The 70,789-nt window shown below is 43.8% G+C and overlaps 3 protein-coding genes and 1 long non-coding RNA gene across 5 annotated transcripts; 3 read left to right on the top strand and 1 right to left on the bottom strand.

The window, feature by feature from the left end:
• Positions 1 to 17,103: 17,103 nt before the first annotated feature.
• LOC128407601 (cytochrome P450 2B4-like) lies at positions 17,104 to 30,598 on the top strand. Its single transcript, XM_053376140.1, has 9 exons — positions 17,104 to 17,321; positions 18,491 to 18,653; positions 18,882 to 19,031; positions 20,981 to 21,141; positions 22,341 to 22,517; positions 24,175 to 24,313; positions 26,217 to 26,404; positions 27,578 to 27,719; positions 30,001 to 30,598. The coding sequence occupies exons 1-9, from the start codon at positions 17,151 to 17,153 to the stop codon at positions 30,192 to 30,194; spliced, it is 1,485 nt and encodes a 494-aa protein (XP_053232115.1). The 5' UTR covers positions 17,104 to 17,150; the 3' UTR covers positions 30,195 to 30,598.
• A 3,330-nt stretch (positions 30,599 to 33,928) lies between these two features.
• FBXW10B (F-box and WD repeat domain containing 10B) lies at positions 33,929 to 51,554 on the top strand. Its single transcript, XM_053376139.1, has 14 exons — positions 33,929 to 34,644; positions 35,171 to 35,314; positions 36,833 to 37,039; positions 37,575 to 37,702; positions 37,982 to 38,101; positions 38,554 to 38,663; positions 39,191 to 39,394; positions 40,613 to 40,734; positions 42,043 to 42,191; positions 43,030 to 43,172; positions 44,743 to 44,901; positions 45,534 to 45,799; positions 48,445 to 48,579; positions 50,164 to 51,554. Exons 1-14 carry the CDS (start codon positions 34,101 to 34,103, stop codon positions 51,036 to 51,038), a joined length of 3,306 nt encoding a protein of 1,101 aa, XP_053232114.1. The 5' UTR covers positions 33,929 to 34,100; the 3' UTR covers positions 51,039 to 51,554.
• On the bottom strand, positions 38,095 to 49,834 carry LOC128407600 (uncharacterized). 2 transcript variants are annotated; one of them, XR_008328840.1, is made up of 3 exons: positions 49,467 to 49,834; positions 47,713 to 47,810; positions 38,095 to 38,206 (listed from the first exon to the last, which is right to left on the bottom strand). It is a non-coding gene; the product is annotated as an uncharacterized LOC128407600 (long non-coding RNA). The 2 variants fall into 2 exon arrangements; XR_008328839.1 differs by lacking the exon at positions 38,095 to 38,206 and adding an exon at positions 44,692 to 44,883.
• A 3,028-nt stretch (positions 51,555 to 54,582) lies between the features above and the next one.
• On the top strand, positions 54,583 to 65,212 carry TVP23C (trans-golgi network vesicle protein 23 homolog C). The gene is made up of 7 exons (XM_053376138.1): positions 54,583 to 54,673; positions 56,092 to 56,174; positions 58,515 to 58,659; positions 59,328 to 59,417; positions 60,659 to 60,790; positions 60,888 to 61,016; positions 62,580 to 65,212. Exons 1-7 carry the CDS (start codon positions 54,662 to 54,664, stop codon positions 62,610 to 62,612), a joined length of 624 nt encoding a protein of 207 aa, XP_053232113.1. The 5' UTR covers positions 54,583 to 54,661; the 3' UTR covers positions 62,613 to 65,212.
• The last annotated feature ends 5,577 nt before the right edge of the window (positions 65,213 to 70,789 follow it).

Here is a 70,789-nt window from a genome sequence, read left to right as displayed (position 1 = left end):
TCCTGGTGACAGAGCACACATCTTAGCTGCTCTCACGCAATGGAGCAAAACACACACTGAGAGAAACACAGTAAAACACTCCCCTCAGTATTCTAAACCACGCCTCAGAATGTGAGACGTCACTCAGAACTTCTTAACCCTGTGAGTTCTGAGCCTCTCTCCACACCCCCTCTCGAATCACGTTCTGAGAGGAGTTGTGAACACACATTTATAGACCTCTGAGTGTTCAACACTTTCCCCACTGCCTTCCGCCCCTTCCTGGCATCGTTGTTAGGCACTTGTTGAACCTCCTCACAAATCTCAGGTTCGCACTGTGCGAAACCAACCCACGCATTTGTGACCTGAAACCTCTCAGGTGGAATTCCCTTTGTAGCTCGAGATGACCGCCTGGGCACAAACTGGGGTGCTCCTTCCGACCCACTGGGGCCAGCAAGTGCGTCTTCTTCATCAGAAGATTCCCCCTCTGACTTGACACGTCTGTGAGCTTTCTCCATTATGCGAACAGGAGATGAGGGCTCACTCTTGGACACTCTTTTAACAACCTGTGGAGACGCCCTACTCTGTTCAGGGACCTGGTCTCCACCAGCAGATTCTGGCTCTGGCTCTCCCTCCTCCTCAGAGTCAGACAGACAATCTGAGTGAACGTCAGGGCTCGCTTTGCGCCTTGCCCAACCATCCTGCTCATAGAACTCAGCATGTTTACTGACCAGAAGCTTGGTCTGATCACCTTCTGGATATGCAAACCTCCATCCCTTTGTCGCAGGTTCATACCCACAGAAGATCATTTCCTGGTACCTTGAGCCACCCTCCTGCTGCTGAAACTTTGGTACAGGCACCATGGCTCTGCTACCGAAAGCACGAAAGAAATGCACTTGCGGCCGTTCTTCGTGAAGCAGGAAATACGGGGTGTCACCTATCACTGAATTGTAGCACCTGTTTATCGTGAAATTGGCCGTCTTTACCGCCTCCCCCCAAAAACTTTGAGGCAAACCAGAGTCATACAGTAGAATCTCTGATGCTTGAACCAGAGCTTTACTTCTAAGCTCTGCCACGCCACTCTCCTGAGGAGAAGTCACCTTGTGACGTATCCCTCTCTGGCGAAAGAAACCCTTTAGAGCAGACCCAGTGACCTCTGAACCTCGGTCACACTTGAACCCCTGCACCTTGGTGGAGAACCTTAGTTCCACCTCTGCCACCCAATCTTTGATCAGTTGTGTTGCCTGCTCCTTCGTTCTCAGCGTGTATGCCCATGAGTTCTGCGTAAAATCATCTGTCAGCACCATCAGAAACCTGGCCTTGCCCAGACTTGGCTGTGGCATACCAAAAAGGTCTGCATGTAGAAGCTCAAAGGCTTTGTGGTTACTCTCTCCACCCTGGGATAATTATATCCCTTGTTCCTGGCTTTTCTGCAAGCTCTGCAATTCAAAGGTTGACCACATTCTTTTACCTTGCACCCTTTGGTGCACTCTGATAACATCTGAATGTCCTCACAGGAACCATGTGACATTCTCTTGTGCCACACGCAAGCACACGACACATGAGTGTGATCAGTGGCTTTCCCAGCATTCCCCTCACCCTCCAGAGGTGTTTCCAGAACAAAGAGGTTGATCTGATTCTTCTCAATACTTGCTAGCTGTCTCCCCCCTCTGGAAATTGTACAAACATTTTTCTCAAAACACACCACATATCCCTCCTGTAAAGGCATGGTACAGATAAAAGACAATGTTTTATCTCAGGCACGACGTAGACCTTCAGCTCCGCCTGCAAGAAAGAGACAAACAAGTTTCCAACATTAGTCACATGTCTCTGTGAATGATCAGCAAAACACAGTGTTTTCCCAGCTGAAACAGCTCTGCAGTTCCTTATCTTGACACCAGGTCTCTCTGTCACCAAATGAGCATTAGTGGCAGAGTCCACAATCCAACGCAGCACTCTCTCCTCACTGGAGTTGTCCTTCTTTGTTGCCTTAGCAACGGACTTCCCGCTGCCCCCGACCTTGGGGCCTTTGCTCTCCAAAACTGCCATTGAAGCAGTCAGCTGATAAGCGTTCCCACGCCTGCCTCCTCTGCAGGACTGGTTGCCATAGAAACCCTGCTGGTTCCCATGGGAAGCGACCTTGGACACATCCTGCCCTGTCTCCCTTGCTCTCTGTGGGCAGCCGCGACGCAGATGTCCAGAAGAATTGCAAATAAAGCAACGCCGAGTGGAAAACTTTGCAAACTTGCCTTTGGTCTTCTCTGCCCCCCCAACCTTTCCAGCAGCGCTCCTTGAGGCTTTTCTGCTTTTGGGGACGTGGCTTTTGGCTTCTGCTGTGGTTTCTCTGCAAACCCCCTCCAGCTCCTGCCAAACAGCCTGGGCACTCTCAAAACCCTTGGAATGGCCTGCACCCCCACTCTCAGGTGCAAAGCTCCCAGTGGAACAGATTGCCACTGCATGTCTCTTCACATCTCTCAACTGCTCTCCAGCACACAGCCCATCAGACAGACGTGTGGAAGCCTTCCAACACAGTCCCAGCCCCCTCTGAGCTTCCTGGGCGTCTCTCAGCCCCTCCTGGGCTTGGTGCCTCCTCAGAGCAGCTCTCAGCCCCCTCTGGCCTGGCTCCCACTGCCGTCTGCAGTGCCTGCCACGCGGCCCAGGGCTTCTTCCCGTCCACCTTATCAAAAGGGACTGACGATTCCTGGCTGTCTGCCATCTTCTCCCCGGGGCCCAGCCTACTTACAGTAACAGCAGTGGCACCTCCCGGTCCAGCAGATCAGATCTTCCCAGCGAGCTCCTCTCTGCCTCAAACGTTAGGCACAGCTCTAGCTGGCTTTTGGCTGCAGTCTTCCTTCCCAGCGTCTCATCAGCTGGCCGCACACACACCGGCACGATCGTTGCTTATCTCTGCTTCAAAGCGTTTGCTGATGACCCATAACCTGTGCCGTTTCCCGGGAGGTCCACACGCTTCCTCTGGGCGACTCTGTTTTCCCAGGGCTCCTCCGGTTTCAGCAGAAGGTAAACACAGCGGAACAGAAGCAGGTTTGCCGTGTGTGCGTAATAAATCAGGCTTAACGCACGGTGTCTCCTTATCTTATTTTAAGTCTTTATTCCCGTAGTAAAAACAACAGTCATCACTCTCCTGGTGACAGAGCACACATCTTAGCTGCTCTCACGCAATGGAGCAAAACACACACTGAGAGAAACACAGTAAAACACTCCCCTCAGTATTCTAAACCACGCCTCAGAATGTGAGACGTCACTCAGAACTTCTTAACCCTGTGAGTTCTGAGCCTCTCTCCACAGCATGTATTGCTTATATGTGGCATGGAAATTAACCTGAGGCACCTTAACTTTCCATTTTCTTGCCACTTAGTGCATGAGTGAATTTGCAAGTGGTTTAACTCTTCTCAAATAGAATAATAATGAGAACCGTAGGTCTTCTGGAGCGTACTGACACCCCGTAGGTCACTTGAAAAACTGGGCTATTGTGACAGTATCTATTTGTTACAGTATTGGGTTAAAGAGTCTTCCTGTATTAAGGTGAGCAGTTATAACTGGGGTACCAAGTAAGCCCCTTCAGCTATCAGGCTCCATCTGCACTATACGTTTAAAGCATTATTATGATGCTTTAAACAGTCATGGCTTCCCCTAAAGACTCCTAGGGAACTGTAGTTTGTTAAGGGTGTTGAGAGTTGTTTGGATACTCCTATTCCTGTTACACAACTACCATACCCTGAGTGGTTTAACAATCAGTCCCTGAGAGAACTCTGGGAATCTGAGCTCTGTGAGGCGATATACATTCTGATTCCATACATGTTTTCTCGCAGAGTTCATTGGTGCTCACTCTCAAGAAAACATGCATGATAGAGCACAGTATTGCAGCCTAACTGTGCATATGCATGCCTATCCAAAAGGAAGTCCCACTTAGTTCACTTTCCTTACTCGTAAGAAGCAGCATGCAGGTGTGCTCCCTATACCTCCCATTAAAGCATGCTAAGATCACAAACATTTTTAGTAGTAGTCTTTTAAGGCAGCTGCCTAATGAATCATACACCTCCGTAATACTTTCCTCAGCTCACCAAGCAGTACGGCCAGATATTCACCATCTGGATAGGACCAAAGCCTATGGTGGTGCTCTGTGGATACGAGGTTGTGAAAGATGCTCTGGTTAGTTATGCTGAAGAGTTTGGTGGGCAAAGTAGCCAACCAAAAATTTAGATGAGTGTTTTTGTTGATCTTAATTATGATGATTTCTCCCTTCTGTTTCAAAGGAAGTGTCCCGTTGAAATTGTCTTAGGGCCTGGATTATACCTGTCTCCAGTGCTTTTCTCTGCGGGTATGCAGGGGTACACATACCCCTAAACATTTTGTGAATCTTTGTACTTTTTCCATTTACTGTATTTCTTTTTCCCTATTTGAACTATAAAATGGTGATTTTCTTGAGTCAAAATGAGAGTACCCCTAAACATTTTTTTAAAATAAAAAAGCACTGCCTGTCTCTCCCAGTTTGCAGAACAGTATATAGAGGTAAAAAAGGTAAAGGACCCCTGGACTGCTGAGTCCAGTCAAATGCGACTCTGGGGTTCCGGCGCTCATCTTACTTTCAGGTTGAGGGAGCTGGCGTTTGTCGGCAGACAGCTTTCTGGGTCATGTGGCCAGCATGACTAAACTGCTTCTGGTGCATGGAGGACTGTGACAAGTGCCAGAGCGCACAGAAATGCTGTTTACCTTCCCACCGCAGCAGTACCTATTTATCTACTTGCACTGGCATGCTTTCAAACTGCTAGGTTGGCAGGAGCTGTGACAGAGCAGTGGGAGCTCACTCAGTTGCAGGGATTCGAACCACCGACCTTCCGATCGGCGAGCTCAAGAGGTTCAGCGGTTTAGACCACCATGTAGTGACTGATAGTTAACCTAGACAAAATTGGTCTAGACAGCCAGATTTGTTCATATTGCTGACCCATTCACATATTGCCCAGAGCTGGTGAGCCCATACAGGAGTTTGAAGGAAGCATGTCAAGTAGTGTCTAGGATGGACTGAGAGAGCAAGGGACCAATTAGCAATATTCATTCAAAATAGATGAGGAAACAAGTGTAGTCATACAGATCCATCAGCACCCTGGACAGATCCCAGGGAGTATGCAGTATGCTCTCCCCAAAAGGATTGAAAATTTTACTAGAAAATACGTGGGTAGGAGAAGGGAGCTGCACTCTGTACTTGTCACTCTCACCTCACCATTTCCTATCATTTCATATGTTTTTCTCCTCCGTCCACTTCTGCAACACTGGCAGCTCCCTTTATTTGCACACACATTTCTGAGAAGAAATGAAAAACCCCACGTGCCCTGCTATGTACTTCATACATGAGCAGGGAGCACATGTGAAGAATGATTAGGATGGCCCACATTGCATCTCATTTGGCTCGAGGTAATGGTTTACAGTTGCAAATATGAAACCATAGCATTCCATAGCCATGTGTTTCATCAGAACTAATGCAACAATGTCAAATGACATCCTTCCAGGGATCAGCACCAGGAATAAAAAGAAATGGAAGGAACTGCATCGCTTCACTCTCTCCACGCTGCAGAAATTTGGGATGGGGAAGAAATCAATGGCTGAATGGATACAGGAGGAGGTCCATTGCCTGGTGGAAGTGATAGCAACTACTAAAGGTTTACTTCATTCTACCAAGGAACAAACTGAAAATTCAAATAATCAAAATTTTGGTGGATTTAGACAGACAGTTTGGGGAAACAGGGCCCTAAAATCTACTTCCAATAGTTTGGAGTCTACAGTTACCCATGGCAGCAAGTAGTAGCAGTGTCCTCTGCCTCCTTCATTTTTAAAGCAGATGAATAGCTATCATAGGCAGCATTAATTCAACAAGCACACAAATCAGTCCCTGGAGTGATGCTATATGCCACGAAGACATTGCTGCTAGTACAACTCCCATAGGGTTGCCATATTTCAAAAAGTGAAACTTGTTCAGCTTTTTTTGGTAAATTTGTTGAAATCCCCCCCCCCAACTTCTTGTTTTTTTTAAAAAATGAAGTTGAACTATTTTAAAGGAAATTCACCAAAATATAGATTTTTCAAGTGGGTTGTCATATGTCCAGATTTTCCTGGATATTCAAGCATCTTCCCAGACACTGCGACTGCCATATTCCGGCTATGTCCAGGAAATTCTGGATGTATGGCAACTCCCATCATTTCCATTTGAAAATGCCAATGGCTAGAGTTAATCAGAGTGATGTTTCAGTCCCCATGATCTCAGGCACTTTAGCATCAAGCCAACTGCAAACATCTCCACTGATTTTCCAGGAAGCATGTGAGGGGGAAACTGTCCTTTGACTTGAACCACTTTATACCTCCATTCTAGCACCTGAGGGCAATTCTAGCTCCAGAGGGATGGAGAGTGTGTGTTTGGGTTTTTGTGTGCAGAATAGGGGCAGGTGGCCTGCTTAAGGTGTGCTCTGCTACCCCTCCCCAATCCTGCTTACAGAAACTGAGTCAGGTTGCTTGCCTGTGGAAGCACCTCTAGCTGTTTATTTGTGACACCTTTATCCATAATAAATATTTGCTCCCACTATCAAGAGCAGAACACAAAATCCAGGGTATTGCCTGCTAAACTGAACCACAAAATACCATCTGTCCCACAATTTTTTAAAAAAATAATTTTTATTAACCGACCAATCAAATCAAATCAAATCAAATCACATCACATAAATTCCGAATTACAAAGCCGAATTTTAAATTTTGTTGAGGGGACCCATATTTCAAGATCCGAAGGGGGATTCTGATCATCTTGCTACTGCGTTAATGTCCAAATCAGTCCAAACAAAGTTCATAATTCTATCCAGTCTTACCTTGCTGTTTCCGCATCTCATCTTGTTCGTATATTTTCTCTTTTTTCTTTATGATCTCTTCTGATAATCTCCTTAAGCCGATAAACACCAATAATAATCCTGTGTGAATTTTTCCATTCATCCAATCCTCAAATTGAGATGGTTTCCATATATCATCGCATTCATAGATAACATCGCTCTTTCCATCATTAATCACAGAACTGTCTTTCTTAAGTCCCTCTGAGAAGTTTCACCCACAATATAAAAACAGCTCTATTTCTCTGTTTCTCCTCCCAGACTTAAGTCCTCCGACAGAACTTCCCAATATGGCGACGGTATTTTTAACTGCGTCATTCCAAAGCCCTTATACATTCCACGCTCTTCTTAAAGCATGCTTTGGTTAGAAAGTTTATCTCCACACAGACATAAATCCACAGCTTAAGTCCTTCAAACGACATTTCTGACTTGTGAGGGGGGGGGGATTCTTGTTTAATCACATAGAGGAAAGAAAGGAAAGTTTTTTTCCCCTCCCCCATCCAGTCCTTTTGCCATACCGAGTCTTGGTGTGTCTTCATCTGGTTAATTCTTGTTCTTCCGACTCGTCTTGTTTATCAGAGATCTCTTCTGTTAGCAGTCTTTACTCCCCCTCCTTCCTTGAAATATGTGCATTCGCTTCATCCTAATCGTTTCTTTTGAAGTTCTTGCAGCTAGAGGCGTGGATCAGAGGCAGCGTCCAGGAGCGCCGATATCCACAGAAGGGCATTCTGCCTAGTGCCCCCATCCCCTCAAATTTGGGGGTGGTATAGGGCACAGCAGGCAAGGGCAGCCCTCCCCCACAATCCTGGGGGGGTAGGGAGGCTATTTACTCCCATCACAGCCTCCAAATTACCTCGTGTGGGTCGGAGATATGTTATTGTCAGCCATCTTCTGATGCGCCCCTAGTGGCCCCTCTGTCCCACAAATTTGATATTGTAGTGATTAGTTCCCAATCAGCCCTCAAACCACTCACTAGACTGCGAGAAACAGATAAACAGCCATCTCTTAATAGTGTCATCAACACCACCGTTCCCAAAATAAGAAGAAAAAGGAGGATTACTAAAAACACAACCACCCACAGACCTGATAACTGAATTGAAGCTCTGTGTTCAGAGGCAACACATCTCTGAAATGAATATCAGTTGTTGTGGGACAAACAATGGACAGCTGTTGCCTTCCAGCCCAGTTTGTGGGTTTGCAAAAAACATCTGACTGGCTGCTGTGGGAAATTGAGTGCTGGAATAGATGAACCCTGGTCTGATCCATCAGGATTCTTCTTATGAACTTGTGTGTGCAGCTGAAAGCCTTCCTATAAATATTCAGAAACACTTCAAATAGCACAGGGTAATATCAGTGCTGACTCCTGAATGGAGATGTTTTGTCATGAACAACCGAGAGGGTGCAAAGATTATTTTGAACTGAGCTCATGCTTAGTGGTTGGTTCTAGGATAGATCATGATGCTCCTGTAATGTTTAAAGGACAAAGATACAAGTTGGAGGATGTGCTATCTTCATGTGGGTTCCGTATCACAATAATGTTCAAGTGAGGAATAATTCGTTCTTCTGTGTGCCATGTGAAAAGCTTGCCATTTCCCTAGCTTCAATGAAAAACTTTGTCGCAGCAGAGAGACAGCCTCTAGCCTTATCTTCGCTCTTACATGAAAGCTTTTTCGAACAGCCATACCTCAGCAAAGCACATTTAAACCAGCTTAGTGAGAAGACATGTGTTTTCAATGAGTTGCATATATGAATGATTTTTTTCTCGCCAATCAAGCAGTTAAAAGGTAAAGGTAAAGGGACCCCTGACCATTAGGTCCAGTCGCGAACGACTCTGGGGTTGCGGTGCTCATCTCGCTTTATTGGCTGAGGGAGCCGCACACGGAAATGCTGCTTACCTTCCCATGGAGCGGTACCTATCTATCTACTTGCACTTTGATATGCTTTTGAACTGCTAGGTGGGCAGGAGCAGGGACCAAGCAATGGGAGCTCACCCCGTCGCGGGGATTCAAACTGCTGACCTTCTGATCAGCAAGCCCTAGGCTCTGGGGTAGTCAGATTTATTTATTTTCTAATTGATACTGTATGTCTGCTGTCAGATTCTACTCAATGTTGATATGATGTCTGATATATTGAAATCTTGCAAAACCTGACCTTTCTTATATTGGCTATTTTTTAATATAACGGGAAGCAACTACAGTTTATAGAACCTTAAACTATGGACAATCTTAACTATGGTTTGTTGAAACTGATTTGCTTCATAAACTGGCATATGTAGTTGCCTTCTTCTTCCTCTTCTTCTATCCCACCCATCTGGCTGGGAGTCCCTAGCCACTCTGGGCAGCTTCCAGCAAACTTTGCCAAACTACACTTGGTTTAGATTTGAACATCATGTTGAGCTATGGTTCACCTTCCATTCTCTTCCTCAAAGCCACACCTGATAACAGAGGAGTACAGAAATCCAAGGCTTGCTGAGACCCATTCTCACAATAGTAAATCATGCTTTAGTGTAGTGCTTAAATGTCTACATGTGTGAAGTTGTCAAATACTAACTTATATTTTATGTCATCTGGTAAATTTGTCAAACGTTGCTTTAACAGACACTGGGTCACTGAGATATCACAGATTGTTGGCAACATGTTTTTTTTAAAAAAATTATCATTTTTTTTTTCTCAGAAAAGGTAAATCTGGATGAAATCAGGGGGGAAATACAGGTTGGCAGTTTGATGCCTATGACATAATGTGGACACCATCAGTACCACAATATAGATCCATCTGGAAGAACCCACAGTTTAAAGTAAAACACTTCTGAGTACTAGCTATTATACAGGTACTATCAAATGTTGAATTTCAGTGTCAAATACTGATGATGACTATCAAAGATATGTGCAGATCCAGAGAATATTTACAGTGGTACCTCGGGTTACATATGCTACAGGTTACATACGCTTCAGGTTACAGACTCCGCTAACCCAAAAATAGTACCTCGGGTTAAGAACTTTGCTTCAGGATGAGAACAGAAATTGTGCTCTAGCAGCTCAGCGGCAGCAGGAGGCCCCATTAGCTAAAGTGGTGCTTCAGGTTAAGAACAGTTTCAGGTTAAGAAAGGACCTCTGGAATGAATTAAGTACTTAACCCGAGGTACCACTGTACCATCAAAATCCACTGAGGGCCATTTTGAGGAGAATTGTGTGGGATACATTTGCTCAGTTCTAGACAGTGTTCAACTGTCATGTGAATAATTATGACTTTCTCCGTTTTCAGGAAAACAGGCATGCCCAGGGGAGGCCTTGGCTCGAATGGAGCTCTTCTTGTTCTTCAGCATTCTGCTCCAGAAGTTCACCTTCCAAGAGGCTGGAGTTTCAGATGGGAGGCATGTACATTTTGCATGGAATGAGTTTAGGCTGAAAGGGGTCTTTCCTCCAATACAAGCCATTAAGTGTCAAATCTAATCCTGCAATAGCAATTAAACAATCTGTAGTTTACTCATGGCGTTTCAACACTCATCTAATGTTATGGCTTGGTCCCTCCCACAAACGCAAGACTACTCTGGCTGTTAATTATTTCAGATTTATTGCTAAAACAACAAACTAGGACGGAGCTCCTCTACTCATCGTCCCCCCCCCCCAGAAGATGGAGTTGCCCGGACTGAGCTCCTCCCCCTTCTCCAGCACAGAAGCCCCCACCTTCTTTTCCAGTATCTTTCACGCATCTCGGCCACTTTTGAGATCCTACGCATTTGCTTCCTGCACTCCAACGCCTGACTCACTATTGGAGCTCTCACCCAGCCGCCTGTCACTCTGGCCCTGTCTTTCGTCTCCCCTTTGTTCAGAGCTCAGATTACAGCTGCTCTCCCCCTTCTCTCTGCCTTCTGCTGTTAACTGTTCTCTCTCTCTCTCTGCCTGCTTCTTCTCCTCCTGTCAGCATCTGAGCTTCACTGACACCTAAACACACCACATGGTTAAGCACTGGAATGGACTTAAATTTTCTGAAAGGCCACAAAAGTGTTTAAGGAATTGGAGGATATTCAAAAGGGCTATATGATTATGGCAGGAGATTTCAATATGGTATTAGATAAACGATTGGATAAGTCAAATCCTACCCTAGAGGAAAGATGTAATAACATTACAGGGTTAGCTAAAATTATGAAAAGGAAAGATATGAAAGATGTTTGGAGAGTGATGAGGGGAGGAGAGAAGAAACCGTCTTGAGGGGCTGGGAGCTGGGGGCACTGTCATAAGCCCCTTCCTCCTGGGCCGTGTTCAGAAAGTGGTGGTGGGGGATGAGTGTTCAGACCCCTGGGCTCTCACTTGTGGGGTGCCTCAGGGTTCTGTCCCATGCTTTTCAACATCTACACGCAGTCGCTGGGAGAGATCATCAGGGGGTTTGGGCTGGGTGTTCATCAGTATGTGGATGATACCCAGCTCTACCTCTCTTTCAAATCAGAACCAGTGAAGGCGGTGAAGGGCCTGTGTGAGTGTCTGGAGGCAGTTGGAGGATGGATGGAGGCTAACAGATTGAGGTTGAATCCTGACAAGACAGAAGTACTGTTTTTGGGGGACAGGAGGCGGGCAGGTGTGGAGGATTCCCTGGTCCTGAATGGGGGTAACTGTGCCCCTGAAGGACCAGGTGCGCAGCCTGGGAGTAATTTGGGACTCACAGCTGTCCATGGAGGCACAGATCAAATCTGTGTCCAGGGCAGCTGTTTACCAGCTCCATCTGGTACGCAGGCTGAGACCCTATCTGCCTGCGGACTGCCTCACCAGAGTGGTGCATGCTCTGGTTATCTCCCGCTTGGACTACTGCAATGTGCTCTATGTGGGGCTACCTTTGAAGGTGACCCGGAAACTACAACTAATCCAGAACGCGACAGCTAGACTGGTGACTGGGAGCGGCTGCCGAGACCACATAATACTGGTCTTGAAAGACCTACATTGGCTCCCAGTACGTTTCCGAGCACAATTCAAAGTGTTTGTGCTGACCTTTAAAGCCCTAAACGGCCTCAGTCCAGTATATCTGAAGGAGCGTCTCCACCCCCATCATTCTACCTGGACACTGAGGTCCAGCACCGAGGGCCTTCTGGCAGTTCCCTCACTGCGAGAAGCCAAGTTACAGGGAACCAGGCAGAGGGCCTTCTCGGTAGTGGCGCCCTCCCTGTGGAATGCCCTCCCACCAGACGTCAAAGAGAACAACTACTAAACTTTTAGAAGACATCTGAAGGCAGCCCTGTTTAGGGAAGCTTTTAATGTTTGATGTATTACAGTATTTTAATATTTTTTTGGAAGCCGCCCAGAGTGGCTGGGGAAGCCCAGCCAGATGGGCGGGGTATAAATAATAAATTATTATTATTATTATTATTATTATTATTATTATTATTATTAATTCTTCTCACCAATGCATAAGTCCTACTCAACGATCAATTACATCTTCGCTTCAAAAAACTTAATATCTAAAATAATGAATACTGAAATTGGAATAATAAAGATAACCGAGCACGCAGTAGTTAATATGGTATTAAAAATAAAGAAAAATTATAAGGAAGCCAGAAACGGAGGCTAGACACGAGGATCTTCAGTAACAGTCAAACAGTAAATAAGATAGGGAAATAATTATTAGACATATGGGAGATTAATGAGAAGGGGCAAAGTACTCAAGCAATAATATGGGATACAATGAAAGCAATGATGAGGGGAATTAGTATTTGGGAATCTAGTAAATTGAAAAAACAACAAGAAGACATTAAAAAGTTAGAGGAAGAAATTAGGACACTGGAAAATCAAAATATTAATGATAAAGATAAAAGAAGTTATGCATAATTGCAGGTAAGACAGGGAATATGCAGGAGAAATGATTTTGAGGAGATATGGAAGGTGTTTGTAGAATTTGTACTGTTAAAACAGAAAGGGGTCAAACCATCACAAGAGGTGTTGAAATTTTGGGAGGTTGGATAGTTACAACGGAATGATCTCAGTGGTGGGGTGCACATTTTTATTCTTATTTATTTATGATTATTACTTTGTCAAAAAATAGTTATAAGTTTAATGTAAAAAAAAAAAGACTTCATAAAATGTTGCTCCTTTTGACCCCTTGCTCATCCATCTGTGTGATATTAGAAAGGTACAGTAGCCCTAGACTTCAAACAAATAAAGAAGATTGTATGTAGCAGATCCAGGATATTCAAATCACAAAAAATGACTGGCTAGGGAAGTGTGGTCTTTAAGCTTAGCAAAAACTTCCCATTTAATTTAATTTACTCAGCTTTCATAATTTTGTTTTCTATTAAGTTGGAATGATTTATTTTAAAACCCTCCATGGATATAGATGTTTATGAACCCTGTTTTCCACATAACACATTTTTAAGGCTGCTATGTTTGGGGATGAGTACTACAACCCACACTTCTAAAATGGCTGTTAAACTGTGAAAATATCTGACACCCAATTACATTGGGTTGTAATTCAGGGGTCAGCAAACTTTTTCAGCAGGGGGCTGGTCCACTGTCCCTCAGACCTTGTGTGTGTGGGGGGGGGGTGGACTATTTTTTTTTTTAAATGAACAAATTCCTATGCTGCACAAATAACATTTTAAATAAATGTTGCATTTTAAATAAAAGCACACATTCTACTTATGTAAAAACACCAGGCAGGCCCCACAAATAACCCAGAGATGCATTTTAAATAAAAGGACACATTCTACTCATGTAAAAACATGCTGATTCCCAGACCTTCTGAAGGCCGGATTTATTTTTTTTAAAATAATTTTTATTAACAGACCAATCATATCAAATCAAATCACATAAGTTCCGAATTACAGAGCCTAATTTCAAATTTTTGTTGGGGGTATCCATATTTCAAGTTCCGAAAGGGATCCAATCCTCTTGTTGCTGCTGCTTTAAAAGTCCACAAATCTGTCCAAATAATGTTCAGAATTCTGTCCAATCCTTTCTTGCTGTTTTCCACATCTCTTCTAGTTGTTTTCATATATTTTTCCTTTCTCTTTGTCTTTGTGGCCTCTGATTGTCTCCATAAGCGGGTTGAAACAAATTTGTATTCCTGTGTGGATTTTTCCGTTCATCCAAGTGTCATATTTCAGACAGCTGAAGAGTCATATTTCATCGCTTCCATAAAGAAAAACATTCTTGCTGTCTACTCCTTCACTTTTCACAGGTCTGTCCCTCTTTCTCAGTCCTCGAGGAGGTTCTACCAGGAATCCAATATGAAAACAAAGCTTCCTCCTCCCGATGATGAATCTTTCGACAGGACCTGTCAAAATGGCGACTCCCTTTTTGTTGCTGCACCATCAAAAGCCCTTGTTCTTTTTCTCAATCTCACAAGCCAAACTTTTGGTAGTAAATCATTTCCACACAGTTTTTAATCATCCTGCTTAGGTCGGTTATGCGATGGTTCTTTTTGAGGAGGGGTTATTGGTTAATCACATAGAAGAAAAGAAAAAAAGTGTCCCCCCCATCCAGTCCCGCTCCGGCATACTGAACCTGGTGTATTTTCTTCATGTTGTATTCCGTTAAGTCCAACCCGTTGCTCTCATTTCACAGAGGTCACTTCAGTTAGCAGTCTTCACTCCCGTTCTTCACTTGATTCTTTCAAATCCGGGGGTGAATTATGGACACAGCAGGCAAGGCAGCGTTCCCCATTCCCTTGGGGCAACGAAGGGAGGCTGCATACTCCCATATCAGCCTCTTAATTACCTCATGTGGGTCGGAGAGATGTTATTGTCAGCCATCTTCCAATGCACCCCCTGGTGGCCCCCTCCGAAGGCCAGATTTAGAAGGCGATTGGGCCGGATCCGGCCCCCGGCCCTTAGTTTGCCTACCCATGGGTTATATCCAACATTTGCAATTCCCCCCTCCACTGCAGAACCCTCAAAAGGAAGGCCCACCAGGAGAGGCTTTTTTCAGGGGACCTGGCAATGGGAGAAGCTGAGAAGAAGGTCATTTGCACAAGTAGTCATTAACCTGTACAGCCGTTTTATACACACCACTTTGTCTCAATGTGTCCAATCCTAAACAGTGTTTCACATTTGCTCTTTTCTTCCCGACTTTTTTGGGGGGTATTTTTATTGAAAATGTTTCAATTATAAATAAAGTGACGCAAGGAAAGGAAAGGAAAAGAAAAAGGTACAAAACTGGGTAGAAAGAAACAATATATGAATATATAAAATATACGAAGGAAACTCTAACCCATACATTATTATATAAATTCAATATTATTATCCCGATGCATATGTAAATATTAATAGCCTACTGCATTTTGTATAAAGTCCTCAACTTCAAGACGTGTTCAAAGCAATAAAATTGTACCTAATAAAATTAGATACTAAGGGGAGGATATGGTTGGTTCCTTGCAAGTGGAAGGAAAGCTAATGGAGGAAGAAGCCCAGCGGGTAAGAAACTCTGTACATTAAGAAGTATACACAAGAGGGGGAGACTACATTTACCACTATGTTCTTTTCAGCTAGAAAAAGTATCTTTGACCTGCATTCTGCACTATCAATGAGATAATTTCAGCAACTGTGGCTTGTCAGGCAAGCCCTTTGTTTTCCTCTGGACAGCCAATTAGGCTGAGACATGGTGCTGAGACCTTGGTCATCTAGATGGCTTTATGGATGAGTTGGGATTTGAACCTGGGTCTTCCCAGTACAACATCCTAACCATCAACCCATGTTGGATCCTGATGTAGCACTCCCATGCTTGTGTGATTGTGCATCAGCTTCTTAGTCCTTTCCCTGTGTAGTGCGGCTATTCCCAAACATTGTGACTCCGGGTCCTTTAAAGGGGGAACAAGTCAGTTGACAAAGAAATGCTAGAGAATGGTTCATGAGTTCCTAGTAATGAGCAAAAGGGGCATTGTAGTTTATAATCAGTGCCGAATTCTTCTAGTGCAAACTGGTCCTCTGGCAGGAGGAAGAAGGGGAATGATGCTGGCAGCAGAATGGGGAAACAGGACAAGAAAAACTGCAAAGTTGCAGTGCCATTGAGCTAAAATAAGCAGCTATGCAAAGAACAGGAACTGAAACTGCAGGTAGGGGAAAGTGCAGAAGGTTAACAATTTGAGCCACTTTCAACAATATAGCAGAAAGGTCAACAACAACTTTGAGCCTAACCAAATTTGTTATGGCACGAGCTTTTGTAGACAGAAGCCCATTTTATTTATCATCATATATATTCATCTCATGTCACAATAAATCTGTAGGAGTGGTGTTCAGTTTTGTTCAGAGTAACGTCACTGAAATGAAGGAATATGACTAAATTAGGCCAATTTATTTCAACGTGTCTGTTCTGAGTAAAAATTAATGGGCCTAATTTAGTGTTGAATATCATCCCATGTCTTTAAAGTACCAGAGTGTCAGGAACTGCTGACCACTGCTCCATGGAGAAAACAGGGTCAATGCATTTTCAAAGCACAAAACCAGTTAAATTCTAGTTTCAGTTATAAAAGAAGGCTTCTCAAAGAACTAAGAATGGTCTGCAAGATCAGGCCAATGGCCCAAATAGCCTGGCATCCTGCTCTCAGAGGGGCCACCCAGACACCTGGGGGCAGTGGCGTAGCGTGGGGGGTGCAGGGGGGGCCGGCCGCACCGGGCGCAACATCGGGGGGGGGGGCGTTCGCACTCGCAGCTCTCTGCCCCTACTAAAATCCACGGGTTAGGGGGCGCAAATTACTTGCCTTGCCCCGGGTGCTGACAACCCACGCTACGCCACTGCCTGGGGGGAAACCAAAAGTGGGAGCGAGCACAAGAGCCCTCTCACCTCCTTTCATTTCCAGCAACTGGTATTCAGAAGCATTACTGCCTCTGACCGTGGAGAGAGACCATAGCCATCGTGACTAGTAGTTAATTCCAAACTTAATAAACACCCATTGTCCATTCCCTGACAAAAATCCCCATGGGGATAAACTGACCTAAATCTATATCCCTTTCAAACTCTTACTTACTGGAATCTTGAACCTATGTTTATGATGATAATGGCAAATGAACCTTTACAGAAAAAAATAACAGGGATTGTGCCATTTATTTTTATTTGAAATCAAAACAGTAACTAAACAAGAGTTTTGTGAAAAGTTCTGTTGCGTCCCTAATCACTGGTGTAATTGACTAGCCTGCAGCTGTGTTAGCAACAATGGAAGATACCAGGGGGATTGGAATCCAGGAAGGTAGAAAAAATGTCTCTTGCTGGCGTTCTGGGCGTGTCTCAAACTTTGTCACTTTCTTCTGGGTCAGCATCTCTTAAAAAGCTTCTGCCCTTTTGCCTTTAGAGCAAGGACAGAGCAAGGATACAGATGGAGCTGGTAACTGGGGTAGGAGTGCTCCTTCTTCTTTTTCTGCTCACGGCCTTGTCCTTCAAACTTCACAAAGCAAGAGGCCAGCTACCTCCAGGACCCACTCCCTGGCTCTTTCTGGGGAACCTCCTGCAGAAAGAGGTCCTGCCTCTACACAAAACCTACCCCAAGGTAAGTGCCCTCTCTTGCAAGGCTGCCACTGGAATCCTTTCTTTAAAAAGCCAGAGAATAAGAGATGGCTCAAGAAGCAAAGGCAGAAATAAAGGCAGGAGGTGAATGCATATGTGAGATTTCCAGGAATACCAATCCTCTTGTGCCACCACCTAATCCAAATGCTCCTTGGTTCTATTCTCATAACTACCCCATAATTTGGGAAGCATTTTCAAGATCCATTAGGATCAGATGGGTGAGATTTATTTCACTTTAACTCATCCAGCTGGCATGATTGAAGTTCTCTCCCCTGCCACCTTCATTTGATTGCATTTGGAAGCGTTCTTCTAGCCTGTATTTAACTCCCCCCCCCCTTTATTCTGCTCTTTGCTTCTACTCTTAAGGTAAATTCATCAATATCTATTTCACGTTTTAGCTCTCCTCACACCATGACTCATGGTGTTCCAATTGCCTTGTGATCTTTCCACTCAAAGCAATCTTGGCATGAAAGATCCATGATCTGATGAGTCCAGATGTGTGTGTTTTCCCCTTTAAAGCAGCAGAGTGGGGGCAGGAAGGGTACATTGTTTTGCACATGCTCAGTCCCCGGAGAGCACCTGGAGAGCTGCTGCCAGTCAGTGTAGGCATTACTGGAGTAAATGGGCCGATGGTCTGACTCTGCATGAAGCAAATTGCTGCGTTCCTATGCTCAGAACCACCCATGCCGTCTCTTTAATGCCAGCATTTTTGGAACGCTTCAAGGTTTCCCTGCATCTTGAAGAAATGATTGAATTGAACTCAGCACGCTAAATGCGAAGTGAAGTATTAATGTGCTTTGGGCGATAGCTGTGAATCAGAGGTGAAGTTCTAATGTGAATGCAATCTCAGTCTTACACTAGGCTGTTTCCTTTATTTGAGGTGAACTTATCATGTTCTCCCCAGTGCTAGAACTGAGATAAGTATAGCTGCAGAGCCCATTCAAGGTACTTACATAGGTCAGGTGAGGATCTCCCCCCCCCCATGCACACATTCTTTGAACTCCATTTTTTAAAAAAACAAAAATAAAGGACGGTCAATGCAACTGATCTGCAGTAAGCAATGGTATGGTGTGGGCAGCAAATTGGAGCAGATTTCCAAGAATGATATCTTATAGCTCAATGACTCGTGCTTTTCTTGGATTCTGTCCTCAGCTTCTTGAGAAGTATGGCTCAGTCTTCACCATCTGGCTGGGGCCAAAGCCTGTGGTTGTGCTTTGTGGATATGATGCGGTCAGAGGTGCATTGGTGGATCACGCTGAAGCGTTTGGTGGGCGGCCACCCATAGCTCTCATTGAAAAAGTGACTGATGGCTACGGTGGGTGTTCTTAACTATCTTATCTTCCCCTTAATTTGAGATGCAGTTGCCATGAGTCATGGCAATCTTTCCCAGGAATTGATGGCTGTCAATCTTCTTACAAATCTTGGGGACAACGAGCCATCTAAATCCTTTGGGAGAAGATCCTTGCCTCTGGACAAAACATGCTGCAGACTTCAGTGTCGTCTGATTAAACATAAATACAACAGTGCTAATTGTATTTTTCAGGGCTCCTCAACCCAGACAATGAAAAATGGAGGGAACTGCGCCGCTTCACTCTCTCCACACTGAGGAACTTTGGCATGGGGAGGAAACCGATGGCTGAGCGGATGCAAGAGGAGGCAAACTGCTTGGTGGAAGTGCTGGCAGCCAAACAAGGTTCTCTAGGCACCTTCCTGGTCTAGTACAGAGATGGGGAACCTGCGGCATTCTACATATTGTTGGACCCCAGCTCCCTTCAGCCACAGTCAGCATAACCAATGGCCAGGGTTAATGGAAGCAGGGGTCCAAAATATTTGGAACATGCTAGATTCCCATTCCTGGTATAGGGAACACAGAGCAGCCCTTCCTTTAGGGCGGGAACAGTGTTAAAGAGGAAGTAAAGAAGAGTATGCTGGGGCATACAGACGTGTGACCAGGAGCAGGGGAATGTGGTGGACGTAGTGTATCTTGATTTCAGTAAAGCTTTTGACAAAGCCCTCCATGATGAGATAACTGTTATGGATGAGATAACTGTTATGTGCATTTATAGCTGGTTGACTGAAGAGTGCTCACTAATGGTTTCTCATCATCCTGGAAAAAAGTAGTAGTAGGAGGAGGAGGAGGAGTATCCAAGTCACCTTCAAAGATAGCCCCACATAGAGTGCATTGCAGTAGTCTAAGTGGGAGATAACCAACACATGTATCACTCTGGTGAGACAGTGCGCAGGCAGGTAGGGTCTCAGCCAGTGTACCAGATGGAGCTGGTAGACAGCCGCCTTGAACACAGAATTGACCTGTGACTCCATGGACAGCTGTGAGTCCAAAATGACTCCCAGGCTGTGCACCTGGTCCTTTAGGGGCACAGTTATGCCATTCAGCACCAGGGAATCCCCCACACCTGCCTGCCCTCTGTCCCCCAGGAACAATACTTCTGTCTTGTCAGGATTCAACCTCAATCCGTTAGCTGCCATCCATCCTCCAACCACCTACAGACACTCACACAAGGACATTCACCACCTTCACTGGTTCCAATTTAAATGAGAGGTAGAGCTGGATATCATCTGCATACTGGTGAACACCCAGCCCAAACCCCCTGATGATCTCTCCCAGTGACTTCATATAGATGTTGAAAAGCATGGGGGAGAGGATAGAACTCTGAGGCACCCCACAAGTGAGAGCCCAGGGGTCTGAACACTCATCCCCCACCACCACTTTTTGGACATGGCCCAGAAGTGGGGTGCCCCAGGGTTCTGTCCTGGGCCCGTTGTTGTTCAGCATCTTTATAAATGACTTGGATGAAGGTATTGAGGGAATGCTAATCAAATTTGCAGATGATATCAAACTGCGAGGGGTAGCTAACGCTGCAGAAGACAGAATTGGGATTCAAAATGGCCTTAACAGATTGGAGACCTGGGCCCAAACTAATACAGTGAAATTCAATGCAAGATTCTACACTTTGGCATGAAGAACCCGTTTCCCTGCTCATAACACATACATTGGCAGTATCTCTAATGTGTTGGAAGTACATTTCTCATAGGTTAATGACTGGCTGGATTGTGGTAGTGAATTCTGGCATTCATTTCACCTTTTGTCCTTTCCAATATCTTAGGTGTGTATGTCTGTGGAGGCATTAAGGCAGCGATCCTCTGGCCATTTACCTGGGAGTAAGCCCCACTAAACACAGTGACTAACACATCTCTCTTTTGGTAGCTTTCTTTGGGGAGCAAAATTGCTTGCTCCCATGCTTTTCATAATGCTTGTTTTAATCAGTCTCTTCATGTTACAATTTTTTCAGAAATGTGTCTTGCTAGAGCTGCTGTATTTTCCATATAAATTCTGTGTGGAAAAATTGATTTCATGATGAATTCAGATGAAATTCACTTCTTCTTCTTCTTCTTCTTCTTCTTCTTCTTCTTCTTCTTCTTCTTCTAAAAGTTCATCACTTTGGCACATCACCTTCACTTATTTGAATGTGCCAACCTTGAGCTTTAATTTCAGAACACACAGAGATAAAAGATCCAAATTCCAAACTATTAGTCACCGAGAAAGTTCACAAAGCTTTGACGGATGAAGAGCAGAGGATACAAACGCCAGTCATCTTTTTAACCCTCTCTTTGTGGTTGTAGGACAGGCCTTTGATGCATTGCCAGACATCACAACTGCTGTTTCTAATGTGCTCTGCTCTGTTATCTTTGGGACCCGATTCAGCTATGAAGACCCCCAATTAAAGGAGCTCATGGATGTGATCAAGAAATTTGTGAACCTCTTTTTCCATGTCTCCGGAGTGGTACGTCACCCTCATGCACTAGGAAAACTGGAGACTTCTCCCAGTCATTGAAAGTGTTCATTTATGCAAAATGCTCCTTTTATGAGCAAACATTCTCCTGCATTCCGAAGGAGAACAATCTGGACATAGGTTTCCCATGTTAGTGAGAACAAGGGTTGTCACCTATCCTGTATAATACAGGATAGCCCTGTCAGCGGTGTAGCTAGCTGCTTGGGTGCCCGGTGCAGCGCGCGTATCCTGCAGCTGGGGGTGGGGCAAACTACCCATGGGGGCGGGGCGAGCCAAGGCAGGGAGCGCTGCATGGAGCCTCTACGCAGCCTCCCCCTCAGCTGTAGAGCGGCTGAGGTGGTGGGCAGACACAAGTCTCATGTTGCTCAAAAAAGCAGCATGGAGCTTGCAGGCAGTCAGCCCGCCGCCTCCCCCTCAAGAGAGGCACATGGCTCAGGCATGCTGCAGTGTCCCCCGCTTCGCCTAGCTATCAGTGGCATAGGAAGCGTGCTGTGGTGGGTGTGGGAGTTATTTTTTCCAAAAAAAGGAAAGTTTTGTGAGCCCAATTTATATTTATTTATTTTAAAAACACAAATTTTGCCATTTTGTCACACACACCCCTTAGTGATGACACCCAGGGCGGTTCGCACCCACCACACACCCTACACCACTGAGTCCTATATTTCAATGTAAAATGCTGTGTCCTATATTGATTCAATGCAGAATGCAGTTTGTCCTGTATTTCAGGTCAACTCTCTCCCTCTCCCTCTCCCTCTCCCTCCCCCCCCCCCGCCAATTTAGAGATCCTCTCCAAATGCATGTGTGTGAAAAGGTGTGTGAAAGGTTATGTATTTAAGTTCTGGGTAGCAAAGCACAGACAGATTTACAAATTTGTGTGTGTGTGTGTGTGTGTGTGTGTGTGCATGTATGTGTGTATGTCAAATTCCAGAGGGACCATTCTGTTAGACTGTAATAGATTGTAATTGATTGTTTTGAAGTCATTTCAGCACCAGATTTTAAAAATAAAAATCACCCCCCCTTGCCCTGCCCTGTATTTTGCCAGAAAGAATGTGGCAGCCCTTCTCTAATACATAGGTGCATATATTAACGTGTGAATTGGGCCAAAGGTGGGAAAGTAAGCCACTGAAGATGGGGGCAGGAGAGGGGGGAGGGAATCACTGTCTCTAATGCACTGCATTGCCTTGTCCCAGGCATACAATGCTATCCCAAGGATTATGGACTTCGTACCTGGACCACACAAGAGTTGCTTCACTGACTCTTCCAAGCTCTTCCAGTTTATCCGAGATAGCGTGGAATCTCACAAATTGAACCTGGATCCACAAAATCCTGGTGATTTTATTGACTGCTTCCTGCTCAGGTTGAATAAGGTAGATGAGAAGTTTGTTGGCGGGAGGGAAGCTAAGGGAAGTGCCTTGTTGCGTGTAACTACAGAACTTGTATCTTTTCAGCCTGGGGATTCCCGCCCCACCCCCACCCCCCCACCCCAAAAGCTTAGGGCAGACTATTTTGATTGGAAATTGGCTATGCTCTCCAGAAAACTTTATATGTATGTGGCATATAATGTCATGTCTGCTATAATTCTTTGCCTGTAAATTCAGTAGTGAGTCCCTGTGATCCAAAGTCACTCACCTGGGTGTGCATCAACATGTCCACCTTGCTTGGCCATAGCCAGCAGCACACAGATCAGTTGGAGATGCTTATCAGGTAATGGGGGAACATGAAAATTTTGAGGGCTCCTTGAAGTGGAAGGCAATGAGAGGAACACACCAAGTGCATCAGGCTAGAGCTCCAAAGGAACATAGAAAGCAGGGTCAAGAAGAGGAGAGGAGGAGGCTCTGGCTGAGAGGTGAGTAAGTCAGATGGCCTTCCTTTGCACAGAGGGAAATGCCGAGCCACAAAGGTTATCTGTGGCAGGGTCCCACAGAGGGGTAGGTGGTGGAGGCAAGGGAGTAAGACACATCAGATATTAGGAGTTTGCTTGTACAAAGGCCATAGGAGAAGGAACTGGATCTGCTTCACCTTCACCTCAGTCCCTTTTCTTTTCCATTCAGCCATGAACCTAAGCTGCTACCTCTATCCAGATGGGTGGGACAGTCTCAGTAAGTTCCATGGGACATCCAAATTAATGTGTAGAGTATTGCATAGGATTGCCGCTTTTGGTGGCCCCTTCCTATAGCTTGATCTAGAATAGGGTTACCAGACGTCCCCATTTCCCGGGGACAGTCCATGGATTTGCGAATAAGTCCCTGGACAAATTCCATCCCTGGAATGTCCCCAGATTTCATCTAATGTCCCCGGGAAACACAGCAGTGGCAGTCTCAGCAGCCCGGAGCTGTTGCCTCTGGCTGGCTTCAGGAGCTGCTCGGAAGTCCCCATATGATGGTGGGGCAGGGGCTCTAAGATGCAGCTTCCAGGCTGCCTCCACCTTCCCTGACTCCAGCAACTAAGCTATGAAGGGAGGCTTCATGCTGCCTATCGGAGCTTGCGTGCAAGCAGGAGGGGGCAGGGATCTCTCAGTTAGGCAACGGGAAGCCTCCCTTCCCAGCTGAGGGATCCCCACCACCTCCTGCTTGCACGCAAGTAGGAATGGAATTGGGGCTGCTCCAATGGGAAGGGAGGCATTGCGCTGTCCGAGCCTCGCCACCGCCACCGCTCTTGGCCCTCCTTCTCTGCCTTCCATGCCTGACCCACCACCAAAGAACCAACAACTCAGGGGCTGCCCAGGCTCATGGAGAAAGGAGATAGGAGCCTCAGAGGAAGGGGAAACGTGGCGGTTGAGGTCAAGGCAGTGGCCGCCCCTCTGCCACTGCCATCGCTGCAGCATCAACATCCCAAACGTGTAGTATTTATTTATTTATTGTGTCCCGGATTCATTGGAAAAAATCTGGTAACCTTAATCTAGAATGGAGCTAAAGCCGAGAAAACCATCTTGCCAGCTTACTGGTGTTGCACAAATTCTGGTCCTTTATTTTAAGCAGGTCTTTCCCTTCCACCTCTTCCCTTTCTTTCTGCATTAATTTACAGGAACAAAGCTCTGCTCAGAATATCTGTGCTGAAGACCTAGTGATGACTGCGTTTGTCCTCTTTGTTGCTGGTATAGAGACCTCAAGCATTACCATCTTCTATGGCCTCCTGTTGTTGGCAAGGTTCCCACACATACAAGGTACACAGTTTTAGCACCCCAACAGACACTTCCAGATATTTCAGAGCTCCAGCTTAGCTTTCTCACCACCCCCACCCCCAGTCTGTGTTGTCTCTCCCACAAAACTACAGGCTGTTTCTCTCTCCACAAGCGCCACCCTTAGAGAAAGTGAAGAAAGCCATGCCCACCACCCTCTAGTAGAAATCTCTGCTTCCCGAGCTGTTGCTAAACTCCTCTACTTAACAGCTGGGACACCCTGGGCAACTTATTTCTGGAGTTTACTTAACAATGAGCCTAAACCTGCCTGTCCATTTCTTGGCCCACATCCTCTTAGAATCAAGAATGGCCAAGTTGAAAGAAACCCCAAGAGATTTCTCTGACCACCACAATCCCACAACCACCTCAGTATTTGAAATTAACAATTTAACCATGTTTGAAAATACATTTCACATTTTAAATGTGCACTAGATGTATAACCTTCTGAGGCAGTGCATTTTGCTGCCTGAGGCAAAACAGAAAATGGTGGCCCACGGCCACCCCTGCCTCTTGTTCTGCTGCTGCCATCACCTCTGCCACGGCAACCTCCTGAGGCAATGGGAGGCAGCCTGGAGAATCCCACACCTGCTGAAGACAGTGGGGGAGGGGGGAAAGGACCAGAGAGCAGCAGGTGGCAAGGAAGAATGGTGGGGGAAGGTGGGGGCTGAGGAGGCAGTGGCTGACAGGCAGAGGAGATGGCTCCTCAGGGGCCTGGATCTGTTGCCTCCTCCACTGTCCCTGGGCTGCTGCCTGAGGTGAATGCTTCACCAAGCCTCTTGGGTGGGCCGGTCCTGTTCTGAGGCAAACAGGCCAATAAAGCAGCTATTCTCTCTATACAGTAATCTTTCACCCGCTCTAGAATGATTTCATACATTATAGCTTCTTTCTTACATAGAAATGTAAGGCTATCATCACACTCTGCAATTCAGGTGGCTGCCAACAGGTGACCAAGCCAACTCTAGCACTATGAGCAGCAGGCAGGAGAGTTGAGGAAGCAGCACTGGTGGCAGGGGGCCCAGGGGAGCTGTTTAATAGAAAGGGATGAGGCATTTCACAGTGTGGTTTAGCAAGTTGCTCTACGAAGCATTAACCCTCCATTAAGCATGGCTGCAATGAGGTTTAACACAAGCGGAGAGTGACTTTCATAGAGAGTTTAGCAAACCACTCTGAGAAGCACCCCCAGAGTAGGTGAGGTGTAAAGGAAGAGGGTTGGCCAGTATGGGGAGAAGGTAGTTGGCAAATGGGGAGGCAGAGCTGGCGGGTGGAGTGAGCAGGGACAGACCTCCTAATTATTCTTTTAAGATAGCTCAGACTTGATGGATTGATTATGAGAAACTGCTAGAGTAAGCAGAATAAAGCTTAACAGATGCAGAATTTCATCTTCATGCTCCTGTTCTGGTTTTAGCAGGAGCAGGTTCCTTTTATTGCTTCTAGAATTCCACTGGTCCCTTCAGTCGAACGCAAGTCCTTGGCAGTGCTATTTTTCTAGAAAAAGAGGTACTGGAACTCACCACGAATGCCTCCCTTGTTCTCTCATAATGGCAATAGCGCCCACCTGAGAGGTGCCGGAACTGATTTCCAGTTGGGAAAAAAAGCCCTCGTTCTGGGTCAGACAAACCTGTGATTAACCCTAAGCATTTTTGATTACTGGCCTGGATCAAGCAGTGGATCTGTCATGCAGCAAGTGACTGTGGATCATTGGGCCATCACTTCAAATTGATCTCTCAAATAGGGTTGAAATTGGAAAGCGAAAATCGGCTGTATATCCTTGGTTCTACACACTGTATGATGCAGGCAGTCTGAGCTTGTATTGTCAATATGGGGTTAATGGGTTCCAGAATAACATGCAATAATATTATTCATTGCAATAAAATATCATTCTTTGCAGCCAAAGTCCACCAAGAGATTGATGAGGTTGTTGGAGTCGACCGTGCTCCTGGCATAGAGGACAGGGTGAAGATGAACTACACCAATGCATTTACCCATGAGATGATGCGTTATCAGCTAGGGAGTGGTGAGGCTTTTCCACGTTTGACAACTCAGGATGTGGATTTCAAGGGCTACACTATCCCTCAGGTGTGGCAAGTCAGAAAATAAACAGGGTATTTTGGTGAAGGGCAAATGTATTGTGCAAAGGATAGTCAGATATGGCAATTTCAGCTTTTTGTTTCTCATTTCTCCAGTCATAAATTCTAGTTCTCCACTTTTCCACATCACTCTGCATGTTTTAAAAAGTATTTATGAAATTTCATTAGCATTGCAGTGTGAATTTCTCCTAATATATACATTTTAGCTTATTACAACGCAGCTTGTATGTTATTTTCATCAGTATATGAATTTTATGCACACTTTATCTTAGTATGTGTGTTTTTGTACACATGGCCAGAGAATTGCACTGCTAAACTGGGAGAAGTGCAGATTTTGAATTGTTGGTAAAACACTACACACACTTTCCCCCACACATCTTGATACAAGTGATCGTAAATCACATAAAGATTTGGGGTGGGGCTTAACATAGTGCCAAGTGGGGTATGCATATGGGGAATGAGGTCTGCTTGTGCAGCAGAACTTCCCCACCTATCCTCCCCACTGATCCGTTCTTTAAACCTTGCATTTTACCCAACCCTCCAGAAGAGATTTAGGGGGTGAGAGGCATGTGGTGGGAGGAGAGTGGGGAGAGTCTTGTTGTGCCAGCGGACCTCATTCCATGCACACAACTACTTAGTTGAATCTATCAAATCCACACTTTTCAAAACAACATGAGAATGGAAACAGCATGAGAATGGAAAATTCAAATCAGTTCAAATTTTATGATATAGTCTCTCCAACAAAACTATGTTTACAGAAATGCATCGATAAGGGGAAAGTTTGCATAAAAATGGGTAGATCCATGAAAAAACATTCAAAAATGCATTACTTTCAGGGCAGGGGGTTGCTTGTGAAAATTGTGCACAATGCTGCATACAAATGTGCTTATTAGAAGATATTTGCACTAAAATGCTGAGGCATTTTTATGAGGATTTAAGAAAAAATGCTGCAGAAATGGGGGGGGGGGGGGAATGAGAACTTGAGATAATTGAAACTGACAGATCCATCCACCTTTAGCTCCCATCATCTTTCTGCTACTATCCTTCTATGAACCACTGAGGAGATTTATTCCATTCAGCTCTCTGTCAAAGACAAGACCTATTTGCTCTCTGTTAAATTGAGCCGACAGTCTTGATTATGCATCTTCTTGTCTCCCTAAAGGGCACCATTATTGTTCCACTGCTCATTTCTGCGCATTTCGACCCAGCCTGCTGGAAGACTCCTGAAAAGTTTGACCCGGGTCACTTCTTGGATGCAGAGGGCAAATTCAGGAAGAATGATGCCTATATGGCTTTCTCTGCAGGTAAAAGTGAGAGCTGTTCGCGGGGCTCACAGCTGCATTTAGGTACCAAAGATCCTACAAAAGCCTGGAGCAGGACTGAGAGAGCTCAGAGAGCTGAATGTGGCCCTCCAGGCCTCTTTGTTTGGCCATCAGGACTCTCCTCAAGCAAACACCCCCCTCCCCAGACCACACCCCTTTCTCCCAGGCTGCACCCACCACTACCCCTGCTCTATGCCCACCCTGAGTGCTCTGGCTGACTGGAATATGTCCTTGAACTGTGACAGTACTTCTTGCTTAGCTGGCTGGCTGGCGGGCAAGGGGCAGGTGCAGAAATAATCCTCTGACTTTTGCAAGGCTGGATAGAGCCTACTGTGCAAAAGGATGCTCCATTGCTCTACCCACTATTGCCTCTGGTCCTGCCCGCCCAGATCATGTGAAAAGGTTTCCCATTTCTGGCATAGAGAGTGCTTCATCGCAGTGCCGGATTAAACCCTGTGGAGGCCCCTAGGCGGTTGAAATTTTGGGGTCTCCCTAGCGCGCACACTCCCGTGAGATAACATTGAACTAAGCTCGACTGGAATTTTCTTTCAAGATCTAATCAATATTATTTTGGTCCGTTGTTGTGGGGCCCATAAAAGGCATGGGGCCCATAGTTTGGTGCCTACTCTGCCAATTTGGTAATCCGGCATTGCTTCTTGGAGTCTGGTCTTCTGCTATCATGGCTGCTGCTGAAATTCCTGCCTCATCCACATGTGTTGGACTTGCTCCCTGCCATTGCTATTGACTGTCTTGTTTTTGAGATTAACACCTCGATTACACGCAAATCCACATATAAAAGTAGATAAAAGGTAAAGGACCCCTGGACGGTTAAGTCCAGTCAAAGGCGACTATAGGGTTGTGGAACTCATCTCGCTTTCAGGCCGAGGGAGCCGGCGTTTGTCCATAGACAGCTTTTCCGGGTCATGTGACCAGCATGACTAAACTGCTTCTGGTGCAACAGAACACCGTGACGGAAACCAGAGCGCATGGAAATGCCATTTACCTTCCCACCGGAGCAGTACCTAGTTATCTACTTGCACTGGTGTGCTTTTGAACTGCTAGGTTGGCAGGAGCTGGGACAGAGCAACGGGAGTTCAGTCCGTTGCGGGGGTTCGAACCACTGACCTTCTGACTGGGAAGCCCAAGAGGCTCAGTGGTTTAGACCACAGCACCAGCCACGTCCCAGCATGTAAAAGTAGCAGCCATGAACACTATTGTGCATTGGGAACAGGAGCTTCAGATCTGAGCCTTGAAGCAGAATGCTATTTATCTTGGTGTCAAACTATATAAATATGGTGGGAGGGAGATATCCATGACTAAATCTCTCAGAGTGGGGTGGGGCAAAGGTACAAGCAACCATGAGAGTGATGGAAGGAATGTGCATTGTCCTCTTGCATTGGGAAAACAGCATAGGGAGATGGTTAACTTTGCAGTCCCAGTGTGATTCACCTGTATTCCCTAGAGTGGCTGTCTTTTACTTTTGCGGAGAAGGGAATGCAGGTGATCTGGTCACATATTGCCCGATAACACATCTTTTTGGGCCATAAGTCAGAAGTTCTCAATGCATACTTGATCTTAGTAAATCTCCCCAAGTGCATTTAAGGGTACACAAACAGTCCCTCTGGGACAAACCACAGCTCATGGGGGTGGGAGTTTTTATAGTGCAAGGGTGGATGGTTACCCCCCTCCCCATGCTGCAGCTGCCCCTGTGCTGCTTCTAAAAGTGAAAATTATAATAATATGCAACAGTTCTGCAACCAAACAATGTTTACCAAAAAGCATATATTGGAGGAAAGTGGGCCTAAAAATGAATATATTTGCAACTATAACATACAAAGATGCATCACAGTAGGGAAAACTGATTGCAAAAATGTGAATATTAGTCAAAATTACATATAAAAATTAGTTTATTAGGGAAATTCTGCCTAAAATGCTGATGAGGTTTGACAAATATATTTTTTAATGACAAATTGTAGCAAAATATGGGCAACTGAATTTAAGAGTGGGAAAATGAATAAAAGAGCTCTTACAGATGGTAACCTTTATAGTCTAACATACATTTAATGGTTAATGAAATACCTCTGCATTCATATCGTGGGGCTATCACATTATCTCAATGTACTGGCTACATTATGTTGCTTCTGGGAAAATGTCTCTATACACACATAATAATTTGAGGTGACTCCTCAGGAGTCAAGTGTTTACTGGGTACCATAAATGTCTCAGGTGATGAACTAGTTCTCTTTCCCTTTCCATCTTCTAGGGAAGAGGGCCTGCCCAGGAGAGGGTCTGGCCAAGATGGAGCTTTTCCTCTTCATTGCCACCCTGCTCCAGAACTTCACCTTTCAACTGGTTGCAAACCCCAATGAGATGGACATGGATACCCTGTTTTCTGCTTGCAGAGGAGAGGGGAAGCACCGCCTGTTACAAGCCATCAGACGTAAAAATGTGAAATGAGAAGGAAATTCATGATTCCAGAAATACTCAGAGATCCAGAACAATGTCTCTCTGTCTCCGTGTGTCTATTTGTTTCTCTGTCCAAAAGCTTCAGGACTGTGCTAGAGTAGAAAAGTGGAGGATGTGGAATCTGCTGAGCGTCACCAAGTGTGACACACGGCATTATGGTTATTCTAAACTTGAGGTTCTGATGTCACATAGCTCACACTGAGAGTCCTATCACTCTTCCCTTGCCTCTAGTGCACCATTCCAAAACCACAACCCTGACAATGCATTTTGAATATACAGTAGGCTTCATACAAGAACCCATGCCTAATTTTCTTTGCTGCCTCTCTCAAATGTAACCATAGAGCAGCTTCTGGCTAGAAGTTATCTGTGAGCAAATAAATGCTTTATACTGAGTTAACAAAGTGAATCCTAATCTTGTTTGTCTGGTTTCAGTTGGAGGCTTAAAACTGCATACAGGTTGTTGAGATATTTCAAATGAGTCATTGGCAACAGATTATTGCTTTTTAATCTTATTGGATTTACCCTGGATTGAATTGAGGGGGAATATGGGTGGCATTTGTTGTGTGCAAAACAAACAAACAAAAAAAAAACACTTGAATGCATGAGGAACACTGATCCCACAATTAGAACCCAACTGAAAGTAAAGAAAGCCTGTGAGTAGACGTGCCAAATAAATATAATGCTTATCTCTCTCCTCTGCACCTGCTCAAGACGCAGTACCCCCAAATTCCTTAATTCTGTCTATTTAAATCTCTGAAGAAGATGAAAGTAACTCTCTTTGTTTCAGTGTATCTGAAGAAGTGTGCATGCACATGAAAGCTTATACAGTGGTACCTCAGGTTACATACGCTTCAGGTTACAGACTCCGCTAACCCAGAAATAGTGCTTCAGGTTAAGAACTTTGCTTCAGGATGAGAACAGAAATCATGCTTCGGCGGCGCGGCGGCAGCAGGAGGCCCCATTAGCTAAAGTGGTGCTTCAGGTTAAGAACAGTTTCAGGTTAAGAACGGACCTCCGGAATGAATTAAGTACTTAACCAGAGCTACCACTGTACCCAGAACAAACTTAGTTGGTCTCTAAGGTGCTACTGGACCATTTTTTTAAAAAAAGAAAATTTATATATCTCACAGGCAGGTAAATGACAAGTGGTCAAAGGGAAAATTTCTTCGGAAGAGGAAACTGAGACTACTTGTAGGAGGACCAGATTCCTTCAGAAAGTGTGAACCTAATTTAAAGTCATTTTCACAAAGACACAAATGAAATATGTAGTACGGGCTAGGAAAAGGCACAAACCCATGAAAAAATGCCAGCGTGGCTGAATAATAAACAAGAAGATGTGGAAAAACTTGGCCTAAATAAATAAATAAATCATTTCATTTGTATGCCGCCTTCCCAAAGTTAAAACCATGCTCCAAGCGGCTTACAAAGTACAAAAAATACATAAATACGAACATAACAAAAGTAGTCATGAACAATAAACACAACATCAAAAGGTACACAACCTGAACCTTTAAAAAAAATAAAAAAACTGCATTTATTTAGACACTGCTTAAGATATATTGTAACCAAATTTGGCACAATGGTCCCTGAGGTCAAGGAGCAGTTTCCTGACTACATTTGAACACCATTTTGAAACTAAATAACAAGCTAGGTCTTTCAAAAATGCACTGGTTAGGACAACTATTAAGATATTTTAACAAAAATTGGTACAGTGGCTCTTCAGATCAAGCAGCAGGTTTTGGTCTATCACTGGATGCCATTTTGAATCAAAATGGTGGATGGAACCTTTCAAAACTGCACTGATTGCCAGTAAAGGGTTGCTGTTGGTTTCTTAGAATTCCCATGTAATGCCAGCAGTCCCCACTAGCTGATTGTAAGGAAAGCCAGTTAAGAGATTTAAGAATAAACACTAGTAGTAACATGGTTTTACCCACCTCAAGGCTTTACAATAAAGTAGAACACAGGTTTTAAAATATACAAATACAGTGTTTAAAACCACCCAGAGAAGCAGTACGTCCTTTAGTTGACAAACGTGTGATAAAGAGAGCTTAAGGGAGGCAGAAATAAATTCTTTCAAAAAGTAAGCCAACTCTTTGCATCAGTCTTCAGGTGCTCAGCCATGTTCCTGTGGGTACCGCAAGCCAGATACCACAGCAATCTTGCATCTGCCTACAAAAGGCAGACAGCTTTAGACTCTGTCTTAGTAACCAGCTACTGTTTCCTGCTGAAGAGTGGCTCCACATACCTCTGAAGCTATTGGTCTAGGAAAAGGTCTCCAAGGCCACTTCCACCACTTCTAGGCAACCTGTTTATTGAACATTCACACTGATTTGTTTGCACAAAGATTGCTTGGAACCTGCACAGTACCCACTGTTTGTTGAGCATTCATTTGGATTTGTTTGCACAGAGGTTATGCAACGTTTACTATTTATTGAGCATTATATGAGCTTTCATCAATTCATCATTACCCTACACTTTCACACCTTCCAACATTCCTCTGATGAAAATAGGGAGTCCTATATAATAATAATAATAATAATAATAATAATAATAATAATAATAATACCCCACCCATTTGACTAGGTTGCCCCAGCCACTCTGGGCAGCTTGGAGGGTCTGCACTCTTCTTACTGCAAAAAATCTGAGCGGGTTGCTTTTTTTTTTTTAAGTGAGCTTCACTTCAATCCACTTTTGCAGCCCAAACCTAAATGTGCTATTATATGATTGAATCCCTCCCACAGAATATTGACCACCTGGAAGCAAACCAAATATGATAGAAATGTAGTAGTAATGCAATAAGCACACAGACCTTATTACAGATTAGTGACTGGTTTCAAAACTGAACACGAAGCGGACAGTAATTGATTTCACAGTGTAAGGGATGTAAACAAGAGTGCGATGTACCAGAGCTCTCCTTTGCAATTATTGCTATCGAAATAATTCATAAAATGATTTAAAGTCAGATGACGCCAAACACCTTTAGAATGGTAAAATCCCAAGAAGACTGGGAAGAGGGCCAAAAGGAATTCCCCAAACTGAAAGCAGAGAGAGATGAGATTCTGTGTGAATTCAAAGTGCTCCCTCATGGAACAGCACAGAAGACTGTATGCTCAATTACAACGAGTCTGATAAGTCTATTAGGAGAGAGACTCGCTGTTAAATGAGTTAAGTGGAAAATGTAGGCCAAGATGCACAGTGAAACAAATAGACAGAATTTCTGGGAGGCCAGTTGAATATAATGAGACTTACTTTTGAGTAAACTCAACATGTGCTAAACTAATGGTAACTTTGAATGGATCACACTTCTGGTAAACGCGCACAAGCATAAGCACCTGGGAGACAAAAACAAAACAAAACAAAACAAAACAAAACAAAACATGGATCTTTCAAATAGACCTCCCCTTCCAGACCCATCAATATCCTCTCAAGTTTTTCAGAGAGTTGGCAGCAGCTTTTTACTCTCTAGGGCTTGGCACCCTGGAATTTAGGATTTCAAAAGGTCGTGTGTTTATTGGGGGGAATGTACATTCCCCCCCCAACAACTGTATTTTGTGGGCAAAATCTGAACCCACAGCCATGTTTGATCTTTCTGTGTCTATCTTGATACAGAAGCAGCTCTCTCCATCTATTAGAATCTATAAGGTATGTTAGCTGCAGACAGTTTTGCCCCGGCAAGTTCTAGGAGAATTATGGTACTAACTGTGTCTCCTAGGAGTTCTGAAAAATAACGAGTTCCACAAACAGAAAACTGTTGCTGCTAGACAGAGATTTAGGGTTATGGAGGGAGACTCTTAGGAAGCTGCTTGCTTGCCTTTGGCTGGTGGCCCTTGTGTCTGTTAGTGTGTGTGTGTGTGTGTGTGTGTGTGTGTGTGTGTGTGTGTAACACAGGCTAATACAATGAAGACCCACCCGGTGGTGGAAGTGGTTCCACAGATCCTGGAATATAAACTAGAGTACTCTCCAGATCTGCGGTGTGACAAGCAAACAGACTTGGTGCCTGTTTGCTATCATTGCAAATCCTGCATCTTGTCCTGGAAGGCTCTCTCCACCCGAGAGTGGTTTGTGCGGGCCAGCCATATTTCTAAGGGGCAATTCTTGAAGGGGATCATAAAACGGTTCCAAAGCCAAGACCTCTTGAAGTATGCCTGGAACCTCCTGCAGTCCACCAATAGCAAGGATTTCACCTACAGCCGTTCCTGCGTCAGCTCCAGCTTCACAGCATCTTCCACCTTGGACCGGGCACTTAATCCGAAGAAACTGGAGCATGCCATGGAAGACCTCTGGAAGTGGTTCTTAAATGCCAGTTTCTGGAGCAAAGCAAACTACCTCCTGCTTCTGCTGCAGATGTGTGACTCACAGTTGTTGCTGATGGCTGCCAACCTGGTTAGCATCCTCTTGAGCCAAGATGAGGCCACTTGCAAATCGACGGACAACAAAACAGGTAATACTAATGCATTAGGGGGCTGAAGGTGCTATCTCTGACTCTCAACCAGACATCCCAGTAATGTGTGGAGGGGGAAATGGACAGTATCCTTTACTATTGTGCTAATCCTCATTGCATAGATATGTGTGGGGCAGCCAGCATCCTAGTTGCTTGTGGTCAACCAGCAAAACTGAATGAACTGTCCCAGCTTACATTGCCCAAGGATCTAGTTACATTCAGAAGTTCACGTGAAGAGGTGGGTGTGGTGGGGAACCTCCAGATGCGGCTGGACTTCAATTGCCATCACCTCTGGGTGGGTCTGATGGGAGTGGGAGTCCAATAACATCTGGAGGGCCATAACTTCCCCATACCTGACTTCAGAGAGGACCACGTTAAGTGTAGCTTGTAACTGCTCTTCCTTTGGATGCAGACCAATGAGCAAAGAACCTAGATATAGAATCATTTCCTGTGAAATGTTTGTCTCTTACTGGTTTTTTTTTTTGTTTTGTTATTTCTATCTTCTGTGTTATTTAAATCTTTCCAGCTGTGCCAGATGAAGATCAAACAAGCAAGGATGTGATTCCTCTTAAGAAGCAAGAGAAATCTATCTCCCAGGTTCGGAGCCACCTCACATCTCACACCTCTGGTTTTACCTCGGGGGTTGCTTCAGAGAAGAGTGACTTATTTGGTATTATTTAATTCTGTTTATCCATCCATCCATTTCCCATTCCTAATACAGTCATACCTCTAGTTGCGTTAGGTTCACGTTGCGTTTTTTCTGGTTACGAACACAGCAAACCCATAAGTGTTTACTTCCAGGTTCGCCACTTTGTGCATAAGTGATCTGCGTGCTTTGCGCATGCGCAGGAGTGCTCTATCACGTCACGCACACGCACAGAAGTGGCGCTCTACTTATGGACTTTTGGGGGTACGAATGGCACCCCAGAATGCATCACGTCCATAAGTAGAGGTACCACTGTATATATATATATGCCACTTTTAATATGCAAAATCCATAGTTATTTTTGGGTCAGCCAAAATGTCACAAAATAGTGAGCAAGCTTTCAAGTTCTCCAGAGTTCTTCCTTAGGCTAGAAGTTAAACTTGTGGTGGAGCTGGGAGATGGTCACATATCCCTTTTGTCAAATTACCCTAACCAATGCCATCCCTATCACAAGAACAGTGTACAACAAAGCTCATGCTGCCAACCCCATCAACCTCTGCAGCTGATCCAACAGACTAGACTTTGTCTTCCAGCCAAATGTCAATGTCTGCCTCTAACAGTGGCACCCCACTGGAGCAAAAGAGATCCACACAGGTAGGTGTGGAGCAGGTAGGTGGGTGGGGAACAGATGGCAATGCCACTGTTAGCCTAAACAAAACATGCTATGGCATTACTTAACTGCCTCGTTGTGATTTCAACTCTGGTGGCAGTCTTGGCTCTCCAGCATAGCTTCTGTGGCCATGTTGGCCATCCCAAGGTCATGGTTGGGAAACTCTCAATCAGAAAGTTGAGATCAGCCTTCCCCACTCAAGTTATGTCAAGGCTTGTTGATACCCCTGAGCTGCACCACCCTGTAGCTCTGGCGGGCCATCCTGCTCTGCTCTTCTTCTCATTCCACCTAATTCCCCTTCCAGCAATCCAGTCCACCAGTTGTAATTATAGATAACAGCCAGAATAACAGTAGTGGATGTTTTGATGAGATCAGTGATAATCAAGACAGACCATTGGTCTGTTTAGCTCAGTGTTGTTCCCAGCAACTGGCAGCATCTCTCCATGATTTCTCACCAGGGTCTCTTCCAAGGTCTCTACTTGGAGATGCTGAATAGAGCCTGGGACCTTCTGCCTGTGAAGCAGCATCTCTACCATTTCTATGTTGATTCATGACTTTTCATTGTTCCTGGGTTTTCTCCAGGAGGTGCATCTTGTTTGTAAATAATTGCAACTACTACCCTGTTGGCATAATGGAAATCTGGTGCTACATAGTCCCTCTTGAGATGTGGGACTGTATGAGACATTGGCGACGTCACCTACAAAGCCATGGCCCATATATAACATATGTATGAGGAGGTCCAATTGCTCAAAGGCACAGGCTGCTTCTTCACTGCGGGGCTATAGAGGGTAACTTAAGCTTCTTATCCTGCCAGTTCTTTTTATGGCCACTCTGTAATACTCCCTTGGTTGGTTTTCTCATCCACTCAACAGGCCATCTACGTTTGCAAAGGCTTTGGAGCAAAGAGTCAGATCAGATGTCTGAAGTAATGTCAGAGTACATGGATGAAGCCACCAGCAGTTCTGTCATACTGAATGTCGCGGAGCCTGTACCCCCCCATCCCACAAAGCCCTTCAAAGTCAACAAGTTCAAAGACTTCATTCGCTGTCTGCCCATCCACTTGTCCAAGTTCATATTGCGTAAGAACCTCTTGCCTTCCTCACAGTGCCAGATTTACTTATACACAAGCTAAATTAAGCTACATTCAAGGGCTTCAGATTATGAGGAATCTCTAAATACATTCTTTTAAAAACTAAATTTAATATTTTACATAATTGGTTAAAAAGGAGAACAGGGAAAGCACTCTAAAACATACACTATTGCTCTGATATGACAACAATATACTTAATGGCTACACATTTGTCATATTGAGTTCATTAATTTGTGCAGAAATAGCTGTATTTTATAAGGTGTCCATAGTTAGATGGTTAGTTTTTTGTTATATCCTTACCTGTGCCACCACCATATATGCCGATATTAAACTTCGTTATTTCTATTCCCATTGCCTTTTCTGTTGTTGTTTTTTTAAAAAAAGTTTTCCGGCCTCTTAAACTTGACAAAGTTTGACAAAAGCTTAGGGGCTTCAGCATGTCTTAGTAAGTCCCTGAAGCAGCTTTCTAATGCTTCGCTTTTAGGAAGCAACAGAGCAACAAGCTTCTCTTTGTGATTCTCTAGGAATGCTGGACATGAAATCCTTGAACAGATGTGCTCTCGTGAGTGCACACTGGGACTTCCTGGTCAAACTAATCAAGAGGGATATGATAGCAAATCGTGCTCTCCAAAGTGAGATTGCATTCCTGCAGGTACTGTGGGATTCTCAACCCTTGTGGTTTGTTAAGGGTACTGGGCATTGTAGCTCTTTGAGGCGCAAACTACGGATCCCATGATTCTTTGGGGAAAATAATGTGCTTTCAACATATTGCGTATCTGCAGTCATAGTGTGTGGAGTGCAGTCAGTAAGGATGGACCTGCCCTTCCATGCAGAGGCCAAGCTTTATCTTGCACCAACTGTAGCCATTTTTGGTCTAACATTTCAGTGTTGACATATTTAACTAAATGATTTTGTCTTCTTTCTGTTGCAGGGGTCATGCCCTAAAGGAGCAATTTCCAACTATGCCAAAATTGTCAATGTTGCCATTCCTCGCATAAACTCGGACGGTGACATCATCCGAAGCAAGGCCAAGTTAATCGTAACTATAAAGGTGCATTGTGGGTGTTCTGCATTCCTGGATTTTCTTGGATTGGGTTTGAGTAGGTGATGGGAAATTCTTGGGCCCTATTCAGTTCTCTGCCATTGGTTGATCTCTCTGTTGAGAGAGAGAGAGAGAAAGAGAGAAAGAGAGAAAGAGAGAGAAACCACAGAGAGAAACCATGCCTAGAGTGTGGAAGTGTGAAGCTGTGTTAACCTGAAGCTATGCTCCTTCTTTCCCAAAGAAAGGAATAATAGCCCATGTGTGTGCACAGCTTCCGGTGGGAGTCTGCGTACTTGTCTTGGCCTAGCACACTCTCCATACTGGGTAGAGGGGGCTTCTAATGAAGGAAGTGGTGGTGGAGACAAAGCCCATTTCTGCCAGTTGAAGCACAAGGCCACCTACTTCCTCGTTTGTCATTCTCTCATATAACCAGCCATCATTGCTCCTCATTCTGCTTTAAGGAGAATGAATACCTGCGCAAAGCTTATCATGGACAAGAGGTAGACATTGTCAAGTTGGAAGAACGGAATGTCTTCTGCAGTGGGTATAATGTCCGGATTCTAATAGACAGGTATGTGTACCTGGCAAGAAGTGTGTTTTGCCTCATTCCACCCTCCTTCCCCCAAAAAATCTCTAGATGTGCCTCACAACAACCAATGTTCTACAACATATGGGGCATTTTGTAAACCCATGAACCTCTGGTGATATTTTCAAAATAGTGAACACATATAGCTTTTTCCCCAGGAGCAGAATGCTAAGGGAAACCTCTCTGTGTCTTTTATCTGCTTCCTGCCTCTGAATAAGTTGCCACAAGTGGTACAAGTAGAACGTACATTCCCATAATACATGCAAGTAGTCCAGTTCAGTTCCTTCATAGAGGCCAACAACACTTGGAGGAAACCAGATCTGGGCGGCCTGGCTTAGACTTTTATGAAGCTAAGCAGGTCTAGATCTGTTTGCTGCTTGGATGGGGGACCTCCTGGGAATACTATATTAGCTGTCATGATGAATTCCACCATGGAATAAAGGCAGGATATGAAAGAAATAAGTCTATCAAATAAAACCAGGTTCTCCCTTCAACTTTCGCTTCCTCTTCAGTTTGGATCCAAACAGAGTGATTCACTATGGTGGTGGGAAGCTGATGGCCACTGGTTCTGTGGACCGGAAAGTCCGTTTGATGGATGTGGATGAGATGCGCTATGTCCCTCCTGTCTTTCTGGGACATGCTGGTAGCATCCGGGCTGTGTACCTCAATGAACAGAAAGGATTGCTTCTGAGTGGCAGCTATGATCTCAGCATCAGGTGAGCTGTGCTGATCCTAACATCTTTACATTGCATTTTGGGGGGGAAAGGCAAAATATGGAAGGTGTTAAGGGTACTTGCGACCCATTTAATTCAACGTCCCTTGAGTGCTTCATTGCTGGTGGGGCTTAAAAATACTTCACATTGTATTATTATGCTCCTTGAGTCTAAAATAAGTTATGTATTCCCACAACAAGGATGAGAGCTCAGGGGTAATCTGTGCAGAGGTACATTCCAGCACTGGGTGGAGCCATAGCAAATGATGGTTGGAGCCAGAGAGCTCCAGAATTAGCTACTGTATTTTATTTTTAAAAAATAATAATTATTATTATATACCATCCTTCATTCTCCAGTTCCAGGGCACTTCACACAGTAATGAAATACAGAGCCACAGACTACAGAACACAACAGCAAATGAAACAGCAATGCACTTGCAACTCACCAGCAGAATTTCAAATAAATTGTTGGTTGACTGATTTGTTGGTGGCTCCAGTTCTTTAGGGAGTGTCAGCTTCTGAACGTTGTTTATTGAAACTCAGAAAGCGCATTAAAAACACACACACAGAATAGTGCCATGTGTTACATTGTATTCCATAATATATCATACCTGTATCATCAAACTATTTAAACTTTAGTATATACTAGAGAAGCTATAAAACCTGGTACCAACAGATCAGACAAGAAGATAGGTGAACGGAATGTCAGAACTTAAAGCAATTTTCATGCACATATCTACCAATTCAATCTCACCTTGGATTGGCCATTGCCACATATTACCAATCCCCATACTAATTTAGTAGGCTGCATAGTAGAAAAAGGGAAATGAAGCATTAACCCCAGTATCGTAATCCAAACAGAGAAAGACCATGCAAAGCATATTGCTTCCAGATATTTATTCCCATTTGTTTGGTTGCACCCCTATCTAGATATGCTTGAAATTTCAATAACTCGTTATATTCTGGCTGTGTACACTCTTCTGTTTACTCAGCATCTCATGCACTTCCGCTACTAGTTTGGAAAGCAATGTATACACCATGTTGGGCACAATGCTTATCTATTCTGTTGTTTCTTGAGAAATACTGCATTTTGATGCAATTTTCCCTAAACCCGCTTTGATCCAAATTGATGGGGGAAACAGCCCAGCTGTATTTTAAGCTGGTAACATACATGCAACTTCAGTGTTTGTTTCTTCTCATCCTCTTGATCCGTATCTTTTAGAATGTGGAATATCCTCACTGGGGCATGTGTGAAAATTTTTAACGGCCACACAGGAAGCATCACTTGCCTGGATTTGTACAAGAGCAAGTTTGTGTCTGGATCCAAAGACTGCACAGCAAAATGTGAGCAAAATGTTGCCTGTCTCCCAGGGAAATACGGGAAAATCTACATACTATAGTTAAATTTAAACTTTGCAGAATGAAAGGGTAAACAATTGTAATGCAGAACTATGACCACATCGTCAAGATACTTTTAAAGCAGAATCATACCACTTTAAACAAACATGGCTTCCTCCAAAGAATCTTGGGAACTGTAGTCATTAGAAGGCTCCTATTGGCACTGTGGTCTAAACCACTGAGCCTCTTGGTCTTGCTGATCAGAAGGTCGGCGGTTCGAATCCCCGCGATGGGGTGAGCTGCCGTCGCTTGGTCCCAGCTCCTGCCAACCTAGCAGTTTGAAAGCATGCCCAAAAGTGCAAGTAGATAAATAGGTGCCGCTCTGGTGGGAAGGTAAACGGCGTTTCTGTGTGCTGCTCTGGTTTCGGTGTTCCATTGCACCAGAAGCGGCTTAGTTATGCTGGCCACATGACCCGGAAAACTGTCTGCGGACAAACGCCAGCTGCCTCGGCCTATAAAGCGAGATGAGCGCCGCAACCCCAGAGTCGTACTCGACTGGACTTAAGTGTCAGGGGTCCTTTACCTTTACCTTTTATTGCAGAATAACAACGTGTTGCAGTACATCCTCAATACAGTCATACCTTGGTTCTTGAATGGCTTAGTTGCCAAACGAATCGGCTCCCGAATGCCGCAAACCCAGAAGTAAATTTTCCGGTTTGCGAGTGTTTTTCAGAAGCTGACTGTCTGACACAGCTTCTGCTTGAGTGCAGGAGACTCCTACAGTCAATCAGAAGCTGCACCTTGGTTTTTGAACGTTTTGGGAGTTGAATCGACTCCCGGAACAGATTAAGTTTGAGAATCAATGTACCACTGTATCTAACAAGAGTGTTCCAGTTCCAGGGGCCAATCATGCCTTCCTCTATAAGTTGCAAGGGGTCAAGCAAGACTGTTCATGCACACCGTTTTCCATTTTTCCTCTCCAGTAGACACTCAGCATTCTATTTTGGCTGAAGGCCACTAAGGCTGCTCAGTCCTCATTGGGATCTTCTTTTCTGCTTCCAGAGCAAGTGCTGGGGGTTGCTTGGTCATCAGGAGGAAGGTGACTGAGTGACTCTTTGGAGCAGATGCTGCTGCTAAATATGCTGCCACCTTTAGAGATTTTTTGCAAGAGAGTACTGTCCATCTCCCAGCCTATCTGTGTCTTTGGCAAGGTCTCTGAGATCCTGCACTCGTCACTTCAGCTTAATGGCACCAGGAGACCGCTCAGGGTTGTGCTGAAAATGAATTAACGGCATCTTTTTGTGTTTTTCACAGTGTGGGATATAGAAACTGGAAAGTGCGTTAAGACTTTCGCACACAAAGCTATTGTTTGGGCTGCTAAGATGAATGAAACACATGTCGTGAGTGCCTGCGATAAGGGCATAGTGAAAGTGTGGCATGCTGAGACATGTATACTGATAAAGGTAAGACTTATAACGCAGTGGCTGACTCTGAAAATGCTGTCAGCTCAGTATGTGGCACCAAGCAACACATTTAAGGTGGAGTCAGAGCAGTGGTGGGGAAGCTCAGGCCGGGGTAGGCGGGCGGGAGGGTAACATGGCCCTCCATACTTCTCTACTGCTTTTGCCAAAAGTTTGTATGCAAACAATGGGGCTCTATCTTCCTTGGGAACACAGAGAAAGGTCAGCGAGACCTTTCAAGCTTCTTTGGCATTTCATGAATACAGGGATAGCAAAGGGACTAACCCAGGCAAGCGTCAAACAATCAGAAGAGAGTTGGCTTACATTGACCACTCATTCAGAGTGAAATATGGGAACTGCCCCTGGCAGCAGGGGTTTTCTAGGCAGCAATAGGAATTTAGTGTACAGCTTCACCAAAAGTGGTTGCTAATTGCAATACATCATGTCTGTGACACACTCATAGAATTCTGAATGTTTGGTGAGGCAAACCTCCTCTGTGAGAAATGCTTGCAGGTCTTTCTTCAGCAGGGCTTGTTCGTCTATATGTTTAATCACAGGTAAAGTTTTAATTATGCTTTCTAAAAATTTTCCTGGGGTTGAAATTAGCCTAATCAGTCTGAATGGTTCCTTGCTGCCCTTTAAAGGGGTTATATTGATCTCCTTCTACTCCAGTAAGAAAGCTGACATTTCTGATAGGTTAGATGCTTAGCACTCAGCAACAGGCGGCCAGTGGAGGTTAGTCACATCTTTACCACCAACAATGTAAACAATGGCATCATAATCCTGTGGTTGCTGGAAGCCTCTAAAGAGCATGGAAAAACAAATCTGTTTCGTTTTCCAGACTTTACAAGGGCATCTGGGCCCTGTGACATGCCTGTCGTTTGATGAGTGGCATCTTGTGACAGGAAGCAATGACGGCTATATCCTGGGATGGAGCATGCACGGAAATCACAAGAGATGCCTGGGGGCTTTCAGACACCCCATGTAGGTATTGTTTATTGCAGTCAAAAAGCTGCAGACTTTGTGATGTCCTTAGCAATGACTCTTGATCCTTATGTGTTTGGAGTAGTTTTTATAAAGGACAAAGCTAACTGGAACTGTGAATCTTCCCCATTGCCAAAATCCCTTCTGTACGAGATGAGATAGCTCTCTGCTTTTGAACCATACAAGGTTTATCTTTTCTTTTAACTCCCACCCACCTCCAAGATGGCAAACCTAAGACCACAGAACCTAGCATGACTCTACTATGAATGGCTTGTCTCCACCTTCAACGGTCCTCTACGTTAAAGTTGTTAATGGGATTTACCACTTCAGTTAATATTTAGTTTATATCACATCTCAAAAGTGTGTGTGTTGTGAACTGGTAATGATGAAAGGATACAGCAAGAAAGAAGGAGGAGGAGGAGGAGGAGGAGGAGGAGGAGGAGGAGGAGGAGGAGGAGGGGGAGAAGAGTTTGGATTTGATATCCCGCTTTATCACTACCTGAAGGAGTCTCAAAGCGGCTAACATTCTCCTTTCCCTTCCTTCCCCAAAATAAACACTCTGTGAGGTGAGTGGGGCTGAGAGACTTCAAAGAAGTGTGACTAGCCCAAGGTCACCCAGCAGCTGCATGTGGAGGAGCGGAGACGCAAACCCGGTTCCCCAGATTATGAGTCTACCGCTCTTAACCACTACACCACACTGGCATGTGGTTACAGGCCTCTGAAAGATGGTAGCCATTTTTCACTTTCCATCCCCATCAGACTACTTTACTCCAGAAAGGCAGTAAGTTGTGCCTCTTCATTCACAAGGCTGTACTCCAGGGATGGTGATCTTGCTGGCTGGGGCTGATGAAGGTTTGAGTCCAACAACAGTTGAAGAGTCACCTACCCTTGCTGTACTCTCTGTGGTCCTCTTCTCTAAGTTTGTCTCACTTCTCCCAGGTTCCTGCTGGCCTGTCTTGGCACATAGAAGAAGGTGCCTCTAGCATTTCTGGACTCGAGCCAATGCCAGTTCTCGGTTCAGGCGGTTCTCCACCCAGCCCCTTATGTCAGCATACAATCCTTCAACACGGTGTTGACTTTCTTTCTCCCTCAACTGCCTAAAAGTAAATTGGCTCACATTTTGTTTGCTTACGTTTAGCGCTCTGCTGATCCGGGTGCGTTCTTGCAGTAACTTTTCACTTCAGGTGGCAGCCTGTTTAAACCTCAATTTGTCATTTTCCTAGTAAACAGCACTTGCTTGACATATTTTCTGCTCAGAGTAACACATGAGGGAAGGGTAGGAACTAGGGGTGGTATTCCACTAAGTTCTACTCAGAATAGACTAATTCAAATTAATGAACATTGACTGCATTATGTGCATTCTACGTGTGTGTGCAAATAGACAAAGTTGTACTAGTAATAATCCCCCCCCAATTTCACCTCAGTCATGAATATTCCTTGTAAAACACATCCTCCATTTGTTTACTTTGAGGAGTGTTAATTCATCATTCTACACCAAGACACCCTTACAGTCTCAATGTTGTCCTCATAAGAGCAAGTGTTGTATTTCAACAACTTTCCTTGTTTGTAGGGAGGTTCTGTCCCTGGGATTTCTCTATCTCAGAGTCATCAGTGGCTGTGCGGATGGGAAGATACGCATATTCAACTTCCTGACAGGGACCTGCCTGAGAGTTTTGAGAGCCAATAGCAGAGGTGACCCCGTGGTGTCCTTCTGTATAGTGGAAAACACGTAGGTTGCAGACATTATTTCCCAGTTCTTAAATAATAAAGGTTGTCATATACATTTCTGAGGAAATGTGTGGGCTGGCATGTGAAGGGCCTTGGATTGCTTCTGGAGTGATTGTCTGAATTGCTGGTGGACGGCACTGCTTTGCAGTGGTTCTGGTCCTGTTTGGATGGATGTTTCTAGAGAGTGACGCTTGGGGAGTGCTCTTCAGCCCTGTGGAGTCTTCAGTGCAGGGTTCCTCGGGGTTTGATGTTATCCCCTATGGCTGTTTAACATCTACATGAAACCAACGGAACCATCCCCATGCAAATGACAGCTTTAGAGGAGCAATTTTCATTAGGACTGCACCAAGGGAACGAGAGTTTAAAATTTCTCCTCCCCCATTTGCTACAATTCTATAATTCTCAGTCTTCCACCCCACCACGTGATTGCTATTTGCATTTGAAAAAAAATAAAATCATGTCACTAGTTGCAGGAAAAGGCAGTGTGGCAGTAAGCTACATCCATACCACCTTTCCTTCCTTGCAGATTGAAGGTTCTAATAATGCCTCACTCCTCAGTTTATAGCACTACACATTTGGTACTTTCTGATAGTTGGCCATGGTGTTTTCTCACTACCTTTGCCTTTCTTTTAGGCTACTGGTTAATGCACTGGGCAGTGTGGTTATGTTCCAGTTTGAGGAAGTAGTGTGGGACCACACACTAGCTTCCGAACAACTAACTAAAAGGAAAGAAAAGAGCAAATTTGACGACAAAGCATTGCAAATAATGCCGCCACATTTACTTTCTGGGCAGAAGAAACGGTCCCACAGAAATAAATGGAAGCTTTACAACACCAAAACAGTATTTTCCTATGACATTATTCGGAAGTCGACGAAATACTTCAGAAATTCTACTCCAGGTACTGCTCCTGATGCCCATCAAGTATTAAGTTAAATGGCAGGTGAAATCCTGCAAGTGTTGGTAGGCGTCAAGAAGGGAGGGACTTCCTCACCCTTTTACAAATTCTTCCAGGGTGTTTAGTTGGCTTGTATACAGCCTTGGTCATCTCTCCTTTAAATTCTAATACCCTGTGATGATAAGCATCACATTTGATCTATGTTGCATTTGACATGCAGTAAAAGGGTGGTCTGATCCTCCTTTTATCACTCACAAAGAGGAATGAAAAATCTATCTGTACTCCAAATGTTGTTGGACTATAACTCATATCATATGCAGCCAGTTTAGCCAACGGTTAGAGATGATAACTGCTGTCAAGCAACATCCGGGGACCTAAGGTTGAAGGACATATCATCATTTAGGATTATGTGAGCAAGCTGCAGTGAGCCTTGGGCTCACACAACTGCCCCTGCCACTCTGCTGTGGCTACAAGGAAGAGTTTGGAAGGTTTTGCTCAACCACAGCCTGTTTGTTTTGCCCCAACTGCAAAACCATGGTTGATGTTAGCGATGGTTTATTTGACACAAGCTAGCTTTGAACTACATTGACATTAAGCACAGCTTATTGGTTTGGAGAACTCAACAAGCTGTGGCTAAGCAGAAGTGAGAGCTTCCAAGTGCCTCTTCATGGCTGTACCAGAGAAGATGGGTGATCTTTCAAACCTGAGGCTTGCGGTGGCTCACTCCAGCTTGTTCATCAAACTATGCTTTAGCATGACACCCCAATGCAGCCATTGAGTTGTGCAAATGCCGAGTAATCAGACTCCTTTTGCCCACTCAGTTTGCTGCAGGGTAAAGCAAGCACAACCAAAATCTGAGCATATGAACCAGTTCTGGGTACATATGCAAAACAGATGGCTGTGCGGGGATATTTCAGGTCATTGGGGGCTGTTTGAAGATAGAATGAATTATCTGTAGGTTTTAATACACAAGCGATCTGCAATGTCCTGCTTTATACTGTTTTTTGGATAGGTAAAAAGCGGAACTCATGTAATATAATCATGGATTTGTGAGCAGGATTGGGGGACCTTATGCCCAGAGACCAAATCCAGCCCTGACTGCAATGCATCCTTACAATAAGATAACACCTCTTACTTGCCTGAATGAAGGATGGTGTTATGTACTGAGTTGAATAGGATCCAAACTGCAGCAGTCTGATTGGTCCTAGAACAATAGGATCCAAAAGGCAGCAGTCTGATTGGTCCTAGAATAATAGGGTTCAGAATGCAGCAGTCTGATTGGTCCTAGAACAATGCAGCAGTATGATTGGTTGGCAGGAACCACCCAATCATGCTCCAGATAGAAGTCAATCCACAACTTGATTGGCTTACAGTAGAATTCCGGAATTAGCCAATCATGTGCAGCCCATTGTGTAAATAATGTATATAAAGCAGATACTTTGAGGGGACTTTCATTCATTCCTCCTCACCACTATGAGCTGAATAAAGAGCATGAAATCACTTTGCGACTCTGAGTATATTTCAGATGGAGACACGTGGCTGTGTGTGTGTGTGTGTGTGCATGGGCGCACATGCACGTGCAGAAACCTAGCCCTTTTGTGTCTCAGCTACTGTAGGAAGATAAAAGTTACATCCATTGTTCACCCACTTGGGCCACACCCAAGACTGTCACGTGACCCTTAAAAGGTTCTCCATGAGGAAATGTGGCTTTTAGACTAGAAAATATACAATCTAGGGCCAACTTCCCTTCATCAGATGGCGTCATATTCTGCTTGATGACATTCTCCTAGGTTATTATTGATTAAACTTATTAGTCACTTTTCTTTTTTTCATATACAAGATACTCAAAGCAACTTAACAACAATAAACATATAACACATATATTAAAAGCAACATTAAAAAATTATAAAACCTACCTCCATTACAGAAAGAAAGGCTGGATATTTCTGGGTTCCTAGGAATATTCATCAGAAATCTTTGTGTAGTTTTGCAAGATGGGTTTGATCTTGGTTCTCTGGAATAATGAAGAGTAAGACGGGTTTCTACTGAAGTACTCCTTTTGAATGTGTTCTAATAAGTTCTTAAGAATTATACAAGACCAACTGCACAGTAGTTAGATAATCCCTTTGGTGAAGAAGTCCTATCAGACTACTTTTCACATTTTTCTAATTTCACAATATTCCAATTAACTAGAATTTCTGGAGAGAGGAAACAGATATCAAGTGATACATTGCTCATATATGTTCAGGATGTTTGTAGCTGACACAAAACTGATAGTTAGATAATCCCTTTGGTGAAGAAGTCCTATCAGACTACTTTTCACATTTTTCTAATTTCACAATATTCCAATTAACTAGAATTTCTGGAGAGAGGAAACAGATATCAAGAGGAAACAGATATCAAGTGATACATTGCTCATATATGTTCAGGATGTTTGTAGCTGACACAAAACTGATAAGCCCAAGCTCACTGGCATGCACAGTCCCACTGATCCACAAAACACAACTCTGGAGTTAAGCCATTTGAAGATTGCAGCCATATAGCCATATTCTCATATACTTGGAAGAAAGTCTGACTGCGTTCAGTAGGACTTCCTTCACAATAAGTGTGCTTTGGACAGCAGCCGAAATTATTCCCTTCTTTTCTAGCTCTTCGTTATCAAATTTTGAAGGAACCTCTTCCCAGGATGCGCAAAAATGTAGTAACCCTGGAAATGAAGCCAGATGAGCAGACTAGACTCTTTTCTATTGCCGCGCGTTCAAAATCTGTAACAACTCTAGTAGGTAAGGAACTATGGTGTATTGAAAATGTGCAGCTGCATTTAAAGGTGCCATTTGTTCCTGTAGTCCAGCTTTAGGCCACTAGAGCTGATTAGCATACTCAAAATAAACAGTATGCAAATTGTAGATTTGGTAGGTGTAGTGGAAACGCCAAAGAAGGATCGAGCAGGCTTAGGATTGGCCTTGCGCAATCAACCATTCCTTGAAGGCCGCATGTCCTCGCAGGAGCACTCCTGCCCTTGAGGGTGGCCCAGCCCGGGCTCGATTGCCCAGATTATGGGACTGGGAGGAGCCCTAATCACCACAGGTGGCGGCCGTGGAGGCATTTGATGCAGAGAGTCTGGGTGCGGGGCAACATAGTCAACGTTGCTGCATCACAGACTGGACGCTGCTGTTCCTGAGGCCTCCTCCCCGCCATGGCTGGAACAAGGGATTTGGTGATCTGGTGCTATATGTGGGTTGTCTGAGTGAAGGTATTGTGGGGATTGCTTCCTTGTGATTGTTTCTTTGTGTAAGAGGGTGGATCATAGATTATCTGGGGAGGTTTTACACGAGAAGCCTATTTTGTTCAAATAAAAATCTTTCCCCCCACTAAGCGCTCTATGGTCCATCAGAGATCCATTAAAAAACCTGCTATTGACTTGGCAAAACAGGAGGGGGGAATGTAGATTTTAAAACAGACTGACGGAAGGTGAGGGTGGGGAAAATAAAATGTGGGTCAGGGCATGGGAATATCCTTTACTACATGTTAAAGTGAAATAGTAAAGATGCAGGTGGGAAATGGGATAAACAAAGCACCACAAAGCAGCAGGTTAAGGGATGCTAAATTAGAAAGAGAAACAGAGCCAATATACATTTTAGATCGTACAAATGTCAAACACGTACTCTACCCTTCGTCTCCATAACATCCACCTCACACTCCTGCATGACATAATAGTAGCCTGGAACTGTGCTTGTCTTGGCGCACCATGGCAACCACTTTGACATCATCAGCAACAATGAATTCATCTCACAGTAAACCCAGTGCTGCAGTTAGGTGAGTTGAAGACTTTGGGCCCTCCTTTACATGGTAATGTGCAGAGTGAGCTCCACATTTTTGTGAGCCATTGAGCAACAAGCTTATCATCTGGCACCACTCCTTCCTCCTAGTCATATCCCTTCCCTCTTTGGACTTTTGCCTTTAAAACTAAAGTGCCATCCAACATGATTTATTCCTCCCCACCTCAAACAAACACCCAAGCCTTCTCCCCATCCTGCTCTACTCATCAGGCTTTGCAGGCCCCTACCCACCTACCCATATTCAGTCATTCAGCCCCCCCCCATCCTGCACAAACCACAGCCCCCAGTCTCACAGAGAGAGGAGAGGGGAAGCATTCAGCAGGAAGCTAGCTACTCTTCTTCTAGCTCTTCTGACAGTGGAGCTCCTGGTCCCCATAGGTTCCTCTTTCAATCCATGGATTTTTAAAAGACTTCATTTGGGGGGTCTTCAGATCTACCAAGTAGGGGCCCAGACCTGTGCTCCAAGTTCTGCCCTGCCTTCCCCCAGGTGCTAATCTTCACTCATTTCACTTTTATTTTTGAAAACAGGAGATGAGTTAGAGGAAAACAAGCCCTCAGCCAGCAACTTTGCATCGGGCCAGGATGCTGATGCTTTCGTAAAGCACATAAAGAAGAGGCGTTTCCATGGTCCCCTGTCTGGGGACCAGATACTTCTCACTGTTAGCACAATGCAGCATGCCTACCAGACAGACCAAGTCAGTGCCAACATGGCATACAATATGAAAATCAAAGATGCCTGGGGGCCTGCCTTTCTCCAGAAAAATTTGCCCCAAAAGACCCCTGCTGCCCAAAGTCCAGAGCAACTGAAAATGGATCCATCAACCCAGCTGAAACGACTGAAGGCTGCCCGTTGCATGATCGGCATGGAAAGGATTTCCACACCTTATGAAACCAAAACGCTGCAGTTAAGCTTGAAGAACTCCTTGCTTGGAAGCAGGGTGAAATCCTTCATCCCAGCCCCCACTATTACACGTTCCCAATCATGCAGCAACTTGGCCAGAGGGGGAAAGATTTCTCGCCAGGCAAAGATACCATCTCCACCTGCCATAGGGCATGTCGTTGGTCACTTTACAAGCTCTGTCGAATCCATCAAAGTGCCTCGAATGAAGATTGCCCAACCCGATAGAGACATGATACCACGGCGACCCAAACTCTTCTTCACCCACACTCCAAACCCATACCGGCTCAATTCTGGGTTCCGGCTTCTGACAACCCAACAGATGAAAGAGTATGAAGAAGCTAAGGCGCACGAGTATCAGGCACAGAAGACCAAGGTTATAGCAAACAGAGAAAAAGAGTGTAAAAATGCCTGGCTAAGGAAAATTAAAGGTCTCCCCATTGACGATTTCAACAAGGAGGGCAAAGTTGCAGCTCCTGAACTTGGAGAGAATGTTTTCATCTGAACTTCGCTTTTCAAAGCAGCCTGCTATTCCTTCCAAACAACTGCCTACAAACCAAACAGCTGGCACTGGAGAGCTTTGGGCTGAATTTTTACCCTCAGCTTGAAGCTACCTTTCAGAAAATGCTAACAAACTCTATTGAATTATCCAGATTTTCACATGGCTGAGAAGGTGGGACTCTGGGCTGCACTGGGGGTGGGGTGGGCTGGATATGATGGGGAAGCTACTTCACTCCCCAAAGAAATGTCTTTCCAGTTTGCAGTGAGTGCAGTTTACAAATACTCCTGGTCTCTAGAGAAAGGTTTATTAACATGACTCTACAATGATTCTGTTTGTAAGCTTTGTTTCTAAGACTGTGTGTACACTTCTCAAAGTTCACCATATAGCCCAAATCTTAATGAAAATGTTCTAAACTTTGCAGTCTTATTGAGGACATCCTCCAGGTGTCCAAGAGTCACCATCAATTAATATATGTTCACAAAATAAAGAAACCTGGCTACAACAGCTCTTACAGCGGTACCTGCTTTGTAATGAACTTGTTTCCTTACTTGTTGCTTTTCATGTGGGTCTGTTCCCACCTTCCAAACAGGGTGGAAGGAGCAGCATATTAAATTCCCCGCAATATCAGACTGTCTCTACCCCACTTCATGTTTAAGTGGGCCTTAAAGACAATTTTTTTCTCTCTGCAGCCTTCACTAGTTGAAATAAATTAGACTGCTAATACTATACAATATTCTAAATTGTTAATATGTTGAGTTTATGCTGGGATAGCTAATAGTTTGGGGTAACTTTTTAGTTATTAGTGTGGCTTTTATTTAGTGTTTTAAAATGTTACTTGTATTCGTTGGTGTTTTTTGTATATTTATTAAGTTTATTTATTAAACTTCGAAGTATCTAGGACAATATTGTTCCTCTAACACTGAAAGCCTAAGATATACCTTAGAGTGACAGGTCTGAGAGTATGCTTAGCATCTCCTTCACAAGAAGAAGTTGAGCAGATCCATTTTGTCCCTGATGCTGGTGTGGTTTTGGCATTGATTCATCTTTGACACCTGCTTTGTGTGGTTCACAAATTATACAAGGGGGAAGACAAGGGGATAACTAATCCCATAGCTGTAAATCTAACTGGGTGAGACCAGCTGAAACTGAAATGTTGTTTAAATTGTTTAAATTAAATTATTATTTTGTGGTTGGTTTTACTGTTGTTGTTTTAATTTGAACATTGTAAGCCACCCAAAGATCCTGACAGTTTACAGACTTTGTGTTAATATTGCAGATAAATTAATAAACAAAATAAATAAATTTGTCCTTAGTCCTGCTTTGGGGGTTGGGCCAAGGGAAAATATAATGAATAAATGTAATTTTCTATGGAAATTGCATTCGAGTTGGTGCTGGTCTTTCTGTCCTTTAGACTTCTTTTTACCGTTTATTAGCAGTTTTAGCAACAGCTAACCATCTCATATGTTTGCAAAGGTAGTTTAAACCACCATCTAGTTTTTCCTGACTCTGGCCACTGAGTTACTATCAGTATTTAGTTCTTCTTATTGACATAAAATACCATATTTGGTATGGAGGTTCCTAGCAGAGACACAAACCTACAAACTGTTCACATTTAACAGCTTTTGCCTTGCTGAAATGATATGCCTTTTGGCCTGTTCCTTTGCAGATTTACTCTGAAATTACAGTGCTATCCTAGTCATTTCTACTACGCACCCTCATGTTCAATGTGACTGATTCGCAGATTGCAACCTAAAGCTTTGTGCACATTACTGCTTGCCTCCAGCACCTTCCCACCACTGGTGTTTGAAGCTGAGTAGACATGACAATAGCCATAATCCATAGGTATCCTGTGACTTCTTGAGAAATACTTCTGTTTGATGTGTTTTCCCTCAATCCAGTTTTAATCTGATTAGAAAACAGAAGCCACAGTTAAGGTGAGGTGTGTACATTTCAGGTAGCATTGTGCACTCACGGGTGACAGCACTTGCACAGAGGGCAGCTTCAGTGAACTGGATTAGGCAATGAACATCATATGAAGACCTCCCTGCCCCCTCTCTGGTGGGAACAGCAACTTGAAATATGGGGGTAGGAGGGAGACTACCTCGCCACATTTGAAACCAGAGCCCAGGGGTGCTTACTGCCTGTAAAGCAGGCATGTCCAAACCTGGCCCTCCAGATGTTTTAGAACTACAATTCCCTGACCACTGGTCCTGTTAGCTAGGGTTAATGGGAGTTGTAGTCCCAAAACATCTGGAGGGCCAAGTTTGGCCAAACCTGCAAAGAATTTGCATCACATTGCACGAGTTTCTTGGGCCCAGCAGCATTTTAACCATGCTGCTCTTGCACATATGCAGTTGATTTTGGCTATACTCCTCCTCATAGCTTCGATGGGAACAGCCTCAAATAGCTGCATTGAATAGTTAAAACAGTCTGAATAGTTAAAGCCTTCTGGAAATGATGAAACCACCTGCAGAAGAAGCATGACAAACTGAATGATATGGAAACAGAAACAAACAGGGAAGGACAGGGGAGATCTCCACTGAGGCCAGGGCCAGATTTAGATTTGATGAGGCCCTAAGCTACTGAAGGTAATGGGGCCCTTTATATGTCCACCTGTCCTTTGTCAACAACAAATTGTCGCTGATTTTTGTGTTGAATATATGCTATGTGGTAATTTATGGACCTAATAGTTATCTAAAGCCATTTGCCACTGTTGCTGTATGTAGGTTTTATTTTACTTGGTTTTTTATCTTATATTTTGGAAATGTACATCCAGGTGCTTTTTCCCCCCTTTAGTGTTTTTGTTTTTTTTGGGGGGGCGGGGGGAACTAAGCTATAGCTTGCTTAGCTTATACGTACATCTGGCACTGACAGAGGCAGAACTGACTGCAGCCTGTAGAAATCAACTGAGAAATTCAAGATTTTAATGTTGCTCACAGTGAATGAACAGGCAGGTAGCAATAAAGAACAAGCTTGTCAACATTTGAAGCCATGCAAGTCCTGGAAGGGAAGGCTTCTGCATGCAAGTGACATCTGGATTTGGATGGGTCCTGAGGGGGCAATATAGGATGATTGGTCTCTCCTTGTATATATGAACAGTATCTTAGGAGGAGTGGCGTGGTGGTGGATGGAAAATATTGTGAGCCATTCTCTCAGCATCATTGCTTCCCTTTGCAATAAGCGGCTATATATATTTGGCATACAGATTCACATGCAACGGCATTAAAACACACGAAATAAGCCGTGAGCCGGGAAAAGCACAGTCTCCCGTCCTTCCTGCCGCTTCCTTTCGTTTTTGGGTGGACATCCTGCTGCAGCAGCTCAGTCCCCAATACGCCGGCGAAGACACCCGATATTCTCCGCGCCGCCCTAGGACACATTTAAAACAGCTGCCGATGAAAATGCGGAATACTGGTACACGGAACCTGAGATGTGTTTCTCTTTTCTTTTATCTGTCGGCCAAAATGGATGCTCTTCGTTGCTGTTTTTTACTCCCGGAAGTTCAAGAAGCGGGTCGCTCTTGTATTTTTTCTAGTTCTAACTAATCGCGCGCGTCGGTCGCAGAGCGACGGCGTGTCGGGTTTCGCCCGCTGGGCGGCATTGTGACGTGGCAGAAGGCGGAAGCGATGTTGCGGCAGGTGGGGATGTGGGGGACAGCGGGTGGGTGACTCGGTTTCCTTGCGAGCGGGGCGGGTCAGAGGGAGCCCTTGAGGGGGCGCGAGTTGGGGGAGGACCCGGGGGAGGGGCTAGATGGCTGGGGGCCCGCGGGGGAAAGTGGGTCGCAGGTGGGGTCGCTGTCTGGGGCTGCTCGACTTGGGGGGCTGCTTTGCTTACAGAGGAGGAAGGGGCGGGCGGCGGGATGAGCCTCACCACCGACCTCCTTTCCTCTATGCACAAAACTAAGGGCTTGTTTGTTTGGGAAAAAATGTTGCTTTCTTCGCACTTGGTTTTCTTTTATCCCTCTTCGTTTCTTTTGCATTTGCTTTATATGCATCGCATTTCTTTAGGATTTCCCAAACCCTAGAAGTTAGGCATCATTAGAAGGAAACAATGAAGAGTAGCGGTGGCTGTGAAGTTTTTTCGGCCGTAGTAAACTAACATGATTCCAAGTTATGGAGGGGGGAGTATTGGATTGTTGCTTTTATTTTGGTTATGTATTTTGTGGTTGTATATTCTAATTCTGTTCTGTGAACCGCCCAGAGACCTTCGAGTTTAGGGCAGTATATCAATTCAATCAACAACAAACAAACAAACAAACAAACAAGTTGCCACCACAACACACTTTGACTGCTGTATTCCTTGTGCACACATAGGAGTCAGTTTCATTTACCTTTGTGCTACTTATTTCTGAGTAAGCATATTTTTATTTGTATATTTTTATTATTTATTTATTCATACCCCACCTTTTTGCCTGACAGGGACTCGAAGGCAGCAAACATATTAAGTGGCAAATTTTCTTCCCAATTAATTGTCTTGGCGTTCTCCCAAATGATTGGGTTCTTGCTGTGCAAAGTGCCTTTTCATAATAATTAATACCCCTGAAAATGAAACTATATGAAATACCACTTTGAATGGTCCTTTAAGATGAGAAAAAATTAAAATATCATTTGACTTTTTCAGGCATTTGCAGAAATTTACAAAATGCTGAAGGTTTTAAAAATGCATTTTAAAAAACCACATACAGTATTTTGGATCTGGAACAGGTGGCCAGAAAAAAATAGATAACTGACAACTACATTATCTAAGGAAAAGGATGTTTATGCAGTTGAAGTCATTACTGTTCTCTGAAATAATTTGTTATGCTCTATAATGTCTCAAGAAAACAGAGATCAGATAAAGTGTTCAGAATGTATTGTCTGACTGTATAAGCTGCCCTCCTGTGGTCAGTGCATCTGACTGTTAGCCAGAAGGTTGGGGGTTCAAGCCTACCAAGGGATGGCTGTGGCAGGATTCCTGCATTGCAGGGGTTAGACTAGATGACCCTTCCAACTCTATGATTTTATGCAATCTCACCACTGATGCTGTCTTTTCTAACCTTGCCCATGTGCTTGTCCAGGACAGTAGTGATGACACAGAAGATGTGTCACTCTTTGATGCTGATGATGAAACCTCCAGGAGGCCGAAGAAATCAAAGATCAAGTAAGTAATTGCTAGAATTGTCTTGGGCTGCTGTCTCTTTGGTACAAGACCTGCCATTTCTTGTGTCTGTCTGTTGGGGAAAATAAAAGCTCTTGCACTGGCTTTCTTGTATGCTTTATTGAATAGCTTTCTTGTAGGATTTCTGTCTTGAATATCATATGATACATATATTTAAATTGTACATGCTTTATATTCTAGTTCTGTTTGGGTCAAAATAAGTCACATCAGATATATATATATAGAGAGAGAGAGAGAGAGAGAGTGTGTGTGTGTGTGTGTGTGTCTGTATCTAGTAAGAAGTATTTTTGATATATTTTGGTAAGGAATCAACCATATAGAAATCCAGTCAAGCTGGGCAAGGGCTTCCATTCCCATATACCTTCACATATACCTTGAGGAAATGGCACTGTGGTGCTATTCTGGAAATAGACCAGGATTATATGAAATGGAGGAGATCTTGTGACGCAACCCCATGCTCTTTGTTTGTGCTGGGGACCATGTAAATTGGATCACAGCAGGAGTTTGATTGCCTTAACTGCCATGTAGGTACTAAGGCCTGTGGATGCATATGGAATCACAATTGGGGGTCTCTTGCCACCCGTAGGGAATTGTGGCTGCAGCACTGGATAGGAAGCTCTCTTGCAGTAAGTCAGACCAGTGGTCCATTCAGCTCACTGTTGTCTACACTGGCTCTGTGGGATTTCAGACAGGGGTCTTTTTCAGCTCTACCTGGAGATGCTGATGATGAAACCTCGGACCTTCTGCTCTGCTACTGTGATATGGCCCTTCCCTTCATGGAACAGCCCCCCAATGTTGCATGCCATCCACTTTGTTTTAAGTTTTATCGCAGATATTGTTCTGCATCACCTCGATAATTTATATCCATTGTGAAGGTACATTCTTTCACCTTTGGTGGACGTGTCCCAGGATTAAGGCGTTCTGGGAAATGATATATAATGAATTGAAAAAGGTATTTAAATATACCTTCTTGAAGAAACCAGAGGCCTTTCTCTTGGGCATGGTCGGCCAAGTGGTGCCAAAGAAGGACAGAACTTTTTTTATGTATGCTACAACAGCAGCAAGGATAATCATCGCAAAGTATTGGAAGACGCAAGATCTACCCACTCTGGAAGAATGGCAGATGAAATTGATCGACTGTATGGGACTGGCAGAATTGACGAGCAGAATCCGTGACCAGGGAGAAGAGTCGGCTGAAGAAGATTGGAAAAAATTCAAGGACTATTTACAGAAATATTGTAAAATTTAAGAAAGTTAGATGGTATTGGATTGAAATTGAGAGGTTTCTAGCTGCAATGATATATAAGAACATAGACGGGGGGGGAAAGGGTTTGTAAAATAAGGTAATGTTACAAGCTGTAATGCTTGAAATGAAGGATTTGCTGAACAAATAATCTTAATTGGGATAGAAGAAGAAGTATGAGGTCTGAGAAATTTGTTATTTAAAAGTATGGTTTATGAATCTAATGCTTTTGATGAATGTTTCTGTTTGTTTTGTTTGTTTGTTTTGTCTAAAAATTGGAAAACTTAATAAATATTCTTTAAAAAAAAAGATAATTTATATCCATTGGTGGTATATAAGATTATTTGCAAATAAATGAAACCTTATCGACCAAAGACTTTTGGAGGCCAAAAATAAAATTCAAAATGCTACGGTGGATAGCTTTCCAGACAACTCAGCATTTGCTTGCCAATGCATTGTTGCTGCTATGGTTTATTTATACTGTCTGACACAAAGGGTGTGTTTATGTTCTTATCCAGGTGCAAGAAACCTGGTTTGGAGCATTTACAGATGCTGGCATGCTAAGGTGGCTTTGAAATTCCCTAGTTCAGAGTGAGCAAAGAAAAATTGATCCAAACAGAGTTAATGGATTTGACATATGCATAGCATTGAATGCACAATGTATCATTAAGCACAGAACTGCTCCATGCCAGTCTTCTGGTGTCTGAAAGTGTTTGACAAAGCTCTGGATAGGTTCCATCTGAATGATTTACCTGTGCATGCAGATTATTATTTTAGAAGGAAATAGATGTATTCTTCTGAACTGCAATATTTACTTGCCGCTGTATTCTTAGCAAACTTTGCAAGGAAGTGCTGTTAGAGAGGTCTATCTCACCAGCTAAAGATTGACACTTTCTGTCGGCCCACACTGATTATGCTATGGTAATTAATTAGTTGGTTTTTATAATTACTTCTGTCTTTATGAAGTGCCATAACATGGAATTACGATTGAAACTATAACCCTTGTTAGGCCTTTTGATTTGGACAGAGTGAACAGATAAATGCATTACTAAATTATTGTCTACATGTGCCTTTTACAGACATCCGATAGCCTCCTTCTTTCACTTGTTTTTCCGGGTCAGTGCAATAATCGTCTACTTACTCTGTGAATTGTTAAGCAGCAGCTATATTGCCTGTATGGTGACGATCATCCTACTTCTGTCATGTGACTTTTGGGCAGTGAAGGTAAATACTGTTGGGAGTTTGTTGGTGCTATAACATGGCTGTTCTCAAAGGAGAGTGGGCAGATTGGCCAAGTTCTTAGATTTTGAATTAGAATTCTCTCTTCTAAATCCCTTAACTTCAGTAGGAAAAGTAAGCAAGTGTTTTTGCATGTACTCTCATACCTCTAGGTATGTGCAGAGTACATTTAACCTCTGAAGGAACAAGCTTCCTTTTGAAAGTGTGTGTGTGGGGGGGGGGGTAGGGTATTGATTAAACCCAGGGTATCCCTAGTCCTGGTGTGATACACTAACCACTACACCACAATGGCTGCCAACATGAATTGAGATCCAGCCATTTCTAGGGATGATTGTAACTGGCTGGTTTCATGCAGAGAGGCATCTAGACCCCTCTTGAGTAGAACTCAGCATCTGTGATGGAGTTGCACCCTACATACCACCCATGTAAAGCCATTTGGTGAGGAGGAATACAAATAAATAAATACCCCCCCCCCTTTTCAGACTGCAGTCCCCTCTAGGGTATGAGATGTCTGTGGTTTCCCAAGGTGCTGCAAATCCCAGGCACATTCAGAAGCATCCAAGGCCACCAGGCAGGCTGCTATGTAATGGGAGGAATCAATTCATTCCTGCCTTCACTTATCCCATGGAGTAATCTTGTATTTCTCTCTCTAGAATGTCACAGGGAGATTGATGGTCGGCCTCCGCTGGTGGAACCAAGTTGATGATGACGGCAAAAGCCACTGGGTGTTTGAAGCCAGGAAGGTAAAGTTCTCCCAGTCCTTGAGGGAAGTCTGCAGTTGGTGGTATATGGTGTTGTTTTCCAGGGCTGTAGACATCTTTCATTCAATATGCCATTTGGGGGACATAAGACATATTGAACTGGAGCAACAGTTAGTGTGGGTGTGAAATCTGGCTTTCCCTATCCTTTGCTTTAGAGACAATGCTACAAAGATATGTCATTAATTTCACAGCGAAAGAACACAGATTATATTACTGAACTTGGAATAGAGTATTTACAGTTAGGCATATAAAGACCAAACTATATTTATACAAGCTATATGAACAGTGATGTTAACTGTTTTGTACTAACCAGATTTCATTAAGTGGTTTCAGAGCCTGGATAGCAGAATACCCTGGTTACTATTAAAACGTTGACATGTAACTTTTAATTATTGAAATGTAACTTTTAATTATTGTGAAGTCTTACAATGGAAATCCATATGGAAAAGGAGAAGCCTTGTGGCAGGAAGCAAACATCCTAGAGCTTGGTCTTGATTCAGTAATCATATGTGGGATTCAAGCCCTGTTACATCTGTACAGGCCTTTAAAATGATAGGAATAATGAGCATTCCGAAGATAAAATAACCTTCACCTCCACTATGGCTACTATGGAGATACTATTTCCAGTTGTGGCATGCTTTCCTTCCCCATTATTTATAGAAGAATTCATTGATTTTAGTTGGCTAGTAGTGGAACACCTCTCATCATTATTTGACTAACACTCATTTTCAGTATATGCAGCACTGCTCAAAAACTACTTTGGTTTGATCCTTTATTTTGCTGTATGCAATTAAAATATCACATTCTGTTACTTAAAAAATACCTCAGCTGCTTTTCATTGGGATGTTTTAGTTCAGTTTGCTGAATGATCTTTTTTTCAGGCTATTGTATGTCCAAGGTCAGTGCTCCCAATTTTTAGTAGCTTTATAAAGAGGCTATTGTGTCATGGCATTGTGCCATGCCTGGAAATGTTGGGGTGATGGTTTGTGGCTTAAGGTGGTGGAAATCTTTGGTATTCTGATTAGGTGGCTCTTTTTTTCCCCTTCTAAAATAACAGGCTGAAATATATTTTTCTCAGTAGGAAACATGGTTGTAAAAATGCAGTTAAGTGTTCTTACTGTATGACTTGCCAGTGCAATTTTTAGGTCCCGCTGGTTCAGAGCATTACATTTGGTAAGCCACGTTAAAAAAGAAAACTTCTGTATTTCTTTCCAAATTATTAGGCATCTGCTCAGACGAAGAAAACAACATCAGAAGCAGAGTCCAGAATCTTCTGGCTAGGGCTTATCAGCTGCCCTTTGCTCTGGGTGATTTTTGCCTTCAGCGCCCTGTTTTCTTTCAAAGTTAAGTGGCTGGTGAGTGGCTTGCTTGGCAAATATCTGACTGAACTTGTTCCTTTGAGTGTAATGAGACCTGAATTCTGTTACATGTCTTTGTCATCTCTCTCCACAGGCGATAGTGATAATGGGTGTGACATTGCAAGGGGCCAATTTGTATGGCTATATCCGGTGCAAAGTAGGCAGCAGGAAGAACCTGACCAGTGTGGCGACCTCTTACCTAGGCAGGCAGCTCCTGCGTCAGGTACTTGAGATTTTGTTTGCATGGCCATTTCTCCTGCTTCCCAGAGTGTATTTTGGTGCTTATTAATTGACTTTGCATTCCTTGAATTCATTGTGGCCCAGATATTGGCAGGCTTTTTGAATTCAGTCTAAATCACAGTATGATCTGGCTCTTCCATAACTGGAAAGAGAGTTTGTTCTGAGCTTCAAAGGTACATTACTTCACAATTTTTTCTCTGCCTTATCCTTCTGAGAAAGTAAAGTACAGGATCTTTAATGTGCCCTGTTCTGTAGTTTGCCGGGCACCTGGAACCATGTGGAGAAAGGAGAATTGTTTCCTCAAGGCCTGTGGCTTAATGACCACCTTGAGAAAGACAACAAGCCTTTCTGTACATCTCCCAGTGCTCCTCTTTGACTTTTCCCATACCTCCTTTCCTGTTCTGTGAGGCAGGAGGGTGCATCCTTTTGTGGCCCTAGGACCTTGTGAGTTTGGGGCCACACTGCCTTCTCCACACTCATTCACCCTCTCTTCTCATAGCATGTAGGGATGAGTAGTTTTAACCCCCCCCGCCGCCAGCATGTCAACATCCCATTGAGCCACCCAGCTGATTGGCTCTGGGAAGAGTATGCTCATCAGATCGATTCAAGGTGCAGAGCACAGTAATCTTTCTCATATTAGAATATCCTCCCTGCTTCTTAACCTTAGATTTTCAGATAATGTATATAAAAGAAAGTATGGCATAGTTCATAGAGTGCTCAGCTACGAAGTTCCCTGAGTAAACTTGGGGCCACTTCTCCACTTTCGGCCTAACTTACTCTCACATGGTTGTTGTGAAGATAAAGTGGGATAAGCCCCATGTAGTTCCTTGGAACCCTTGAATTCCTTAGAGGAAAAGTCCAAATATTAACAAAAGCAATCCAGCCATCTGTAATTTGGGTCATTCCCTTCTGTTTCTTCCTCCTCATTCCTCTCATTCCTGATGTTGCCTTGCCTATTGATAAATGCTAATACAGCATTGTTTTCTCTGAAAAGATGTGTGGCTTCCATCTTTTGGGATCTTTCTATAGGGCATTATTTCTCAAAGCCTTGACCATGCAAAGTTGGTAACAGTTTTTAATTGGTCCAGAAAATAATAGGAGGCTGCTTCAGGGTTTTCAACATAAGACCCGTACATTACTGTCCACACTTATATCATTTTAAAAATAGGTTTCCAGGTCTCGTGGAGTGAAAATGATGCCCAGCTAATTATCCATAAGGGAGGTTCAGAATCCTGAGATCCAGGGTTTCTCAATGAGAAGTTACAAATTAAGCAATTCTAGATGATTAACAATTAGTTCAGTATGTTAGCTGATAACAGAGGGTCTGAGCAGGATACCTTCCTCCCCTATTCGCACTTAATAATTTAATTCTTGTTTTGGCCCTCTGCTGCTCTTTAGCCTTCTACCCTGCTGCTATTTAAAAAGATATTAAAGGGAATACATTTCCAAAGTTGGGAACAGTTCAGCTTTTTGGTGATCTTTCTCCCCCAGGCAATTCCCTGTCTTTTAAAGTCCTGATCTAATGCTGCTTTCTTTTCTTTTATAGACTGTGCCCAAAGAGGAGCAAGCAGTATCTTGAAGATCAGGAAGAGTCCCGTTTTGTTTTCAATTCCTTCTGGAGAATGAGAAATATTTCCTTGACCCCCTGTACAGAAGATTTATAATCTGTGTGTGGATTTTTCGTAATTAAATGCATCTTCTAGAAATGCAGGTTACCTCTCATATTCCTTACAGCTTATATTTTGCAGAGTCCTTCTTGACACTTGATTCTGGGCTCTCTAGGTGCAATAGCTCCACTTATACATAAGTAAAATATATTGATGGCAGAGAGTTCATGATAAGTACCACGGTTTATTGCCATCAGCATTTTTGTGAAATTTGGGGCAGTCCCAAAAGCTGAGAAGCCCTTTGAGCAGGGACTTGAGTAATCTCTCATCCCCCAGAAACTACAAAATCTGACCTCTAATATGAAATCTGAGATATTATCTACATAATTACAATAATATAGGTTTCTTGTTTTCTTTTAAAACGAGGAAGTATTTTAGCCAATAAATGTGGAGGGGGCAACTTGAAAAACAGGTTGATAAGTTCTGCTACCAGGAATTGGGAGAATTGCGGTAGAGTACCAATTTTGAAAGTTGAACAAAAGCACTTTGATGTCTCAACTTTCAAAACTGATTTCAGCTCAAAAGTTTTCCTTTGTATAGGACCTGAGACTTTTTAGTGTGGATTTCAGAGCACCTGGCTAGTACAGATTGGTCTCTTTCCCCTCCCTCGTCTTTATAAAACGTTTTATTTACTTTCTTGGGAGGACCAAATTCTTATGGTGCAACTATAAAGTAGGCTGCTAGGATTGCATCTGCACAACCCTTTTTGGTTTTCGGCTTTTTTCCTAAATAGCCAGCAGAGGTAAAAAGAAAGAGGAATGTATTTGCATCCTAATAAAGTTATGTAGAGTATTTAATGCATCTGGCCATCCTTTCCTTGGTAATAAGTTAATATAGGTAAAACATGCTGTAGGTAATCAGTAGAAAGTAGAGAAGATTCATGCTGATGTGATTATGACAGACCTTTGGTATAGAATTTTATCTCTGTTCTTGCCACAGGAGATAAATAACTAATGTGGTAGTCCATATTTTCGTATAGAATATCTGCAAACCTGGCTTCAGAACCCTTCCTCCTTTTACAGAAACGTAATAGCTGTGTTCCAGTGTGGTGTCTCAAGCTTGCATGCTTCTCTCCCATCTGTTCCTCTGGCGCACCCATAGGGCGATCAGAAGCTTTTGCTTCTGTTTTCACCAACCCCAGTTCAGTGTTATGCCTGAACCTTGACAAGAGTGTGGTTTGTATTAACTATGGTTTACAGAAGCGTGTCAATTTCAAACTGTGTGTTAAGAAATTGGCTTGTTTCAATAAACAAACCATGGTATGAGCAACCACAGTGTGGATGAGTATACTCTGATTAATTGGAAAGAGAAGCCAAGGCTTCCCATCTCTTCTTCATGGCTGAGGGATGGGTGAGGGCATGAGTCTGAGGCTCATTTACCTAATGCTTATACTATAGTTTAGCGCTCTGTTCAAACACAGCCAATGCCAGTTAAAGGTCCAGTGCACATATTGCCCCAATGTGTCCATGCTACAGACATTGTGGGACAGGAAAGAATCTGTGGCTTGCATGCATGTGTTCACATACATGAACATGTGTTCACATACATGCACACTCCCGTGCACATAAAATGTATTATATGAACTGGAGCTTGTTTTCATGCAGTCATATGTATTCTGCTTCCATGTAATCTTCCCATCTACGTATGGGGTGTTATTGTGTGCATGCACAACATTCTACAGGTATAGAATGCAAGCCTGAGACGACTTCTCCTGCATCACTTGTAGAGCAACTCAATGCAGTATGAGAATGAACCCTAAGATACTGGAATACCAAACCGTTACATTTTAAAAAGGGTAATTTAACTGGTTCAATTTGAGAAGGGTGTGTGTGTTAAACTTGGGGGCTCGTTCATGCACACAAGCTGTGATGGCCAGAGGAATTAGAAAAACTACCTTGAGCCAGTCATCTGCTTGTTAAAGTCACAGTCACATTTCATCCAGGATTAGGATTGTGGTCCTTTACATCAAACGACCCTCTTTAAAAACTGCATTTCCTCACACTCCCTTTGGAGTCATGTGAACAGGCTCCTGGATTGACCATATTATGTAGCTGGCTGGCTGGCTGGGCTACTTTCAGACTCAGTGCTAAATCATACGAGCATTACTAACGCTGGCTGGATGCAGTTTTCTAATCAAATACAACACTTTTAATATGACAGATTTGCATAAATCTCAAGGTGTTTAAATGGAAGTTGCAGCTGTATTATTCAATTACTGCTAAGAAAATGTAGTGAGATGACTGGCAAAGAAGCTCTGTTACAAAGAGGAGAATACAATGTTGTCTGATATTGGTTAAAAAGAAGAATCCATTTATCGGGCAACATTATATTCAATGGAGTGCTGAATACTGATAGTTAAATGTTTGTGTTTGGATATCTGGGTAATGTAAAGCTGTGGGTTATTGTTTCTTTGAGGGATACTAAAGCAATGTATTTAAAAATTCTTGTGCACGCTTGTAAAGCCTTTTGAATTAACATGTTTTTCAAAAGAAATATATTTTTTTAAAAGTTCTGTACCTTTCAACTGGTTTGATTAGTGTCCTGGATTTCTTTGCCTGCAGTGATGTATTAGTCTGTCTGGCCGATTAACAAGTTTACATTTTTAACTTGGCCTCCTAAAGCCCTCTTTTCTTTGTATGTTGTGCTTGCCATTTTCCCCAGACCTGCATTTGATGTCTTATGCAGAGAACGATCACCTTGCTCTGTGGGCCAGTGATGGACATGGCCCTGAGGCAAAAGTGGCCAGAGTAACCAATGAGACTCTTATCTTTGTACGTGCAAAGTGTGAGTGTGCACATACACATATACACATGTATATATATATAAACACATATATACATACACATATACACGTGCATGCAAGAGATATTGGTACAGTTATTGACAATCTCCTTGTTCCAAAGGATCATGTAGTCCTTTTTGTTCATATGAATGCCATTGCTAATTGTTAATCTTGATGACCAATCAGAAAGGGTTCTGTCCTTGTTGGCTGGCCAGTGGAACTCTAGGAGGAGGAACCTGCTAATTGGTTGCTGGAATCCCCAAAGGAAGGTATAAGTGGCCCTAGAGGAGTTAAGCTTGGGACGCTACAGCACTGGTGTGATTTAGTGCTCTGAGCTTGCTATTAATGAGGCCATGGCTGGCTATGGCTAGGTCTGGCTCATTTTATTTATTTGTCAAGCTTCTAGACCACACTTCATGCCACAGAGCTGTTTCCAACACCATTTGAAACGAAGCATTGTGCCATTTAAAACAAATAAAATACTGTTTAAAATTGCAGCAGATTAAAATGATGAAACAGCAAGACAACAAAAAGCAATCCTAAGACCCAGAGTTGCTGGTGAAATGGTTGCCACGTCAGGTAGTGACTTACAGATATAGGAATAGCCATTGCAGAGTGCATGCAGCCAATAGATCTTTTATATGATTTCAAATGCAATTCATATGATCACATACCCTCCTAACATTCAGGGGCAAAACTAGGCTTTATTTCATCCGGGTCAAAGACCCAGTTTGGCACACGCACACACATGCATTTGCAGGCACACACAGGCTGGGAGCCTCAATGGCACCCCTCTGGAGGCTTCACCCAGGGCAAAAAACCCTGGCCGGCGCCCCCACAGCTATAGCTCTGCAACCTTCCACATGAAAATAGGGACATTCTATTCACTACATAATGGAGCGAGGGAATTCAACTAAGATCCCTTTGCTGATCTTAACACCTTAGAGGGTCAATAGGAAAGGAGGTGGTCTTTCAGTTGTTTGGGCCCCCAAGTTATTTAGGGCTTTGAACAGTAATGTGAGCACCTTGAATTAGACCTGGAAACATATTGGCAACCAGTGAAGCTATTTTAAGGGGGCCATTTTGTAGAGTTCCACAAGCTGTGGAAGAGCAACAAATACTGGGGTCAAGGTGGGTTGGGGCCAAAATGTGTGGTAGTGACTGTGTCAGTTGCACACACAGGAAAGTCGGACTGGAGCAACCCAATTGTGATATGAAGCCCTAATCTTGAAGCACACTTTGTAATATCTTCATGTTATTGTGGAACCTAAAACACTGTACTAGGTAGCTGAGTCATAAGCAAATACTCTGTGGAAGAGCAGATTAATATCTTCATTAGAAACTCTTGGTTTGACTTTTTTCTGAGCATGCGCACCTCTTCCCCAAGTACTGTATTGGATTCTTTGGCAAGCAGGAGTGAGTTCTAAACAAATGTGTTATGAATACAGTGGTACCTCAGGTTGAGTACTTTATTCGTTCCGGAGGTCTGTTCTTAACCTGAAACTGTTCTTAACCTGAAGCACCACTTTAGCTAATGGGGCCTCCTGCTGCTGCCGTGCCACCGGAGCACGATTTCTTTTCTCATCCTCAAGCAAAGCTCTTAACCCGAGGTAATATTTCTGGGTTAGCGGAGTCTGTAACCTGAAGCGTATGTAACCCGAGGTACCACTGTACAGTAGAGTTATCAGAAAACCCACTAGGTGGCAGTGTGTTGTTACAAGTGCACCTCACTGAAACACATTTGACTTTTTAAACACTTTGAAATTTGGTTTTGCTCATCCTGTTCTGAGCTAGGCATCTTTTATTCATTTATTCATATAGAGTTCTGGGGCCCTTTTAGTCAGTGAACGAAATACCAAAATACAATTTAAAAATATATTGGATCACTTAGAAAGTGTCTTAAGAGAAAGCAGATAGTGCTTCAAAGGATATTTGGTAATCTCAGTGAAAAATGGGGTAGATGAGAAACCTAGCCTCAGGGTGGGGGTACTTTGAGCAAATTGCCCACAGTTTTGTGCCACCCAATACTTACTGGTTGTTGAGGGTGGGCTCCAATGCCAAGTGGGTCCCAAAGTTGTTTGGGAGATTTAATCTTGTTAGACTTGGGGAGGGGGGTTGTGAAGTATTGTTGATGCTTTATAGTGTATGTTGTGATGCTTTTAATTTTTAAATTGTAACAAAACCTGAAATCTCAGCTTAGGGCAAACTTTTAAAAAATAAAACTCTTACAAAGCAGTAGTAATTTTGAAGGCGAGGGGGCAGACAATTAGGTCTGATTTGATACCAGCCTGGGATCCAGCTCCCCCCACGTCTGTACAGTTGTGTTGAAAACAACAACAACAACAGTAAACAGCTTTGCTGTTGTGAAGCCTTGTCCTATTGCAGAACGGTCTCTTCTTATGTACGTTTCCACGTAAGTATAGGTGCTTGTGGGTAGGATCGATGAGAGGCCTGATAAAATCTCCCTCAAATTTAAAAAGCCTTTGTTGTTTAGTGGATTTCTTCAATAAACATCCCACTGTGGTGTTTAAGGAAACTTGGTCATAGCAGCAGCCACTGTGGAACCCACAAAAGTGGAATGCCCAGGCCTATAAGTTACACAGGATTATATAGAGGCATTCCCTCGCCTTAGCTTGACACATGCACTGTGTTTTTCGCTCTATAAGACGCACATTTTCCCCTCCAAAAATTAAGGGGAAATGTGTGTGCGTCTTATGGAGCGAATGCAGGCTCCTTGGCTTCAGCGATAGCAACGCGAAGCCTCTGAAGCGCAGTGGGCACCCAAAGCCTCCAGAGCGCAGCAGGAACTCCCGCTGCACTCCGGAGACTTCATGCGGCTATCTGGAGAGCGAGAGGGGTCGGTGCGCACCAACCCCTCTCGCTCTCCAGATAGCCTCCTGAAGCCTCCGGAGGCTTCGGGTTCCTTTCGCTGAAGCCAGGAGAGTCTCTCCGCCCTCCCTCCGCACCGCCCTCTCTCGCTCTCCAGATAGCTGCCTGAAGTCTCCGGAGCGCAGCGGGAGCTCTCACTGCGCTCTGGAGGCTTCGGGTTCCTTTCGCTGAAGGGTAGGTGCCCCTTCAGCTAAGGTGCAGCGCCCCTTCAGCTAAGCGGGAGGAGAAATTGAAAGGGCTCCATTTCTCCTGCCGCTTCGCTGAAGGGGCGCTGCGCAGAGAGGGGGAGATTTTTTTTTCTTGTTCTCCCCCTCTAAAACAAGGTGTGTCCTATAGAGCGAAAAATACGGTAAGTCACATTCTTGGAGGAAAAACATGCCTGCGTTAACAGAGTTGGATGCCTCATTCAGAGAGAAGGACAGGGTGCCTACTTTCTATCAGGCTAGCTCAAGGCCAAGTTCCTCCTGCACAAACATTATTGACCCATTCTTAATACAGCCTGAGTAAGCAAATTCTCCTAACATCCTTTCACACTCTCTTTTACAGTTTCTACATCTCTTCAAATGCAGGCTACCTAGCAGAATATGTCCTATAAATTTCCGCTGCAGTTGCCTTGGCGTGGTTATAAGCACCTTCTAATGGTGGTGTGATGCGAGTACATGTTGTAACAGAGCACTCCCTGCGTACTGTGGGCTTCCTCGTTTCCTGTCAGGAAGCAGAGGTTGCGTTCCAAGGTTCCTTTCCTTTCGGTTGCAATTGTTGCCTCACTGCACAGCTTGTTCTTTGCAGGATGAGCAATTTATTCACACTCGCTTCCCACCCACCGCCTTGTTTCCTTCCTCCCTGCGGTTTCTCACACCTTTCACTAATTGTGGGTAGCTTTCTCTGCTTCTTTCGTATCACGTGCTCATGCTGCTTCCCAACTTGCTTCAAACAGTGATGGAAGCCTCAGTGTCCCCATTCCCCCTTTTATTCTCTTTCCCTTTTACCTATCTATATACAGTGGCACCTCAGTTTTCGAATGTAATCCATTCCAGAAGACTGTTCAAGTTCCTAAATGTTCAAAAACCCAATACGGAAGCTTCAATACGGAAAACTCAGTGCAGAAACCTCATTGCATGTTCAGTTTCTGAGGTGTGTTCAAAAACCAAAGCATTTACTTCTGGGTTTACAGCGTTCGGAAACCGAAATGTTTGGCAATGGAGACATTCGAAAACCAAGTACCACTGTACTTGGTACTTAAACAACTTGGAACCCAAACACTGCAAACCCGGAAGTAAGTGTCCCAGTTTGCAAACTTTCTTCGGAAGCCGAACGTGCTCCGTTTTGGGTGTTACGCTTCCAATTTGAATGCCACACTTCCGTTTTGAGTGTTATGCTGAGGTCTGTCTGTTTTTGCTATTTATTTTGCATTTTTGCTGCTCTTTTTTTTTTTGGTTCAGCCACTGATTGATTGATTGATTGATTGATTGATTGTGTGACTGCAGTACATTGTTTATTGCTTTCATTTTATGGATCAATGGTCTCGTTAGGTAGTAAAATCCATGTTAAATTTCCCTTTTAGTGGGAATCTGGAATGAATTAATCCATTTTGCATTACTTTCTATGAGAAAGTGCGCCTTGGTTTGGAATGCTTTGGTTTTGGAACAGACTTCCGGAATGGATTAAATTTGAGAACCAAGGTACCACTGTACTTGTTTTAGTTTCATAGCAATTTATTTGTGATGGCTTCACAAGCACAGTTAAAGGAATTGGGCGTCATGTGGCTGGCATAGTACCATCTAGGGAATATTGATTACCAACCATGCATCAAGGAGCAGAGGCACAAAATTGCCCCCAATATTGAGGGGGCCCAGTGCACATTGCACATGCATGATGTGACGATGTCTGGAGGAGGCTGAACGCTCAGGAGAAGCCAGCCACTGAAGCTGAGCTGTGCTCGGCTCCATGTTCGGCCTCCTTCACCCCCTCAACATTGAGAGGGCCCAGCCCCCTTTCAACAAATATTGAGGGGGCAAAATGCCTGCCTTCATTACAATGTGTAGTGTGCTGTTGGAGAGAGTTGGTTTTACCACATAGTAAATACAATGCTTTTTTCTTTCTTTCTTTTAAAGCCACCCAATTTTGGCTGACCAAAGCCCTATTGGGTGTGGAGAATTCTTCTTCCGCTTGCTTGCTGGTTTGAATTATTTCCTGAAAGTCATTTACTGTTCCTTGGAAATGCAATTAATTTCCTCAAGACCAGAAAAAGTCTATTAATAAGCTCAGATAAATATAGCACCCTCTGCAGCTTTTTATACCCTTTGCTGTGTATCTAGGCTCCCGGCTGTTGAGAAGCCACACTTTCCCATTGTGATGCTATGAGGGGGTCGGAACTAAATAGCCTTTATCTCATTTCCACTTGGGCTGCTGTGGGAA

Source organism: Podarcis raffonei, chromosome 2, assembly GCF_027172205.1.
Source record: "Podarcis raffonei isolate rPodRaf1 chromosome 2, rPodRaf1.pri, whole genome shotgun sequence".
Taxonomy (NCBI): domain Eukaryota; kingdom Metazoa; phylum Chordata; class Lepidosauria; order Squamata; family Lacertidae; genus Podarcis; species Podarcis raffonei.
This window is presented reverse-complemented; position numbering and strand designations above follow the sequence as displayed.

What these genes read in the sequence shown, in the direction of transcription:
- TVP23C (XM_053376138.1), top strand. An exon ending in GTGACTTTTGGGCAGTGAAG is followed by an intron (nt 58,660 to 59,327) that starts GTAAATACTGTT and finishes TTCTCTCTCTAG; the next exon opens with AATGTCACAGGGAGATTGAT. An exon ending in GGGTGTTTGAAGCCAGGAAG is followed by an intron (nt 59,418 to 60,658) that starts GTAAAGTTCTCC and finishes CCAAATTATTAG; the next exon opens with GCATCTGCTCAGACGAAGAA.
- FBXW10B (XM_053376139.1), top strand. Translation starts at nt 34,101, where the DNA reads ATGAAGACCCACCCGGTGGTGGAAGTGGTTCCACAGATCCTGGAATAT. An exon ending in AGCTATGATCTCAGCATCAG is followed by an intron (nt 39,395 to 40,612) that starts GTGAGCTGTGCT and finishes CGTATCTTTTAG; the next exon opens with AATGTGGAATATCCTCACTG. An exon ending in ATCTGTAACAACTCTAGTAG is followed by an intron (nt 48,580 to 50,163) that starts GTAAGGAACTAT and finishes TTTTGAAAACAG; the next exon opens with GAGATGAGTTAGAGGAAAAC.
- LOC128407601 (XM_053376140.1), top strand. Translation starts at nt 17,151, where the DNA reads ATGGAGCTGGTAACTGGGGTAGGAGTGCTCCTTCTTCTTTTTCTGCTC. An exon ending in AAAAGTGACTGATGGCTACG is followed by an intron (nt 18,654 to 18,881) that starts GTGGGTGTTCTT and finishes TGTATTTTTCAG; the next exon opens with GGCTCCTCAACCCAGACAAT. An exon ending in TCCTGCTCAGGTTGAATAAG is followed by an intron (nt 22,518 to 24,174) that starts GTAGATGAGAAG and finishes ATTAATTTACAG; the next exon opens with GAACAAAGCTCTGCTCAGAA.